The following is a 72,089-nucleotide window of genomic DNA, read 5'->3' on the forward strand; positions in this document are numbered from 1 at the left end:
AAAGCTTCGTTATCTTTTTGAATGTTGAAGTAAAAAATTCCAGACTTAGACACAAAATGAATGTGATTAACGCTAGGAACTATTTATTTATAAGAAATAAAACAGAGAGAAATCGGTGTGAAAAAGAACTTTTACAGTTATATTAATTGCAAATACAGGGCACGAGCCTTGTTTTACACGACAAAGAATCTGCATCTTGCGTATAGCTTTACGACTGATACTCAAATGGGATATCGTTAAAAATGCATTTCTAAATCACTATAAACACTAAAATTAGAAAAATAAAATTTGACCAAAATCATGACCACGCCCTTTTAAAGGACTAAACGGGAAATAGCGGAAAAATAGCGTAGTCGTTTGGAATTCAATAAATACCACTTCATAATCTTTCCTGTGTAGGGAAATGATTTTCCGAGCTTAATTTCATTTCAAAAACCCTGATTTCACTCATCGAACTCATGTGTCCTACAATCTCGGATCCGATTTCATTATAATATTTTAATTGCCAAAATTCAACTTTTATCTCCCTCTGAACAAAGAAATAATCAAACAAATGCATGCCAGAGAATAAAGGAAAAAACGGACCATTCAAATTTTCCGGCTTGGGTATTACATTTAAAAGTTCTCAATCACAGCGAAAGAAAACACAGGTAATGACTCGACATTTAACGTAATTTTAGTGAAGTCTTGTAGAGGCACAATGTTCTTAAGCTACAATGGGCTCAGAAATCCACAATTTAATTCAGGTTAGCATTTAATGAATATTTATATTAACCCTTAAATCCTGTTGATGGATTGCGTTTCGGGTTCCCACACCTGATCAACTGTAACGTAAGATCAATAAAAAAAATTGACAACGTGGAGTCGTTTAGATTCTGAGAATTTATTTTATCATTTTTTTTTCAAATTTATTAGTTATTTCATAGAAGAAAACGCCATTTCGTTCTTATTGTTAAACACATGTTACAGTGTTTGATGTAGAAATCGATTTCGGTGGAAAAAATGACATGCGCATCTGTGTAGATCGAGAACACCACCCTCCGCAATGGCGAGGACCATGAGTTACCGTACAGGTAAGCTTAATTAGGCACTGTGCTCGTCCACACGCATAAATATAGGAGAAATGACCTGTTCCTAAAGCAACGATGTCGAAATGCTTGGATAACTTTGATTTTAATCGTATAAAAGCGAGTATTGTGACGATCAAACTGAACGAGCGATTGTTTGTTGTACAATGTGTTAGAGATTAGAACGCACCTGTCCATCCCCAGACAATGTGACGTTATGAACAAAGAAATGGTTCAAGTGTAGGGGTTTATTAAATGAAGGAGAATAATTATAATGATGAAAATATGCAGGTAATCTCTCTCTCTCTCTCTCTCTCTCTCTCTCTCTCTCATGTAGCATGTTTCCGTATGTATTGAATTTACCAGGTTTTTTTTTTTCAAAACATCAAGCTGTATTATGAACATTAGGAAGCAAACAACATCTGCTTGTATTTATTTCCTGTCAATATTATTTGTCTATTATTCACTGTGAAAATCCTGAATAATATCTCCACGGCAACCCCAAGTAGATTTACCCGATGTACACCTGATTTCTAAGGTAAAGCATTTTATTTGTCTTTAGCCCTGACTGTAGGTAATGAGTAACGATAAACAAGTGGGATGTAGTAGCATTATTACTGGGATTATCTTCATACATCGATTGAGATTAAATTATTGATGCTGGTCCGCCACTCTGAGCTTATCACCTGGCCAATAAGACAGGCAATCAACTTAATGAATTGTTCTGTCCTGTAATATTATAACTGATCTACGTACGTACAAAGCCAATCAACATCGTGGATTGCTCGATCTATAATTTATATTAATAAAACATTGTCGTCCTCATATTTCGTTTAATATAGTGTACCTATGGATATATATTTGGACAATTTACGTCGAGCCTTTTATCGTAATTATAAGGTAGTTCATTGGCCTGGCTTGAATCGCAATTCAACCCATTTATTTCAAGATATTAACAACACATACGCATGCTTTCCTGCAATATGTTTAAATTCTTTAATTCTCTTGGCCTTGAAGAAAAATACATTTGTTAAATATCGAGGGAGAAAGAAGTGGTGGTAGTCAGTGTGATCAATATAATGGACTAAAAGCTTGACCGATAGTAATACAGGAAGAAGATCGGGCTTGAATCCCCACCCTGCCTAGGTCATACAATTTGTAGAGTATATAAAATTCAGATTTATCTACTAAAATTCGTAAGTAAAAAATTCTCCTCTGAGTAATCTTTTTTTTTTTTTACTTTGGATCTTTTGCAATGAACGTCATACTTTATCGATACCTTATCAATCAAAAAAATGTATTGTTATAAGACAGCCATGAAATGTGTACTACTGTTCAAGTGAATCGACACGTCAGCGGGTTAAAATCTATGTTATCCTCAAGGCTATACATATTAATATCAAATGCCAAGTTTGTCATTGCTATACCCTAATGCGAATAAAACACTCGTTCATAGATTCTCTTGTTTGTTGAACATCACCAAATTGTTTATCAGAGGGCGTTAATGCCACAGAGAGAGGTGTATTGGGATGTAAGTCGCTCTATAAAACATGTGACTGGGTTCATGATATATAGGCCCACAGACAACAATGCGAACCTGGCATGTGTTAAAGTATAGTTCATACACATCTAAAACGAATTTAGAAAATATATTAAGATCACCAGTGGGTGTAATATTGATTTAAATACTATCCTTTTCCGTGTATTACAAAATTTAAACAAAAAATTAACTCTCTCTCTCTCTCTCTCTCTCTCTCTCTCTCTCTCTCTCTCTCTCTCTCTCTCTCTCTCTCTCTCTCTCTCTCTAATAAAATCTGAATTATTTATGCGCGTAATTTTCTCAGCCACCCCATCGCATGATTCTTGAAAAAAGAAGATTGTCATCCAATGTATCAATGCCAATGCCAAGATTCCCCTTTTTGTTAAAGATTACAACATTGTTTTATTTGAGACCGATCAATATGTTTATAAACTGTATGGCGAATTATCCATTCCCCTCAAACATAATAACACTACGTTGACAGTGTTATTAGCTTCTAACTCATGACCATCAAATTTGAACCAGGATATATTGCCTGTTCATGTTCCGTTTTCCGAACCAATCAATACATGGATTGACGTATAACGAGAAAGGCTAAACATATCCTTTATAATCATAATGATAGTAGACTCAACTCTTAGTCATTCGCTTCAATCTGGTTCCCTGTTATAAAATAACTGTTTAAACCTGAATAAAGAAATTTGGATTTGTTTAGATTATATGTAATTTCCACATCGTGGACTAAAATGTTGAAGAATCGAGTTCGGCATTACTTTATAAGTTCCCCTTTGTAGTGCCCCTCAAACGTTACTAGTATATATGCGGTTAATTTTAGTAACGGGTTCGTCCAAGTGTTAGTGAAAGACGTTTTACAACAAACCTTAGGCGCTCCCCATTTAAAATCAATGTATAAAAATATTTCATCCTTGTACTATAAAATCAACAAGGCCCGTAACTCGCAGTCATCGCATGCTGCTGACCGCCGCCAATCGTTGACCGAGGCCCATCGTCGATGACCGCGACCTGAAACTAAAGTTTCAAATTACGCTTGCTTCAAATATCCTTATTTTTATCAACAGTTTACATTCATATGCGAACATTTATGGTGTCTTAAATACTTTTAATATGAGTAAAGCTAATTTTGACCACTTCCCGCCAAGGTAAAACATATAAAAATGGCGGAAGTTGCTACAAGACTATTCTCTTTTGACAAAAGAAAATAATACAAGACTTGTTGTATTTATAGTGTAAGGGTGCAATTTTTTAACACGCTGATTAAGATAAGGAGCTCATATGCAAAAACCCAGCACCAAACATCGTAATAGATTGGTCGCAGAATTTTGTTTTTATCATAATTTCCAATACATTGAGCAGATACACGAATATACATGTTGCATGAACTCAGCTGATGAAAAATACATTTGTTACCCTTGTATTATTAATAAAACTTTGAAGTCGCTAGATCTTTACAGATAAAATGGCACTGCCCATTCATTGTCAGCGCGCAATTTTGTTCATGTCATTAGTTTCATGACGATAGTGAAATATAGCAAATGAGTTACCTAATGTACCTAGGCAATTAACCTTGAAATCATATGAATTTTTGATTGTCCATCTATTGCATTGCACTGTTATATGTACACGATGAATAACGAAGTAATCAAACTGACGCTCCTCGGTTCTGAACATGAAATTGGAATAGGACGCCATACAGGAAGATATAGATCTGATCAATTCTTCATGTTTTCCTTGTAAGGTCGACTTCATTCTGTATAGTTTTACACCATACGCTCGGAAAAACCACCGCATACACATGAAATATTATATGCTCTGTGGAAATAGTGACTAAACCTTGTATTTCATGCTTAGCTTGATTTCATTGTTGAGTTTAAACTATTTGTGTTTAAAAAAGTAGATTTTTTAAATAAAGGAATCCCATACTTACATCTAAAACGAAACTTTAAAAAAATACATTCATATTACTAATATCGAAAATACTTTTTTTCCGACAATCTATCATAAATATTTGAAATATGAGAGGTATCACCCACATGCACGTATCAATCATACACCATTCACACACCGCTTGCTACCGGGTCCGGGGTTCCTGTTACAATCCCCTTGCGTTCCCATTTCAGTTATATCAGGTGGAAACGCGTTTCCGAATGAACATGCGCTGGTCATTACAGACCACTCGGGTTTTCCACAGCATACCAGAGAGAGAGAGAGAGAGAGAGAGAGAGAGAGAGAGAGAGAGAGAGAGAGAGAGAGAGAGTCTTTTCCAGGATAAAGCCGATTTATCACCGTAATAAGGATGTGTCAATATGTATACAGACACCAAAGAAATCCTTGATTGGAGAGGCATCGGCGCGTCATTGAAAGGGCGAGAAAATTAATGACCATCCGCACAACGAAAGAAATCAAAATGCTAATGAAATTATCAACCGCTCCTTTGTTAGCGAAGGAGAGGGAAAGAATAATGTCTTGGAATACCAAATTGCAACTGAAAAAGGATTTTTTTTATTAAGGGACTCTTTCAGACGTCAAATATTTATTCCATATTTGCTCAATAGTTCCTCAATACTGAATTGAACCATAAATGAGCTAATGACTATTTTGATAAGGGATGTTTTACTAATTCAACATATTCTTTATATTCATTGAAAGTTAATTTGACGATGTAATTTTCGTCATAAAACATGTCAAAAATGTCTCGAGAGAATGAGATTAAACAATAAAAACCAGTTGCTGATGATAATGAAAGTAGTTTCCAACATTCCATACTTGAAAGATTTCTTATGCTATGTTAGCTTAGCCGCGACTCCCCTGAATGTGTTATTGGATATTGACAAGATATACAAGGGTGCAGCACAAACAAGATGTTGATTATCATTGATCATGACTTCAGCACAATGTCACTGGTCCATCCATAACGTTTAAACACATCGAACATCGATTTGTTGGGCCACAATTCGACACGCCCTATTAAACAGCCAAATGGAACCAATACACATTTCTCCACGATATCGAAATTGTTCTGCTCAACAATGACTGATATCTAGGAATGTGAAAAAATATCGATAAAATGAATCCAGAATTGACTTTTCTGAGAAATCGAAAACTTATTTGGTCGTTCACTAGTTATCAATACGAAGACTGTAATACATCTTTAACTGTTTTTTTTTTTAAATAAAGAAAGTTGTTTTTATAAATATAATCTTCCACATAGTTATATGTAGGTTGTAACAACATTTACTAAGATCGATTACATTGTAAAACAAGATTTTCAACACACAGTCTAGTAATGAAGATTTAACTCGTAACGAATCATAATATGGTCCTAACTTCAATGTGTGATTTCTACTTGGTCTTAATGCATGAAGTGAACCATTTATTTTTAAATAAACAGTGGTTTCAAATATATATATATATATATGTTATGCATGTAGGTTGTGATATCTCGAAAAAAAAAATGAACTGTAGACCTTTTATATGATAATATCTTAACAACATTTCTTTCTGCCCTGAAGCAAGGTAAAAATAACGACACTCCACTAACACTTAAATGAAATATAGATTATAGAAAGTAATGCCTTGGTTTAATTTTATATTTCCGTCAATGTTAACAGGGGGAAAAGGTGACTTTTTTGTACAAGAAACCCCCGTGTAATAGGCTTATCCTTCATCAAGTTTTACAAGGAATTCTCATCTCATCACTGATCAATCAATAACACCGATAGTGCGTAGTGTTCATTCGTGTAATTAAGATTCAATAATTATTTTTTTTTTCAGAAAAAGACGGCCCTTTGGCACAGGCCCTCGCCTTCAACGATGAAACGATTTAGCGTGACAACACCCGGTTCTTCTCAACAAATGCCAGCATGCTCGATTGTTTTGATCCCCGTTCCAACACTGCAGGCTCTCCGAGGGAACTTATTCAGCAATTAGCCTACTCTTTAATTCCAGCAGAGGTTTGTGGCTCTGGGATCGATCTTGAAGCCCATTATTGCGTGAGAGGGCACATCAGACCCTGGTCTGGAATATGATTGCAGGTCCCTTGCCATGGCTCGTCCTCGCACCTTTGGCCGTACTCACGGACTTACTCACTGTTGTTTTCGTGTGTCACTATCGTCGTCAATTTCACGGTACAGATGTTGTTTTCATCTCAATTCTCGTCTGCATGGTGCTAAATGCCTTGGTGGCCCCTCTCGTTCCAGCGATACTGGACATAACTCATTCAGAATGGAACGAAAACCTGTGTCACTTTTTTGTGTGGTCTGCTCTGACTTTACGTTTGGTTCATGTCTCAAGTCTTGCAATGTTGTCATTCCATTGGTCAAAAATACTCCGAACCTCATCAAGACGAATCAAAATAAGTACGACTACACTTGTGAAGATAGTGACCCCCGTATTCTGGGGTGTATGTACAATCATAGGACTCTTACCGATCATCGGGGCGGTCCCAGACAGGTTTAAGACCAACAAAGACTGTCTTTTTCTCCTCTCAGACCTCGGACTGGGCTTCGTTATATTCATGATTGTGTATGTCTTAACAATGATCTGCATTTCCCTGGTGTGTTCATTTGATTCCCTTGCCCTCATTCACTATGCAAAGAAAATTGCTTTTATCAAATATGGTGCAGGGAGGTTTTACTTGCCGAGAAAGAATGATGGCCTCTCTGAAAACTACACGGTCCACGAGCGGTACGGACAACTGAACTTTGCTGCCGACCTCTGTCGTCTGGTAACCATAGTAACATGCTTCAGTGTTGTTGCCAACCATCTACCCTACGTGGTGCGTATACTCTCTCATTCTCTCTCTCTCTCTCTCTCTCTCTCTCTCTCTCTCTCTCTTTGACAAAATAATAATTTTTGGCCATCTGTTTCTAATGGAATAAAAGATGTACATAGATGGATGTTCAGAAGAAAGAATATAATTATTTTATAGCATAAAAATACTTAAGCTAATTAAGATGAGTTTATAATTCATTGCTAAGATATCACCAATGCCTCAGGCCAACTAAAGCAGAGCAGTGGAGACCCATCACTTATGATGAATCTAAAATAGAGGTTCCATTCTCATTTATTTCTGTCTGAATCCACCCTCCGGTCATCTTTCTACTTTCCAGGCTCTTAATGCATCCGATTTGTACCGTGTGTCATTCTCAAGCAATCATTGTTATCGATGTCTTATTGAATAAAGCAGGTTTCTGCAGACATCTCTGTTAATGCTATTGAAGATAACGATTCTATCCATGAACCATTGGACTGTACTCCCAAACCCGCCCCTCGAGGGATATAATATGACTCTCTTCTTGGTGTTCAAATTCGCAGAGGGGGACAATTTTACCAAAGTATTAAGTTTCGTCTCCATAAAATTTCCCGCTAACTGTATCAGGTCTAAAAGGATCCCTAATATGATTTTAGATAGCATAATTGTATTAATCAAGAGAGGATCTGGTCCAAATCAATGTGTGTTAGGATTAAAGCAATAAATGGCGGAAACTAGCAAAACCATCTGCTCTTAAGGACCAAGCCATCAACGAAATGTTTACACCCTTGTCTAGGAGACTTGTTATGCATATAAACACGTACAATGTATAGCAATCGTTGTGATTAATGACAGGACAGGGTAACACGACTGATGACACGCGGGTGTGACAGCGAATCGACTGACACTTTGTTAATGATCACGATGCGTTGATTTCATATTGCGTGGGTGCTGTTCAATACTTTGATTATATATTTCTTGCAGACTCTACTGTGTCGATTAAAAGTATGTGTCACAAATTATCAAGAATACTTTGTTGACACTTTAAATTGGTATCATAATACAAAATGTCATGAAACAAAAATCTTCCTTGCTTATACCTGCCCAATTCAGTAATCTTCCAACTTTGCCAAAATATTTCTAGTTAAGCAATCTTCCTTTTGTAGGTTATAGAGTTTCTAAACATGATTTGAGCAATCTTCCTTTGTATGTTATAGAGTTTCTATTCATGCAGTCTTCCTTTGTATGTTATAGAGTTTCTATTCATGCAGTCTTTCTTTGTATGTTATAGAGTTTCTATACATGATTTGAGCAATCTTCCTTTGTATGTTATAGAGTTTCTATACATGATTTGAGCAATCTTCCTTTGTATGTTATAGAGTTTCTATACATGATTTGAGCAATCTTCCTTTTGTAGGTTATAGAGTTTCTATACATGATTTGAGCAATCTTTCTTTGTATGTTATGGAGTTTCTATACATGATTTGAGCAATCTTTCTTTGTATGTTATGGAGTTTCTATACATGCTCTGATCAATCTTCCTTTGTATGTTATAGAGTTTCTATACATGATTTGAGCAATCTTCCTTTGTATGTTATAGAGTTTCTATACATGATTTGAGTAATCTTTCTTTGTATGTTTTAGAGTTTCTATACATGATTTGAGTAATCTTCCTTTGTATGTTATAGAGTTTCTATTCATGCAGTCTTTCTTTGTATGTTATAGAGTTTCTATACATGATTTGAGCAATCTTCCTTTGTATGTTATAGAGTTTCTATACATGATTTGAGCAATCTTCCTTTGTATGTTATAGAGTTTCTATACATGATTTGAGCAATCTTCCTTTTGTAGGTTATAGAGTTTCTATACATGATTTGAGCAATCTTTCTTTGTATGTTATGGAGTTTCTATACATGATTTGAGCAATCTTTCTTTGTATGTTATGGAGTTTCTATACATGCTCTGATCAATCTTCCTTTGTATGTTATAGAGTTTCTATACATGATTTGAGCAATCTTCCTTTGTATGTTATAGAGTTTCTATACATGATTTAAATATTCTAACTTTGTAGGTTATAGAGTTTCTATACATGATTTGAGCAATCTTTCTTTGTATGTTATAGAGTTTCTATACATGATTTGAGTAATCTTTCTTTGTATGTTTTAGAGTTTCTATACATGATTTGAGTAATCTTTCTTTGTATGTTATAGAGTTTCTATACATGATTTGAGTAATCTTCCTATGTATGTTATGGAGTTTCTATATATGCTTTGAGCAATCTTCCTTTGTATGTTATAGAGTTTCTATACATGATTTGAGCAATCTTTCTTTGTATGTTTTAGAGTTTCTATACATGATTTTAGAAAACTTCCTTTTGTAGGTTATTGAGTTTCTATACATGATTTGAGCAATCTTTCTTTGTATATCATAGAGTTCAAGTCTATACATGATTTGAGCAATCTTCCTTTGTATGTTGTAGAGTTTCTATACATGATTTGAGCAATCTTTCTTTGTATGTTTTAGAGTTTCTATACATGATTTAAGCAAACTTCCTTTTGTAGGTTATTGAGTTTTTATACATGATTTGAGCAATCTTCCTAAGTAGGTTTTAGAGTTTTTATACATGATTTGAGCAATCTTCCTAAGTAGGTTATAGAGTTTTTATACATGATTTGAGTATTCTTCCTTTGTAGCTTATGGAGTTTCTATACATGATTTGAGTAATTTTTCATTGTAGGTTATTGAGTTTCTATACATGAGTATTGGGACGGACAGATCCTTGTCGGAGGAGCTGGTCACGTGGTTACCTCTGATGGAGGCTCTAGTTTTACCCTACTTCCTCTGGTTTGGAAGCAGACGATACAAGCACGCGATTAGTTACATCTTCAAAGTGCATATTTTACGCCGAAACCATGATAACGAAGAAAGTGAGCTTCCTTTGTTGTCTTATACAATAGATATCAGTTACTCTTTCTTTACCGACAGGAAATCGTCATGCCGTTTTGCTTTGTTAAAAAATCCTTAATCTCAAGGTTATTTGTCGATATATGTATCAATGTTTTACACCAAGAGTCCAGATTCATTTTCAATTCCATCCTCGTCCAATTACTCAACATGTTTGACTAATTATTCCTTGCAGCAAAAAAAGGCAATCGGTAATACAAAGAATATTACGGAAGTTTATTGATCGGGTAAAGAAAAAAAAGATAAATTAATATATGAAGGCTCTCATCTGATCGTACTATTTACTTACTCTTTTGGAACGAATTCATATGTTAACCAATGTGACCAGCTGTTCTTATATCCATGCAATACTTTCATCGATTTTGCCACAGCTGACCAAAGATAATTTTCAAAAGATTAACTTAGGGTTTCAAGCTAATTAATGATCAGGTTTGCACAACCCTGGAAAAGGATAAATGCCGCATATATACCATCTACTAGCTATTAAAATGGGTTAATGATTAAATAAATATGTACCTGCATGATTTGTCAATTTTTTCATTTATTTTCATCTCAGATCCGGACTCGTGTACTCTTCAATCGTTTACAAGAAAAATCAAAGATGTCCACACATTACCACGACCTGTTCACCTCCCGAACAACTTGTCATCCTCAGGAAGTACAAGAGTAAACTCGACCAAATTCCAAAGAGGAGAAGGATCTCCACAAAATTTCAACATTCAAAACAAAATCAAAGTCAACATTGAGCAAACAAACCGAGGGGATATGTACAGCAACGGCGGATCCTTGGACTCGCGAAGTCCTAGGCAATTCCAACGGTCTAGTTCGTCGGGTTCGCGAAGCGATCAGATGAAGAAAAAGCATCTCCCATCTATATTCATTAACGAGACTCTAAACGATAGCTCGCCGAAGCGATTAAATACGGGTCCCAACGCCGGAGTTGTGATGGTGCGAGCGATGTCAGAAACGGAATCCGGAAGCGTACACTCTATGTATTACGTGTCTAGCGATTACCACCCAGACTGTCTCAACACCGATAGTTTACCTCGAAGTTCTAGCATCGAACACGCGAATTCTGCCGGTAATCCCCAAACAGTGACTGACGGACGGATACATCTCAACAGATATAATTCCAACTCTCTCCCCAGAATGCATGGAAATGGAAATGCAATCGGCGTCCTCTCTAGTTCATTTGGTAGTATTCCAAGAAAGAAACCACCAAAGATGGGATTGCGTAGTAATTCTGGAAGCTCCTCAAGTCTCTATCGAACACACTCGCGGTCGTCAAGTGGTAATGTCTACATCCTTGGCCATTCCAGATCGGCAAGTGGAACTATTTTTAGATCTTCTAATATAACTTTTCCGTATATTTATGAAATCCAACCAGGAAAGGAACGAATGGTTCCTAGACAATCGAGTGAGCGAAGTGAGAGTGAAGGGTTGGCGGGTCAGTATTGTGAAAGCGATATTGACAATGTACTTGAATGCAGTTCAATGCGATCTGAAGACATTCAGAGCACTAGTAAACCAATTGAAATTCCTTCAGTTACTTACATTGAAAGAGGGCCTATATCTCCTGATAAGCATAGACACAGTATGTCTTCGAGGCAAAACGATCTAACTTTTCATCGCCAAAAAGACAAGGAACAGCTTTCAGATGAGAATGATTCTGGGTGCATGGCAAACTACACAGATGATAATTTTGAGAGCTTTAACGTTCACAAACAGTCAAATGCAGCCACAAACCCGACCTTTAGATTATCTGACACTGAACTTGATGGGTTTACTACGAGCGAACTACTCTCTTCCAAACCTTATTCATATTTATCGAATCTTAATAAAACTAAGACACACACACCAAATTTCAAATCCCCGTGGATAAATCTAGAACTTCCCGAGGAAAGACCCAGCTTTTTAGATAGGGAGAAATCTGTGGAGTATGCGTTCTTTAATAATCAACTAACTACCTCATCAGAAAGTACGGATGTAACGCCATCTCCGAGATTTGACGAGAATACAGATCGGGGCTTTGAAGAAGCTTTAAATGCAAGCTACAACAGCAGGGAGAGTCTGTGCAGTTTTAACGGTGCTTATGTGGAATCTGTCTCAGAATGTACCGACATGGGGGATTTCTTCGATACTCACCATAGTGAGGACGGCAACGAGTTTAAAACACAGGCCATTGTCTCCAGGATATCGCCAGCAAGCCTTACTGATCCATTCTGTGAATACCAAGACTCCTTACCGATCACTAAATCAAAAGATTGTTCAGAAAACTATACAGACTTTTCAGAGAATGGGAATAACAGGCCTATCTCTGGCCTTTCCCCGTGGCCAAACAGCGCGAAGAATTCAGCCTCGGTGGATCTCTCATTTGAATCAGATTTCTCTAACGAGCGGCAAGTCCAGGACGACGGGCGACCGTACCAAGACATAGAGGCGGTGTACTTCTAAGAAAGTTTTCATACAATTTTCATGATATATGACTATGCACTATTTTATAACACCGCGCCTTTTGGTACAAATAGCTGTCTCAGTTTAGCCACCATTAATGGCTAATGCCTCGACCGTCCGCTTCTGCTTAAAAGGGTAAAATTACACTCGACAATCATCAGTGCTTGTATAATCATGTTTATTGTTCATGTTCATTAAAATGATTTTGTCCCGTTTTTTCCCTTTTTTATGCATTTATTTACACACATATTTTGTCTTACTGAGTATATAAATTGACAAGACTTTTATATGAACATATTTACATTTGCAACAATTTTTTTGCCTTAAAGGGAGAATACTCTTATTGAGTTTATAAGTGGTCACAAAGACCCAAATATACATCGCAAGGAGTGTTGAAAGAATTGTTAGAAACATTACAAACGAATTCAGGTTATCTTCGACCTTGGAAGACGGTGAACAATACAATTTATTTCACCTGACCCGAAAGATTAAGTAAGTTCTTCTGATCACGTTTTGTACGTCGTCCGTCCGTCTGTGACCTTTTCACGTTTTTGTCGTCTTTTGTATAACCATAAGTTTAAATTTCACCAAACTTGGCACAAAGCATTATTATGGGAAGGAGATGCTAAAATGTAAAAAAATAAATCTCCAAAAACAATTTCAAAGGGCAGATAATAACGAGACAGTATAAGTATAGGACGAGTGTATTAAAATCTTTTTCTCAAGAATCACGGCACCAGAAATGCCAATTTTTACATCAAAGCTTCTATAGAAGATTCTAAAATAAAATTGTTAAAACCATCACTCCGAGACCCAGAAGGAGTAAAAAGTTCAACAGAGAAATATATTGTAAAAATATTTAAAAATGTTAAGAACAAAATGCTTCAATTTGTGATATGACTATGCAAACAGCATTAGATTATGTAGATCTTAATTTGGTCAAACTGTTACCCCGACTATACTTGGGCCGTAGGAGGTGTTCAAAGTTCAACATAGATATAGAGAACTACAATGCTTCAATCTGAGATAGCACCATCATGTCTTCATATCCTTATATCTAGGTAACACACCTTCTTTTAATACTGTATACAGAGTTTATTTTCGCCTTTCTTCGTTTTCAAACGTTTTCGTCCCGCGTCTTGAATTTGCCCAGTTATCGGTTTGTTTAAAGAGAGATAATTTAATACCATAGAATTCCCCAATTTGAAATTCGCCCGCTGACAACGAGGGCGAAAGGGACGAAAATAAAACAGTATATTATAATTACATGTATTTACATGTGCATGTATAATATTAAATCTATAATTATTTATAATAAGATTTTTAGTTATGATATGACAAAGTCTATGATCATCAACCTTTGTTAGTTGGTGTATCTTATTCATCCCATATCCCCCTAAAGACTTGGCGAATCCAAAACATTGAACACTCATTGTACAGAGACAGCGTTATCCTCTTTACAACTAAGTAATTACGAATTCAGGACAGGACGAAACCGTTTGCAATTGTAGTCGAGAAAATAACGAGGCAAACATAAACATGTATACAGTAATTAAAAGTTGGTCACAGTAACCTAGTACGATACTTGTCACTTCATCTCATTTTTCATTTTTAAATTTCGTTACCTTTGATACATTGAGGCTTATGATTATGAAGTTGGTCAGTTGATGCTTCTTAGAACTTAGGATATGCTGCTCCAAAAATAGGTTTCAATTATCTTCGTTTTATATACCGGTATCGTATTACGTATCGTCAAATCTTGGAATATATGAGATTTTTTGCAAGTTTTATAAAACATTAGATGTGTTTTTTATCCACAAATTTCGAAAAAGAGAGTACTTTTTTTTCAGACGAGCAATGTGGGGATGGGTCTCGTGTTTATCACTACATTTTTATTCATATGAAATGCACTATTTATATTACTTTTTTGTAAAAGCTTTTATGTTTGACAGAGGTGTCCATTAACATCTAATGAATGTGTTTTCATGCATTTCTCTCTGTGTGTGTGTGTGTGGGGGGGGGGGGGGGGGAGGAGGGCAGGAAGTTAAACGAGTGCGTGAACAAAACAAAACTAAAGGAAATATTGAACTGCCTCATGCATTACCTGTGTGATCAACAGACCGTTTCACAAACAGGCAAATAAACCATAATCGATCAATATAACATTTCTTAAAATTCTAAAGATGTTTTATTTTATTTCATTTTATTTAATAGGAGAAATTATATTCATATTCTTAAAAATGCCGTATTTCAAAATTTTGAGACTGATCAGTTTTTGGTGACATTGAAAACAACGAAAATTATAGACTTTCGACAACTTTTCTGTATTTTTTAGTTGTTAATGTATTAATTTTGAGTACTTTAATTAACTTTTTATAAAGATTAGTGAAATATTGATATTATTTAATAGGTATTCATAAGGCTTTATGGGTTAATGTAATACTCTGGTAAAAGATTAGATACAAAACTTAGATATCAAGCATTGTAAATGTTGCAATTAAAAGTACAGCTCTTTTGAACAACTAAATATCAACACTGGCTGAAGTTCATTTGAAATTTTCACTTATTAGACATTTTCTTTTCCTTTTATTTCATTCGTATATATATAAAAAGTTCCAACAAATGTTGTTTATATATTCATTTTCCAAAATGTACTTCGGGCGATGAGCTTTGGGTCACCTGCAGAACTAAAGTTCATTAAAAGACTTTCAATTACAAGAAAAGTGATCACATCAATAATTTAATGTCTTGTAAAATGTTTATAATTAACGGATTTGATATAACAAAGAGGTATAACTCTCCGGTCAGAAAACTAAAGAATATGGACACTTTTGGTACTGAATACTGGAAGAGTCCTCAGCGATAAAGAATGAACCCCCTTATACACACTAAGGTCTTGGTTTTTAAAAGATATCGGTAATATTCCGAATGACTCATTTATCTAACATTAAAAATGACACTTCATGAAACGCGATGCCAAATAATGAAACCCAAAATTGAGTATTCTTATCATATATGGACCTCTTTGGAGATAGTTTTTTTTTCCACTGTGGGATTGGGATTTGGCGCGAACGTGAGGAAATTGATGAAAATAACAAACAGGTAATTAACGCAGAATCTACCCCCTCAGATGACATACAGGGGTTGGTAAACGTCATTTGTCTGCCTCCTGGAGTTTCTTGAAGACTTTTCATTAGTCGAAATTATTACCAATTAAATTATAAGTGTCATAATTGCAAGAGAAAATTAGTAAATGTAAATGTCCTGTTTAATAAAGCAAAGTTTAACTCCTACATTAACTATATTTTTTGCACTCACATTTAATTAGCGGTAGAACTGTCGCTCCACGGGAAATTCGGGTTGGTACGTTAATTTTAATTTCCCGTAGAATTGCAGTTACTGCAAAACGTTAAACATGCATATCTCAGCTCCAGTGGAAATGTTTTTCATGTTTTCAAAATGATTTTCTGTTTATAAAGCAACAAGTTGTGGCATGTGTTGTTTACTCACTCTTTGACATAAGTATTTTAAGTATCTTAGAAAATATAATATGAACTTATATAACACTTGAAAAGGGAAAAAGATTGATATAAATGCAATATGTTTAAGTTTTCATACTTAATTGTCCATACTAAAACATTTTCAAAAATAGTTTGCACTGAAAATAACAATATCATATTAATATAGGATGATCTTTCCATATACATATCAAATTAGTATTTAAGGGCGATAAGCTCTTGTAATCAACATCTTTAGTACAAATTCCACAGGACTAAGCAATGTGCGATAACCAAAAGATCACAAAATTCAATTCTTATTCAAAATACGACCGAACCCATAATGAGACCACCGTTTTTCACTTATTTGAATATAGGACTATCCAATTGTAACATCAGATACATATTTTGGCTATAGAAATATGAAATATCTTGCCTTGAAAACACATACAGGTACATATGCAAGTGTTAGTTTTCTAAAGTAGGCTATAGATCAGAAGGAGCGCCGTGTTTGTCACAGGTAAAGCTGATGGAGGTAACAGACAGGTAACTGACGCAGAAAGTATTATCATGATGGACCCATAGGAGACGCAGGTGCTAAATATTAATCTGGCTGTCACCTGTAGTCTGCTACCTGTAGTTGTGCGTAGGTTGTTATTTTTGTCATTTCTATCTACAGTTATATTTTAAATGATATTTGAGATATTTTAAGCGATAAGTTGATAATTAGATTAAGAGAACAGAACAGGGGGACAAGAGTTTTATAAGAGTTTAATACAAAGGAAGAGTATTTTAAGCCTCTACACATATTGTAACTTCTTAATTAGGATGCCATTTAGCATTACACTATATAGACACTATAACCCGTGCGTGCACGGTTTGAGTAAGTTGGACATGATTTGAGAAAATAGATAAAGGATATTTGCCAAAACCATGCGATTTTCAATTAGACTCAGATTTATGATACATTATGCATAATCCAAAGAAATGACAAATGATGTATTTTTTTTTCATTTTTTAATACAAATTTAGTTCCATCACTTTTATCTCAATTTGGAAATCGAGGCTCGAAATGGCTGATGGCCCTAGTCTCTAGATCTGGTACCGCAAACGTTCAAGATTTGCGAGAGTGCTTTGTGAAGAGTATTTGTCCTTTGGGACAGCAGCCACGTGTATTATTTGAAGTTAACTCCAAACATATTGATACTTTGGTGGTGTCCCTTCCTCCCTATTGTTTTAAATGATCGGATAAATGTATACGTAATACATGTTTACCCATTTCTTTTCTATTGATTTTAATACGATTGTCCCCTCTCTCACAATCACGCTTTTAGGTTCACGATAATTTATGGTTGAGCAAGTTCCACACCATTTTACTTTCTTTGCTGATTGACAGACCCACATGATCCCTAGCTGCACATACTAATGAGGGATATGAAACAAACAGTCTTTTTTCACCGAGTTTAAAGAGGAGGGGGTGCTATCACTTTCTGTGAGGGATCAAGTGAAAAAGGTAAATTTACACGTTGTACTATTAAAATTGCAAGTCTCTTTGTTCGTCTTACACTATGAGGTACAGTGAGATCACTATTAATAAACGAAAAAAATTCGTTAACCTCCACCCCTTTACCGATTGTATGGCATACTTCAAGATTCATTACATCGACGAATAGCCAAAAGTGTACCATATATATCCGTTTTTTTTCGCGTGTCACAAAAGTTGCGAAAATAGGGAAAATCTACAACATTTTAAATTTGCATCAGTCATTTTTTACAATTTAAAAAGTAACTTATAGAAAATGATACAGGATATAATTTCTGCATATTCAATTATTTGCGATGTATAACAGAGATCGCAAAAAAGCGAAAGTTAGATCATCGCGAAAATATATAACATCAGCTCTCTCTCTCTCTCTCTCTCTCTCTCTCTCTCTCTCTCTCTCTCTCTCTCCTCAAATTGATATAGCATTGTGAAGATGGTTCATACTAATCGAAGAATTCTTTCATGAACGGTATTTAGCATGTTGTTAACAAACAAGATAATTTTTCTTGCAAGCAAAGCGCGATAACTCTAATGGATTAAACTCTACTAAATTCATACTTACACCACATTCGCAAAATCACACATGCTGATATCCATGATAATTTGAAAGCTTACAATGTAACAACACAATTTTGAGAGAGATACACGAGATTAAAATCCATCCGGGATTATACTTTTGGCTGATAAGTGAAGGTTTTAGAAAAAGAATGAATCATCTAAACATCAAAAATCGCCCCCTATAATTTGCAAGGGAATCAAATTAAATGTTTCCTACATATAATTGTCTCATCCTTTCCTTCAAACATTGAGCTTTTTGAATTTCAATTTCGCTATTTACTTCCTTACACTGTAATTAGGCATTGTGTTTCAAAAATAAGTGAGTCAAGTTTAATCTCATCAATATGATTACTTTTGCACAGTCCAAAAACATTGAGGTAAACTTTGAAATTTTTAAATCTATTGAAAATGATAAGTTATACTTTTAAATGAATAATTCAAATGTACAACATATTTTAGCCAAAATACCTGTTTTAATTTACAAAAGAAGGAAAAATGCAGATATTTTATAATATTGCTTTATGTATACGTATACTTTTAATCCAAGGGGCATAACTTTTTAGTGTCATTTGTCTTTTAAGGCAGGGTGCTAATATTTTATGTATTGTATCTATATGAAATTTAACTTGTAATATATTTGGCACGTGACACTTACGTAAACAATTACATACTTACTTACTTAATTACAATGTGATATAGTGTAGCCTATTTCATTTCTTGATTTTTAAAGCGGCAAATATAAAATATAAAAATACTCCCTCGATCATTAGTAGGATTTGGTTCAATGTATATGGCACAGTAGCGATGATTTGTGCTTGAGTCGGGATTCATTGAGTAGTAAATTGGACATCACTGCTGACCCACCAACTGGGGGATGTCGTGGTCCAAGGTCGAAACATCTAGTGAATGTTGGAGACCATCCAATGACGATCGGAACCGACAGGCGAGCAATGCGACAGGCATTGATAAGAGTGCCAAGCTAAAAGATAGCTGGATACTGTGCATACTATTTCAAATATATAGCATTTCTTGTTTCTTGCTGTTTACAGCTTGATGAAATACAAATCAAATGCTTATTGTTTTCGCGAGGACAGTCATATATCCATCCGCCATTCTTTAAAAAAAAAAGTTCTACAGGAAAGGGCGACACTGAATAGGAAACAGGTATAGGTGGATAGCTTCGGAAAGAGAAGTTACACAGATCTTGAACTACTTTGTGAATCAAACACAACCCTTAGTTTTGTTAACACTTTAAAAACAAATATTCATAATCACAAGAACTCCCACCACAAACTTGATTTTGAAGAAAAACAAACGGGGGTTGAGTGCCGATGCCATAATGACATATTCCTCGAAGTAATAAACTACATGGTACATGCAGTTGTCCACGTAAATGTACGTTATTCTTCACAGAGGCGGGTATTGACTTGATAAAACTCGGTTGACATGGAAGTGGAGTACTCCCCCCAAAAAAACTCTAATGTATGTATCATAAATGTTAATGCTCTACCACTGTGTCTTTCATGATTTAACAAATGAAAATCAGACAAACAGAGCCAGCGACCACATATCCACGAACGCACATGAGGAGGCGGTGTATGTATCATCAAATAAACTACTAAATCACTTGGATAAAATTTCCCTCAGAGTCAGCTATACTCTGTTGAACTTCCTTGTTTTTGCCTCCACCTCTTTTCTCTTGATAAATTGATAATCATTATTACCTTTGTGCTAAAACTACGTTCATCCATTAATATGAATAATATGAATGTCCAGATTATGTGTTTCAAACGGCTCCTCTACCTCTTCGGGCTTCAATACACAACCCAAAATAGAAAGTCTATGGGGATTTCGCATTGTATCAGTCATGAAATAGCCAGGATGATAACGTTGAAAAATTGTGCGAGGTACTCTGAGTTAGTTCCGAATGGTGAATTGGTGTAAACTTTTCCAATTATAAATCTCCGTACGAAATTGTTTACCTTCCTGTGATCTTTTATGAAAATCAAAGTACTGAAAGTACTGATAGACGGTAGCATCATATAGGAGGAAACTAAACTAATGACAATATATGATTTTTTTATTTAAGGAAAAACAGCGCGCTTACCGCTTATCATGTTAGAATATTCGCGAAGCGGTTTAGTATAATGGCAATTTAAGGTCACGAGGATATTTTTCAGGTTTACATCTGAGTTAGATAAATAATATTAAAGGGACTTGGAAACGATTTTAGATAAAAAATTCCTGTTTCTTTTTACGTATTAAATGGTTTACTTGCTCATTTTGAATGATTGACCAAAATTTGAACATTTGAAGTCAAGTTCTGAGAGAGATACATAGGTAAGAATTCATGCATTGTTATGTAAACAAAGCTGGATCGAGTCTTATATTAATTTGTTTACAAATATTGTAAAGTATGGAATAACCATTTCTTTGACCGAATGACTCGTTGTAAACAAGGTAAACTGATTCAATGTGTTCATAGATACTAGTAGTATGATAAACAGAAAAAAAGCAACATTTGCTTGACACTTATACCAATAAAACACATACATGTAAACCATAACAAAGCTTGAGCTTTGTTTACAAAACAAAGATTTTCAAACTCTGTATCTTGCTCATAACTCAATATTTGACTTTCAAATTTTGATAAAGCATTAAAAGTACCCATATTAACCATTCCAAACATTGAAATTGGAAAAATAAAATTTAAAATTTTAAGCTCAAATCGTGTCCAAGTCCCTTTAAAATAATTTGTGTTGTTCTTTTGTTTTAACCTTATATATTGTATTACTACTTAAATGTGTTTATTATTTTAAAAAAAAGGAAGGAGAAAATAATTTTGCATCACAAAATAACATGGGAAACTGTACATGCTATTAAATCCATACAACTCGAATTACTGACAATAATAATGAACTTTATTCTCATAACTGAATTTACAGTGTAGAGAAAATACTTATGTACAGTATGTACAAACTACAATATATATAATAAATGAAAATCATTGGTACAGTCATGATGAAGGGATAACAGATATAAGTTAACCAAGAGAGAGCTAACTCTCTCAAATATAGTATCTAATAGTTTACAAATATTGGTAAGTTGGTTTATGTTTTTTACATTAAACAGTTTTTCAAATTTTACAACATTTGGATTTGTTATGAAATAATTTGGTAAACATATAATCCTTGAATTGGATATATATACATCAGTACATTTGAAAAGGTAGTGAAATGCATCCCCAATTTCATTGCAGGCACATAATTTACAAATTCTGTTTTCTCTAGGAATATTAAACCATCTACATGTCTCAATAGGTAATTTAGCATTACCAGTTCTGAAATTACAATATTTCTTACATAATTTTGTTGGCAAAGTCAATAAATACTTTTCAAAATCCAGTGACTTTTTAAAAATCCTATTTAAACCTTTTGGAGAATTATGTACCTCGCTATACCATGATTGCTAAAATTGGTCTGATAAAATATTCGAAAAATAGAAGGGGTTTAATTTCTTGATTACTTGTAATGAGTGTCGTCGATCCAGATAATTATTCTCTTATTATGATCATTATGAGAGAGAGAGAGAGAGAGAGAGAGAGAGAGAGAGAGAGAGAGAGAGAGAGAGCTTTCTTTTTGGGCATGATTTTACGTACATTCATTTGAAATATACTAATATTATACATTCATTAAATTAGTTTCGACAAATGAATATAGTACATTGTGATTGAATCCAGCATGCAGTTTCAGTCCGAGTCCATGTGTTACCCCTGTTAACCAATCAACGTGCGAGGTGCACCACGTGTTCCTTCCAAGATAAGGGCAAAAGTTTTGTTCTTATAGTTTTCATTTCAAGCAAGGAGAAAAGAAGTATGCTAACAAAAAATTATTCTACACTGTTTGTGATGTTTGATTTCAAAAAAAGAGAAATGAAGCATGCCTAACAATGAAGTACATGTATTCTACACTGTTTGTGATGTTTGATTTCAAGCAAAGAGAAAAGAAGTATGTCTAAAAACGAATTACATGTATTCTTTACTGTTTGTGCAGTTTAATTTCTAGCAAAGAGAAAGAAGTATGCCTAACAATGAAGTATTCTACACGGGTTGTGATGTTTGATTGAAAGATTGATAAACTGTGTTTGTGAAGTTTAATTTGTATACTTTTTTTTTCTTAACAGAAATCTCTCTCTCTCTCTCTCTCTCTCTCTCTCTCTCTCTCTCTCTCTCTTTTCAAGACTATGGAAACAATAAACACAGACTATGGAAACAATAAACACATGAACTAAATTTTGCTATTTATTTTGAATATGCAGAGAACTCTGAGTTCAGTTATATGGTACCAGTTTTAAAAATATATATAATGGCCATTGTTTGCATCATATATAAAAGATTTTTTGTCAATTCTAACTATTTTTTCCCCGCGCGACACTTATCAGATTGTAGGACATACTGACTTCCCAAATCACTTGCCCGGGGGGGGGGGGGGGTGTTGCAGTGGTGAAGAAAGATACGTCTCCGCGGGAGATTGATTGATAATACGCGAACGATATACGACAGAGACAAAGAAGCATACCAAGTTTATTCATTGAATCTCATAATTATTCATTATTTCGTCCACCGCTAGATGGTGCTTAAGGTATCCTAATTATTTGACGTCAAGGGCAAAACAATCACAATATACGGAGGCTGTTATACAGCCTCCGTCTAAAAAATGATAATGTGTCAATGAAGATGCCTTGGATATTTCCTCTTTTATCGATTTCAACTGTATTTCTTTCACAGTAATGTGTATTTGTATTAAAAATCCTCAAAAAGTGATGGAAGCAATAACTTGGAACGAAGTATAGAATGAAATAAATCATAAAATATATATGAAAAGACAAAATTTACTCTGACATTCGACTTTATTTTTGTTAATTCTTGGTAGGATGTTATAAGCATTTTGCTTTAAGCTTATCAGTCCATACAGTACTTTTTTTTTTTTTTAAATTTTGAACGGTATCATGGATTCAGAGCGCGACGATTAGAACTAATTGTTCGTAACTGTAACATGTACATGTATATTAGATCGAAAAAAAAGAACCTGATATCAAAGTCGTGTTTTATCAGTGCAGAACTTGCCCAGAAACTTTTACATTGATTTACGGAAATATTCTCCTTATATATGATTGATTTGAATGAACTTTGTCTTAACAAATTTTATAATCAGCGAAATTTAATGCAATACCAGCTTGTCAACTTAAGGTATACGTTTACTCAGAATGAAAAAAAAATTCCACTGATGATAATGAAAAACCATCTATTGTGTGTTAAAGACCTATCATAGTAGTGCTATTTTTCACTTTCAAAAAAGTAGGCCAATGACCTACTTTTTGAGTTAACAGCCATTGAATATTTTTGAAAATTTAAGAAAAACACTATGATTGAGATTTTCATAATTGTGAAAATAATACAAATTGCTAAACTCTTTTAAAAATGAAATACAGTTTATGAATGGCAGTGCTACTAAACAGACACAAAGCATTAAGTTTTCAATCACAATTTTTTAAAATATTCCAGTCCGAATTTCCTCTATCAGTTTTCAAATCCCTACCCATTTTTGAATCAATTTAACAAAAAACTGAATGATGATAATACTAAAACATTTATAGCATTAAACAAAGTATATTGACCTTTCTCTGCAGGCATAAAACTTATAAGAGGCCATTCGATTATCTATATGAAAAAGATAGACAAAACGAACAGAAAATATGTGGACTAACAAATAAAATCTTAACTTTGAATAATACAGTTCTGCCAAATATATTTCAGTGAAAAACAAAATCTGAAAATTTTAGTCCGAGTTTCCTCTGTTTTGCTGAAAGTCTAACTTTGTTTGAGCCTAATTCCATAATATAGTAAAAATACCGAATGACATGTCAATAATAATTCATTTCATACATACTTTAAGTGTTTAGAACAAATTTTACTCATAACATTGAACTTTATAACAATCCGAATTTTTGATCTCAAACCCCGAGTAAACAACGTCCTTAATGGTGAATGGATATCAATGAACAACAGTAAAAACATATCAAATTAATAAAGACATTTTCATCACATGGACAATAATGATTCAGTTTTAGTTACTAGATTGTGCAAGTTGAGCAATTAAAGGCAGTCATATGTGCACATTAATATAAACGCAATTAATAGTTATTACACTGCGTAAAACATATATTGCTAGTATATTACAAACAATTCAATCTTTGATATCATCGGCCAAGAATATTTACAAATGGTAATAACTCTTTATATTTTCGTCTTCTTTTCATCAAATAAACTTTACATTCATCATAATTTACATGTTATTTGTTTTTAGTTGATTGAAATATTTTTTATCCTGACACCGATATATACCTCTTTATCTACTTCTGTGTATTTGTATGACAGTGTAGCTGTGGAAAGAGACCAGCTGTTACCAATGACTCACGACACAGGCCCCCAGATAACGACTCCAGCGTTCCCGGATCTCTCTCCGTCTACATACACAGACCATTGCCTACCGTGCAGCCAATGGGAAATGTTTTCATAGATCAAGTTCAAAAAATAAACTTTAAGGTGGTTTGTTGACTTGTAAAAGACGGATCCCGGAAACGATTGCCATTCAGAAGGATGGAATGATTATTGGAGGTAAGTTGCAATAAGAGTTGTTGGAGCATTTATATATACTTTTAAATGAATTCGAGATAAGAAACAGTCAGACTTTGTCTTGGTACCCGTACTTAGCTCCCCCTCGTTCACTGAACAACTCTTTAACACAGGTAAGCACAGTGGTGTTTCAGGGTAGATATGTACTTGTAAGAAAGGTATGGGACAAAAAGAAGGGAATGATCTTTAAACGTAGACTGTTATTTTTGTTATGCTCTGATTAATGGCTATTTCTTAATCCTTAAAGTGTCCAAACATTCTCAACGTGGAATAAACTGTGAATGTATCATCGCTGTGGTCATGGGATTTGTTTAGGTATGTAAATGTTTAAACGTTTCTATTATAGCTTTTATATATACATCCTTATTAGCTTGTATGTCATATAAAGATGGCTGAAACTGTGTAAAATCTTGTATTTACGGGGTAAAATGCAAGTGATTGCGTGCAAAATAATTGGGCTTTCACTCCACCTTATATTTTTTCAGTGTTTGCTGAACCTTTACAGGGGGTTTTGTTTTGATTTAGGATAAATATCCACCTTTCTATAAAATGCCTATACATCTTGAGATCGTGATAATCTTGTATATCTTTGCTCAGTTAATAACATTCGGTATAATAGCTGTGCATTTCACACACCGGTCACCAACCGTTCGGGGATCAATATCCGGGACTTTTACGCTGTTGCACACATCGAAATCTGTAAACAGTATCAGATATTAATGTATAAAATTGTTTATGTATATATGTAAGATTATGAGGAATATTTGTGATTTGAAAAGCAAGGCTTTGCAAAACTGTTAATATATTAATATACGAACATAAAAGAGACATGCCTGCCCCTCTCCACTCTTTGCAATCAATCTTTAAGTTACTTCTGATATTAAAAAAGTAGAAGTATAAAATCGAGAATATTTATACTTATTTATACCCCTATTTTATTCTCAGATTAAAAAATCTAAGGTTTAGTAGGCGAATAAATCTTTTTTTTTTTCTCTCTTTCTTTTCTGAGACTACAAAGATGATTTGGGATAGGTCAGCCCCCTCCCTCAACCTCTTTACACCCAAACTTTTAAAGCGATAAAACGATGCTTTGTGAAAGCAAATGCCTCCAAAAAATATTAGTAAAAGGGCAAAATTGATCTAAACGAAGGGAGGCTAGTATGAGAACATTTCTGATTTATTCTTATGATACCGTTTGGGGTTCACCACAATTTCAAAACAGGGTGGGGGTATCAATTTTACATAGGATTATTCTATATGAAAAAAAAAAATGGAAGCAGTACGTGTAATTTGAATTGAGGGTAAGGTTATCAATTTTTTGTACATTGATATTATTCTATATGAAGAAATTTGAGGCAATAGGTGTAACTTGTAAAACTGATATTACAGCAAGCAAAAAACTTAGTTTTTTTAAAACTAAAAACTTATTCAAAAATATACATTGATTCAACATTTAAAAAGCAATTTATCGAAACTAGAATACAGAGTTTTCAAGTTAAGTCATATCATTAGCCTATCTAGCGGCAATAATAGGGGTTGGGGTAAAATTTAATAAAGAATATATTACACCATAAATCCTTAAGGACAGGAACAGGACTACATGGGTTGGAGTTGAATGTATGTTATGATTACATGGAAAATAAATAAAGGATTAAGATATGAAGAAAAGAACAGACAATAAATTAAATCGATATGAAAGCATTCATTTGTACAAAACTTTACAGATTTTTATTTTTTAATACCATGACCCATTGGAATCAAAAGAGAACAAAAAACTGAAGGCATTTCAGTTGCAGTAAATATAAAATCAAGGTTTATTTATTAAATCAATTAATAAGCAGAAATGTTTCGGTATTTTTGTATGTGAAGGGAAACAATTTGTTTATTTATTTGAGTTTGTAGAAAAAATCCTTTGCAAAATATGAGGTTTTGATGTTGTTTTTTTTTTTAAAATGATGGTTGTAGAAATAAATAGGAAGCAAAACGATCTGAAGGAGTAAGATGAATTTTTTTTAAGCATGATACATGTAGGTGTTATCATTGTCAATAAGAAATTTTCGAAATGTGCAAAGCTGCAACATTAATAACTGGATTGCAAGAGCTTAAATACAGCTAATAACACATCTGTTACATTGTAGAAACATCATTGCAGTTTTAAAAAAAAGTTTATGGTCAAAATCTGTTAAAACATAACTTCTTAAAGAAAATCACTGCTTTCCACTGGGTTTGTCACAGCGCCCAGTCCTCTTATGAATATAGGACTTGGTCATCTAGAGCAACGGGCGACATATGTTCGAGACATCTATTCATTAATATGAAAGTGCCCCTGGTGCAAACTTTAATCTATATGTTCAACACTATTTTCCAGATCGTTTATAGCTGTAAATCTATCATTCAAATTTTTATCCACACACGAATAAGTTTTACAACTGTTACGGCCGTTTTGGACCACGTCCTGGTGTGGGTGGCACATGTTAGAACAAATGACCCACAAAAAAAATGAACCAGTAATTATTTTCATACAATTATTTTATGCTAGCTGAGAAAATTATTTCCTAATATTCCAAAATTGTCATTCAGTGACATTTTAGGATATCAGAATGAAAATTATCCACAGATTATGTTTATTGCACAATGAATGTGGACGTTTATTCCAAATTGGCTTAATGGTGCGAACATTTTCAGATCATTCAGATCATGATGTCATTATCTTCATACCGATGTTTTAAATGCATTCACAAAGTGCGATGCTATGATTGATTTTCATATAATTGTATTCAAGTTTGGGCTGGAAACTAATCTATGCTCTTGTAAGTTAGTTAATGTTAAAGCAAATTCGAAAGAGTAAACTATAATTTAAATGAAATAAATACACAAAGGTAAGAATTAATTATGATGCCGATTTGAGTATGATCCGACCATGGTATAGAAACCAACGGAGCCTGAAGACATTCCCCGTATATTGATCAAACATTTACCTACGTATCAGTGGGTCAAACAGTCCTGTACCAAGTATTATTCAGGTCAATCATATGTAGCTAATAGCTATATTAAGCTGCTCGTTGGTGCGAACAAACTTGGTCTTTTATAACTGTAATGCAAAGGTCATAAATAAAAGAGAGAGAGGGAGAGAAGAGAGGGGGAGAGAAAAAGAGAGAAGAGAGTGAGAGAAAGAGAGAGAAGAGAGGGGAGAGAAAGAGAGAGAGAAGAGGTGGGAGGAAGAGAGAAGAGGGGGAGAGAAAGAGAGGGAAAGAGAAAAGCTCCAGATGCATACACATATATCATAAAAGCTTCGGGTACACGTAAATCTATTGTTTAATGTTTCCTTAGAATTTTTTTTCTGTTTCTTTGTTTTAGTGTGCATGCACTAATGTGAGAAATCCCGTCGTATTTTCATTGCATACGACAAGATTAGCTAATCAATGTGGAGAGATCTTATCTTTTTTTGTCTCTTCATTTCCAGTGTTTAATCAAACACGGCTTACGTACAGATGAGTTGTTCATTATACCTGCGTTTTAGTTCGTCAGCCTTAATGTGGGCGATCTTTCATTACTCTGCTAAATTGTAACACGAGTAAATGTCGCCAAGACGTGCGTCTATTTCTGTGAATTATATATATATGAATTAATCAAAGCAGATGTGATATACGCAGGAAATAAATAGGATTGATTTACAATTCTATAATTTTTACATGTCCTTTTTAGAGTGTTATTATCATTATTAAATTCCATTGGGTTATATCGATATGTTTAACATTTACAGATACTGCCGACATGCCACCATGCAAGAATCAAGACTACACCGGCTCGAACCCTTGAATTGACAAGATGGCGGAGGAGTTGATCAGCCTGGATGTGTGGGACAAGCTGCTGATCCTGGCCGGGGTGGCGCTGGTGATGGTCCTGGTCATTGTTACCCTCATGTGTGTCCTCTCTCCCTATTGCTGCCTCTTCCAGTACTGTCCATTCCGGGACAAGACCCCACATGGTTAGTGGCTTAAATATATCAAGGCTGGATAGAACTTTAAATTTTATATATTTCTAATGGTGACAAAGTGACACTTTTTTAATTTTTTTTAATTTAATTTAAATGCTATTTTATTATGACTCACATAAACGGACATCATAATAGGCATTGTCTATAAAAATCCTTTCTTTGTTATTTGATGAAGTTATATCAAATGTATGTGATGTGAGAATGTTAAAAAATAACCTCAAAGCAAGAATTATATATATACTCATCATTTTTATGGAACGATCAGATGAGAACTTTAAAGGTACACCAATAAGTAGAATCAAGTAACAATTGAAATTATTTCAAACAGAAAAGAACTCAAATCCCTGGCGATAAACATTCGCGAGGTGAGGTTGCCTACCAATATCGCGAATATTTCATAGGTTGTTTACATTATGCGGTTTTCTTCTGTATCTAAGCAAAGTGCCTTAACACTTCTTTTGAAAACATTTCAGACAATAAACCATTGATGAAATATGGATCAACTGATATGATGATGATGGAACCTAGACACACTGTTCGGTCTCGTCTGGGTTCTCTAAAAGAAGAGGAGTCTTCCGAACTATCCGACGCAAGCGCAAAGAGTGCCCTTGACCGTAGACCAGTAAGTTAATCTCGCTTTTAGATGCAATAAACATTGCATGTTTAAATCAAATAGGCGTAACACAATATGTATGATACATGAACTAGCTTACAAGAATTTTGATATTGTAAAACAATAAATCAAACAGTCAGACTAACAAAGTTTGATGTTTAAATCTTTATTCTATTGAACGATGTTAAATTCATACATGTTTTGATAAATGTCTTCCATTCCTTATGATAACTCAGTGACTTGCATCCACAGATCGTGTCTCCCAACCACGTGGCGAATGGCTCTATTGGCTCCGGGACCTCGACCTCGTCTCTTCCCGATGGCACCCTGCATTTTTCTCTTAAATACGACAAATTTGACGGCAATTTAGTCATAAAGATCTTGGAAATTACCGACTTAAAAGTCGACGACGCTTCTTCCATCATATCCCCGTATGTACGCATCAGACTGTATAAATCTCAGCGACAAATGTTCTCCGGTGCTGTTGACAGTATCGAAACAGAGTTCAAGACACGAATCCAGAAATTCAAAGATGTTCTGTTGTTCAACGAAACATTCCGGTCAGCCATAGCTCCAGCCAGCATAAAGCACATCAGCATTAAACTTGAACTCTGTGATTTGGACAAATATTCAAGGAAGGTGGTGCTAGGAGAGTGTCGTGTTAAACTTAAAAGACTTCGTCTGGAAGATTTCGAAGAAAAGGTGCTTCAGGAGAAGTTAAAGGAACCAATCGAGGTGCGTTCATTCTTACCTTTCCTAAAGTTAAGAATATACATTTAACCGACATATTAAAAAATTAATATTTAAAGTCACAGTGGTGCACACCGTTTTTTTTCTTCTTAAACCGATTTAAATATGCTGCATGCTTTTGAAATTTGTGTTTGTATCGAGAGTGTTTCTCTTTCTGCAAAACAAATCGAATGTAATATCATAACCGCAATGGAGATCGTCATTGGTACTCATTGATTGTAAAATTGATATTTTACTAACAGTAAGTTACATATCTACTTTTTTGACATCCCCAAATGGACTGTTACATCTATGTGTTATTCTCATTATCTTACATGTACAGTAAACGAAAATAATTGAAACCGATCAGTGCTGCACGTGTTAAAATGTACACTTTTGAACCATAAGTTTTTATAGGTATAGGTACAAAAAGCATTTAAATTATTTTTCTTTGTTACAGTTTTGTCCAACTTACTTTTATGAACCTTAGGCATATTCTTAGATAAAATGAAGCGAAGACATATTAAGTACACCATATGCCTATGGTGTTTAAAATGATGTTTAGTTGCGTGCGATGTACGCAATTGTAAATGATGTATAGTTTATAAAGCCCTTAACACAATACTAAAAGTACGAAAAGGCGACGCACGACTGTGATTTTTGTACCACAATGGTCGATAAAACAAACAAAGTCTCGTATGCAGCGCGACAGCTGTAGGTGTAAAACAATGTCCCGGATATAACCCAGACTCGGTTCTTGGTGCTATTTTAGTGCAAACGTTAAAACTGTAATCACATTTTCTCGTAAAAAATGTCAAATACTGATTAATTTTTTTTACAACAACGTCAGAGCAGGACAAACAGACAATAAATCATTAAAATATAATCATTTTGTACCTCAAAAGATAATTTTAATGCTGTTTAATAACTATTCTCAAGACGACGGTCATTACATTACTCGTGGTGACGTACATGTAAATGATTACGAAGGCTATCTGACGTTTGTCACAATATCTTTTAAAATTATGAAAAGACTCTGTGAGAAGACTGTTGTACCACTGATCAGAGACGAAGTGTCAGTATTGTACATGTATGCAAAACTCATATCTTTCATATACATGTGGTCAGAAGCCTGGGCAACTACACATAAATCAAAAATTTTTGTTGTAAATGAATGCAAAACTCATATCATGTTTTAACTCAATGACATTTTGTAGGAGGAAGCAGGGGAGGTAACTATTGGATTGAATTATCTCCCCACGGCAGAAAAACTATACATCAATGTTGTCAAAATGAAAATCTACAAAACGCAGAACAGACCGCAAAATATATTAGGCAAGTAATACAGTTCTTTTGCCGCATGTTTCTTGATCTACTATTTGCTATCTGAATTGCATTTATAATAGCTGCTCTTTTGGGGGTAGTAATGTTCAATAAAAACTTCTATCATTTTTTTAGATACCCATATCAAAGTTGTGCTAATGCATGACGGGAAACCTCTGAAGAAAACTAAAACAGGAACAAAATCAGAGGAAGCTAATCCGGAATTTGATGAGACTTTTGCATTCGACGTTCCACAGAGTGAACTAGCCAACGTGTATGTTGCCATAAGTGCAATTTGTTCGCCAAACACTGAAAAATCTGAACACAAACTGTTGGGAAGGTTCTATATTGGATTACCATTTGGTGGTCAAGCACAGGAACATTGGGCGGAAATGATTAGGTCCCCTAGGAACCAAGTTCTAATGGTGCACAAACTTACAGAGCAGTGAAGTCTGACATACCGTCATGCATGGTCCTTCTGCATGGTCCGTCCAAAATACTAATTACAAGTATCAATAGTTCTACGCACTATTAAAGGATTGGTGACAAAATCGTACTAACGGATTCAAAAATATCAGATTTTGGATACAAGAATTTGTGACAAATTACCTACTAAAGTTCGACATGGATTCAAGGATTTGTGATATAGTACTTCATCTCTTGTTGTTATTCCTAAGGTCTCTATGTTAGGTTATAGTGTGGGGTTTTAACTTCAACAATTTCGGAATTGTTGAAGTTACAGTGTTAGTTTTGCATTATACCAATGGAGGGAAAATATCGAATATACGTTGTCCATCGGTGAGTCATCCACATACATTTCAGCCAGGTGATCCATTCAAGTTTCTCCATTTGTGAGAACCTTTTTCATACTTTCATATTTCATTGCCAAATCAATAAAAATCGTTATCTTTCATATTTAGTGGCTTTTTATTTAGTATATAATAATCTTGTTGCTCACTTCTTGTTAATTGCATAAACAGATTAAGCTATTGTTACTGTGACATCTTATTGCAGACGGAATAAGGTTTCGTCGTTTTCAACTTCGGTTCTTTTAGTAAAGTTAATTTTTATCGTTGATATGATATTTGTTCTATGCCAGTGTTTGTAAACCCTGATCCATCACTCTTTGTCTCTTTACATTGATAAGTCAGACTAGAACACTGATCGGGATCGAGAGCCAGAGAACTGTCCGAGAGTGTTTCACCAACTTTGTTTCCGGAAAAATTATCAAGAAGGAAAACAAACTTCTATGTATTATAACTGGAAATTTTATTTTAATGGCGGGTCCTTCGACAAACCGACATAAATGAATGAAAGAAATGAAAATCTCGGACAGAATACATTTCTCAGTCACGCCCATCATCCTAGAACCATTTTAACAAGAGCTTGGACTTTTGGTAGTTGGTGTCAAACAGCAATGTGACGCAGCATCAACATGATTTGTCTGGCTTTTGAGCTAAGACTACGCAGTTGGTGTATATTTCACTCGAAACCAGTGTCATTTTTAACTTGTTTTGACGCAAACATTGATAGTAATGTCCCACTGAAAGTCCAAGGCCTTGTTAAAACTGTTCAAATTCTGATTAGATAGGGTTTGGGTCAATGCAGAACCGATTTGTATCTAATTTGCCCAGTGGCCACTGGTAAGCAATGACTAATACAATTTATGTACCAAGCTGAAACATCTCTACAGGATTCGGAACAAAATTGATTTAGTAAAACTGTCAATGTTCTGTGTATATTTTTATTTATCCTTTTCGCGAACAAAAAAGGTAAAGCGTGTTGAGTTCAATATGAGGACAGAATTGGACCTTGGGCCTCAACATTCTGGAAAATACCATCACTGGAAAATTTGTACGTATTTAAATAGAGTCATACAATTTATTTTGATGAATTCAAACAAGCGTACATGTATTCTATTTTTCCTATTCAATCTAAAATCGTTTATTGCAAAATAAATGCATCGAATCTCCGGCCAGAACAGTTGGATAATAAGCTAATGAATTACTTCACAATACTGTGAAAATATTTTGGTAGCATCGAAACTGTTAATAATAAAAATGCTCGTTCAGTTCTTTGAATTACTATTAAACGAGAGATCACCAGTCGTGACACAATGCACAATTCCAAGTTAATCATTTCGATTCTGATTATTTTAAACCTAATCGGTAAGTTTAACTAACTATTTTATTTAAACAATAAAATGATTTCTTTGGTGATTCATGTGGGATATGAAGGTGGCGACATTGCCGAAAAATTACATAACCCGCATTAACTTGATATGTAAATTTTTTCTGCAATGATTGCTACCTTCAGTAACTGATTGAACCATCAAAGAAAGCAATTTACTGTTTATTCTACATCTTTCTTTTACTTTATTTCAAAAAATTAATACATTGATTGATAAAAGTAAGTTAAATTAACTAAATTGCTGTTAATGTACATCAATACGTTAAGAGAAACAGCCAAATCGTCACCTTTGAGAATTTGAAGTCCGTGATTTTTCATAGATCACTGTAGGTTTGACAACTCAATAAAAGGAGCGTGTGGATTTCAGTTCTGTCAGTTTCTATAGAGCTTTGAACTATTTAAGCTTCCGTTAGAAACAGAGGGAATCATGCTTAGTAGATGTAAATCTATTATTTTAAAAATCATCACCAGTCACGTAAACTGAAGTGGTGCAAATTGTTTACACCTAAAAATGGCGACTCTCCATCTCGATGCGAATTTAACATTCTTCATTTTCGTTTAAGAGTTTGTCTGGGGCAATATAAGTGACGATATTAGAAGTCAATTGCCTGAAAAATTCAATGGTACTATTTTTTTTTATATCCCCACATTTTTATCAATAAATAGAAAAAAACCAAATTCTGGCTATTTGAAGCTTGTTTTTCAAACAATAAAATGCTTTCTTTGATGATTCATTTTGGATATGAAGGTAGCGACCTTAAATTGCAGAAATAATATATAACCCGCGTTAGCGGGTTGTGTAATTTTTTCTGCAATGATCGCTACCTTCATAACTGGTATGAATCATCAAAGAAAGCATTTTATTTTTTATATTAACATCTTGCTTTTAACTATAGTCTGTCTTAAGTTTTTGCTTCCATCACGTTTTGATAATTTTTAATAAAAATACACATACCTGTGAAAGAAAGGCAGTTGAAATCGATAAAATGGAATATATCCAAAATATCTTCATTACACAATTATCATTTTTCAGTCATCGAAGTCCACATGAATGAAAACAAATTTTCTTACGGAGATTTAAAATGGGAAATGTTTTAAATACATCATTTCTCCATCCGGAAGTACGCGGGAAACCTAGCGCAATTTTTCAACGTTATCATCCGGGCTTATTAATGGCTGATACAAAGCAAAATCCCCATAGATTTTCTATTTTTGGCTGTGTATTGAAACCTGAACGGTATAGGGGGCGTTCCAAAACAGATAATCTGGACATTTTTCATATAAGTGGATGAAAGTAGTTCGAGCACAAAGGTAATTATGATTATGAAATATCAAGCAAAAAGTGGTGGAAGCCGGGACAGAATATAATTAATAATTTGATTAAAAAAAGTAAGTTAAATTCACTAAATTACTATAAATATACATAAGTACGTTAGCTTAAAGAAACAGCCAAGTCTAACATCATCATGATTATTTCGTGCAGTCTGTGATTTTTCTGAGGTCGCTGTAGGTTTCGACCAATCAGTTTAAAGGGTGTGTCAATTTCAGTCCTGTCAGTTTCTTGTCAGTTTTTAGCCGCTGTAGATTTTGACCAATCGATAAACGGGACGTGAAGATTTCAGTCTGGCTGTGAATTATAAGTGTCCTTAAGAAATAGAGGGAATAATACTTGGTTTATGTAAATATTTGCTAATAAACGTATAAAATAGTGACACAACAAATCAGGGTGTGTAACGGTCATTTATTAACAATCATCAACAAATATACAGAACATAATAATACCTCGAAATAAATTGGATGGGCTAAAACATAATTCAAACTAAGAGTACATATTGTCTAGTTGCTTCAAAAGGTTCGCTTCGCATGGCAACAAGTGACCCAGCCAATTATAATGCTGAATAAATAAAAACTAATCAATACTAAAACACAGCAAAAAAGATGGTGCAATATTCATTCCCACAGAATTTTTGTGAAAAATAAGATTAATCAGCTGTCTTAATTTCAAATAATCTTTTTTTCAGACTCCATGATACAGAAAGATATTGCAAATGTGGGAACTCGCTTTATCTTAGCTAGCGTCCGGTACAACTCTTTGACGGATGAAAAGTTTCGCATTTTACTTTACAACCATAATACAACAGAATCAGCTACGGTAAATGCGGACCACAGTCTAAAAACCTCAATCAGCGGAGACCAATGGACCATCGGACCAAAAGGATCAGAATATATAGATGTACCGATCGAATATGGAATGAATAAATCCTCTCAGCGAACTCAAAAGGGATTCGAACTTTTTTCAACGATTCCCTTAAAAGTTCGAATGATTAACGCAGCACCATTGATGACGGATTTCAATCTAGTTTTTCCTTATGAAGAGCTTGGAAATCAGTACTACGTAATAACACCTTGTGGAAACCAGACGTATGTGTATAAACAAGTGCAGGTCGTGTCAGGCAATGATAACACAGATGTTGAGGTCGTCCTTGCTGGAAACCACACAACACCCATACTGATATTTAACTCCCAAGTTTACAATGGCGGACAGACTATTCGGGTGGATCTAGACCAATACGGCGTTCTCCAGCTGGTGAGTTTCCGGGACCTGACCGGGACGATGATCACGGCCAGTCATCCGGTCTCCGTGTTTTCCGGTTGTGATTACGACAGTTCATCAGCCGCTTTGCAATCGCAAAATCCACCCGACGTTTTCCATCACACTGAACACGTCGTCGACATAGGCCGCCTAGGCAGACATTTTTATTTCTACAGTATGGAAGAGAGCGAAATGATTATCACTGCGTCACAAGACCACTCCTTAATAATGATAAATATTAATGGTGTTTGTGAAAACATCGAGCTTGAGGCGGGGGACACTATAATAGATACTGTACAGATGAACTTATTAGTTACCATTGATTCCAATCACCCCCTTGTTGTGTCCACCGGAAGTGACGTCCCTACCTGCAGATACGAAACTCCTCGTGAACAGGCAATATCAAAAACCAATCTGTGTGTCGATTTCAATGGAATGGTCCGATATAATTTAATTGTAAGAAGTAACTGCACCAATGATTTCCTAGTAGATGGCCTTCCGTTGGACATTGGGCAGTACTTCTCTGAATGTTTCAGCTATAACAACGGTTCCGAGCTATGCTTCCTTCTGTCGCCTTTTTTCCACAGTCCTCTGGACTGCTTTTTGATCGAAAACACATGCGGTGTTTTTAATGGTAGATTGATTTTTGAGTCTGGGAAGGAGGAAATTGTTGGAAACGATATGAATTTTATTGCCCCAGTAAGTTGGAACATTTCAAAAAGGTTAAAATGTAGAATGTTTTCTTCGAACCTAGTATACATGTACTTTATACATAATTTAAAGATATATCTATTTACACCATACATTCAAGTTCGAGACAAAACCTCCGCAGAGGCTCCTCAGATATTCTAGTATATGTACATCACATGGGTTGCCAGCTCTTAAAAAGTTTTGTTTTTGGCCCTTTTTTAAATTTGACTTAATAGGCATATTATGCGAATTCAAAATTTGTTGGAAATAAATTGTACCTTATACCTTTTAAGATACATTAGTAAGGCAGCTTTGCCACTAGTATAAAAAATCACACGATACAAGATACATGGCTCACAATTCTTCGCCATGTAAACAAGGCTCGTGCCCTGGTTTTGTTTACATAGGTTCAATATACCAGTAAAACATCATTAGTTATATGATTACTTGTGTTCATATTAACTGCAGACATGTGCCAGCATAGCTTTATCCAGCAACGAAAGTTGTATCGAGGACACAGCCTACGTTTGCAATGCTCCGGCGACAAAAAATAATAGTGAGTTCGTTATCTTGTTTCAAATTTGTACCTCACAAAATAAAGTTTTGAAAGTATTCTAACCACGTCATTTAAATAAATTCGTTTTTGGTTCTTTCCTTATCAAAAATTTTACAACACTTTAGTCACGTAATGTCCATTTTGGCCCCCTAACACTGTGTAAGCATTCGCTTCAGAACAGCATTTGGTCATTGCTAATATTAAGTAAGTAGTCTTTGTTTTGAATCAATACTTTATACTATATCGGATAGCATGGAGGAGCAATATTAAAGTATTCTCTAAATTATTTGTATTTGTATGAATTTGAGTTCTTTTCAAACAAAATATGCAATTGCCACGTGCAACATACGTATTGATTGTATGTATTGCAATGCACACTTTCGCCTTTCCGTTAACAGCTGCAAACAACTCAACCTTAAATACCATCTCAACCACAACATCAACTAGCGAAGCAACCACAACACCAACTAGCGAAGCAACCACAACATCAACTAGCGAAGCAACCACAACATCAACTAGCGAAGCAACCACGACATCAACTAGCGAAGCAACCACGACATCAACTAGCGAAGCAACCACGACATCAACTAGCAAAGCAACCGCGACATCAACTAGCGAAGCAACCACGACATCAACTAGCAAAGCAACCACGACATCAACTAGCAAAGCAACCACGACATCAACTAGCAAAGCAACCACATCATTAACTAGTAATCAACCACATCAACAACATATGCTACCACTATAGATCCATCAAAGTTGAATTGAATTTGTTTATAATATAAAAGACAGATTTATAGTACGAATTAAAAAATTCCGGATAATCTTAGAGTTATCGAACATTGCTCGGGATCGGACAAATACATTGATTGGCATAAATTTACCTAATTTTTATTTTTTTTATTTTCAGGTGCGACTGGCGTAGGTGTGACTGGGTGTATGTGTGGCTGCACGAAGGCTGGTCCACAAAACATCACAAAGAAGCTCCTTGATGAAATCTACGAGAGGAAAAATGAACTGCAAGTGGACAAAACTACTTTATCTTCTATAAAACGGGGTAAGATCAGCGCCCCGGACCCCCGCCCGTCCGCCCGGGCTGTGGGAGGGACAGTAGGCGTAGTCTGTATGACGTGTGTGTTCGGTGGGATCGTTCTGTTTGACTTGCCGTTGTATATTAATCTTTTGAAATCTGCAGCAAAACTGATAAAACCAAACTAGTTTCAGTCCGTTGGTATTTTAAAAAGTTTTCCCAATGTGTTTAATTGAATAGTATTGCATTTTTTATTTCTATATATAAACATCTAGGTGGTTTTTTATTGAGTTGCTTATTCAGATATACTCATGATTTACTGTTGATTACTGCTTTTATATAATATGTATTTTTAAGAGCATATACGATGAACAGGTTTTTAATAAGCACTTTGGTTTGATTCTCTGAATAGGACCCGTAAAGATAGCTACATTATTTTTATATCAGATGAGACATACATGTACATCAATTACATGAAGGTAAAACATCTTAAATCAATTTCTTAAAGGGACTTGGACACAATTAAAGATCAAAAGTTTAAGTTTTATTTTTTATGTATAGAATGGTTTACTGGTGCATTTTAAACGATTGACCAAAATATTGAATGTTAAAGTTAAGTTACAAGCGACATACAGACGTAATGTTATGTAAACAAAGCTCGAGTAGTTGTTTACAAAAAATGTAATGTCGAAAATTAGTACTATTTCTTAGACAGAATGACATGTAAAAAAACCAATTTAAACTAACTCAATATCTTCATAAATTTTAGTATCAACAAAAGAAAGATACATTTGATTGAAACTTACAGCAATACAACACATATGTAAAAAATAGCAATATTCGAGCTTTGTTTACAAAACAAAGAATTGTGAACTCTGAATCTTGCTTATAACTTGATATTTGACTTTCAAATTTTGACATACATGTAGCATTAAAAACTTCTATATTTTTCAGTATAAACATTGAAAATGAAAAAATAAAATTTGAAAATTTTTTGTCAAATCGTGTCCAAGTCCCTTAAAGATAATGTTGAGTAAAGTTTATGTCATTGTATTGCGTTTAGCTAATTAAATGTATTTGATTCCCGATATATTGTACACTAACCTTAGTTATGTTTAAGTTTAAAAATCAGTAACAATAAAGTACAAAATGACTGGGTCATGTCAGAAAATATGTTTTATTTGAGATGGAACACTATTTTAGGTAGGTACAGAGTACTCGTGCATCCGCATATTTTTATGAGAATGCACTTTTCCAAGAAGTGCTTAATGCGTCAGGAAAAGAATATCACACACATTATGTTAAACTTTTACTATACTCTATGTGTGTTTAAGTGGTTTAATGCTATCTAAAATAGCGTTTTGATTTTGGAAGTTGAAGTTCAACATTCGTTTATTGTCTGTGTTTTTAAACAATACACAACAAAGACGGTACATATATAAAATATTATATTTTAGTTAAAAACAGAAAGATTGTCCTTACAATTTCTTGTTGTATGCATTGTGAATCTTTTTGATAAAACACATTTATACATGTTAGAAGTATATATAACTATATAATCTATACATCCATTCTGTTGTCAAGTAAAAAAGCCTTCTTTGAGTTGCGTTGTTTTGTAACTTGACAAAGCGGAACTTTCATTTAAATAAATTTGTTAGACACTAGGGGGCGCTTAGTTTCCGGTTCCGTAGTTCGCTCCACCTGCTTTGATGACAGCTTCACGGACTTTGTTTTCAGTAATATCTGAGACGTCATCGACGGAAACCTCGATCGCAAAAACCTGTGACGTAAAAAATAAGACAATGAGGAAATACTCCTAATCGATCTCCCCTCCATATTCAACCTTTAAAAACGAAGTTTAAAGAAATTCCAACTTACTCTTAAGACATCTTTCACGAATGCCTTGTCGGTTGATACCCTAGCTTTTTGCAATGGTTTCACGTTTTTGCCTATCCAAGTGATTAAAGCGAATTTCGAACGTTTGCTCATTTCATCTCCCGTTATTAGCCTGACGTAGCCAAAGGCGCGCTCATCGTCTGTAAAAAAGGGGAAAGCAATCATAAGATGTAGACATAGAAACATTGCGTCGAAGACAATAGAACTTCGACTCTAAGCGCATAAAAGCGCCATTATGTATTATTTCAAGCCCTCTTTACTCAATGCAGAGTGAATTATTTCCCTCTGTGCTTTGAAAAGTGTATATAAGTTATTTAAAAAAAAAAAACCCAATTGATTTGAATTGAACGTAAACTTTCATGATTGTGTAATTTAAAAAAAAAAGATACAAACGCATGCAAGGGTTGCCTGAAAACTGATCATACACAAATGCATGACTGTATCAGTTAAAATTTGGTTGAAAATCTAATGTTCTGGAACTACCTTCATATATACTTAGCGATATTTATAAAGACATAGACAAAGCAAATGTAATTGGAAAGGCTATGTTTGACATATTACATAGTGTCTCTGACCAGGTGTTGCATAATTTCAACAAATTGTAAGGTCGTTTGCTTGTCAAGTTAAAAAAATAGAAAGTAACATAACCAATGCTATTGTATATACATGATTTTGCTTGATGAGGTAGTATTTGTTAAAACTACGTTTCTTTTTGTGTATAGATTGTGCATACATGTATTTTGTTTGAGGAGTGCAGCATTGTTAGTTTGCTACATTCCGTTGTATCATATATTCTTTTTCATTTATTTCCTCAGTAAATGACCATTCTAACTCCGTACTTGTGTGATGTTAATCTTGTCAAATAAGTAATACATGTATGTCAAACGGAGCATCGCCCTATCAGTTATCCATAAAGAAAGTTATCGTAAAATATAAACCAAAAACAGTTCTAAATCTTACAAACCATCGCTAAAGCAGAAATATCTGCTGACAGCAGAAATCATTTGTGTGTGTAACAACCAAAGTAAAACGACAGGAACAATTGATTTACCTTGAAACTTGGATTTGAATTCTTCATAATCTGTGCCCTGTGAGTCGAGCGTGATTTCCGTATCCGTATACTTCAGGACAAGCCTGCAATAGATTCAGTCGTTCCGGATTAGTTTTAGGACAGTTTTCCTTTTCATTTCTATAGATCTATGTCAAATGCTTACCTGTAGGATAATACTTTGATCAAATTAACTGTTTTGATTATGCAGAACAAAAATTCATTCTTCAATGCCAATTTTTAATAAATAAAAGTATGCAATAAATGTATATTGTTTCACGTTCTACACATTCAGCATAAAAAATAAGCTGGAAGGACTGACGCAACATTGTTCACCTTTTCAGGCTATTGTGGTTTTTTTTTACCACGTAGCTTATAGTTCATGAAATAGTATTTCAAATGTGGTTTAGATTTATGTCTCAAGTACTTTTTTCCGTGAGAGACACCCATATCGATTTTTTATGCACAGCTGTCTACATATTTCCTTGCAAATTGTCACAGTAATCAAGTTATGTGCACATATAAAACGAAGACCCCCCCCCCCCCCTCCACTCTAAAGCACAATTATCATAGTATTTAAAATGCGGAAATGATATTAAAGCAATATGATACAGCTAGAATCATCGTGATCTTTGTGATGTTAATCCTACAGTTTACGTAACGTTACAGTACCCTTAATCTTTAAAGTCCGCGTATGACCCCGAAGTTATTGCGGATGAAGAGAATAAACTCCCCGGCTGACCGTAATAAGAGGGAGTATTTCCTGTCGCGCTCTCGTGGCATCCTAAACATTGTGATAAGTCAAGTGTGACAATTCTCCGGTGTATAACGGACAAGTGTTTGCCTGAGTGTGTATTGTACAGGAAGCAAGTTCAGCAATGTCTATATAAGGAGATATTTACCACAGACTGTTTTCTCATTTACTTGTTTCAAATACACCAATACATTAATATACTACATATATATATATATTTTTTTTTTTACTAAATCATGACTTTTTGTGAATTGCAAGATGCAAAAAAAAAGTTATCCTAACTTTCATTTCTTAACACCAAAGATGACCTTAAAAAGTAATATTTGAATTTCCGCGAACATATAAAATCGTTTAAATGTTTGTGCAAACTAAATAAAAACTACGTATCAACCAAATTAGATCCTTATTTTCTTTATTCATAATCGTACCTTCATTTAAATCTGGAACTATTCTTCACAGAATTTTTAGTATATGTTTTGCTGACTAAGGGTTATAGTATTTTCAGTGTTATATCTATCGGGAAAAAAATCCTTCCGCAAATTTTTCCATGATTAGCTTCATTTTTTGAATTCATTCTTTAGATACGATGGTTTAGGTGGTTTAAGTTGTTAAAAGCAAACCTGATACAAACTTCTTGAACAATTATTTTTACTCTGAACCACTAATTACCAACAAGCAATGCTAACTGCTGATATTAATCCGTCGTTTGAAACCAAAAAGGAAAAAAAAATTAATACTCCAAGAGCATAGAAAAGTCAAACCTCAGTTAAATTATATATATTAGAATTTACTCAATTTTTTGACATATACGTGATATACCACGCCCTAAGGTTATGCGACAGAAAATAACTTTATTGCTAAGGATAGCAACAAAAAACACTCACCAGTTGGTATCATTGTTGTCGTCTCGTACTTCTTCATACACGGGATGAATAACTTCTTTATTCACGACAACCATGTTGAGATTTTCTCTAGATGCGAGTGGAATGCGATCTACATGTAACTCAGGAACAAGAATTTGAGCTGAGAGGGGACCCTACTTCCGCTCGCACTTGTCACACATTGTGTATATGCGCAATGGTTAAGGACGTGTATTTGTGTCGTCACTGTCTGTTTTCCCTTACGCGTAAGCTTTTATTACTCCACTTAATGACCCCCCAATTTGTTGGGGGTGTCGTCTGACCAATTCAAAGTTGATCTGAAGGACAATATAAACATAATTATCACGGTACCCCACATAAAGTGACACGTTAACGTTAGTGTGTTGTATAATAACTACCCCCCTTTCCTGCTTCCCCTGTCTAAAATACCCTGTGGGAAATAACGTTAACTTTTTTCAGCAACGAAAGACTTTACATCAATATACCACTTAAATGTATGCAATTAACCCTAATTTCTCTCCATTGGAGATAAGATCTGCAATGGCCACAGGTAAATTGTTCAGCTGGTCGGTAAGCAATAATGTATCGTTCTGTTTTAATCAGAAGAAGGAAGGTAGGTTAGAATAAATGTTTATTTATCATTCTTATATTTCCTTATCATAAAATTTGTTGAAATTTGAATCAGATTGTAAATTAAATCTGCAGCGTTTGTTTTATATTCTCTTCTGCCAGTTGCCTCGCTAGTTCCTGATGTCCTTCCTGATATTCTTGACTTTGTCATATAAAGTATATCGGAGAGACAGTTAAAAAGCATGGTCATATTCGTGCGTTCTGTTCCATATAAATGGACATTCCATTCATATCTCTAATTGTGTTTCATGGGGAATAATTATGTTTATTATCAATTGAATTTGATTATATTCAGTGACTAATACGTTCACATACAATTCTTTCTTTCCAATCCTCTACATATGTATGATTAAGTCAACTTAAGATGGCTCACTAATATACTATACATGTAAGGACGAAGGGATTAGGTCAAAAGCAGGACTTCAGGATGTGACTCAAGGTTTATATTTTACACGTCTGACTATACCTGACTATATAAAAGTGGCAGATGACTCGGAAAGGATTAGCCACTTAGCCACACTATATGAAAGGATGTGTTTGTATCCATCCCCCTCCCCTTTACAAGCTTTGTAGGGGAGGGCCGTTAAGATTATAGGGATTTTGTTAAACTGTAAAATTTTTGTTAAACTTTAAATTAAGTAAAAGCGAAGCTTACTTTTTTAAAGTAAATACTTGATATTGCATATGTTCAATGCTATTTCTAAGCAATTTATACGACATGATATGGTAAAAATGTCCTAATATCTGTAAAAGAGTATACCTTAGATACATATTTATTACGAATTTCCCATTGGAGCAATTGTTATTTTTGCATTTACGTTATATTTATACTCTTTATACAAAGAAAGGAAATTATGGATATCCCATTTATATATTTCCTGTGAAGAAGAATCTAAAACAAGGAAAAAGAGTCGGTTTTAATAAATAAAAGCCAACTTTTTCCGGATTTAACGTACCCAATGAATTGAATGATGATTTAACAACAACTTTGGCTTTCAAGAGAATCTCAAAGAAATATCCTGTCCAGCCAACTGTCAACAAGTTGATGGACCGTAGAAAATTCCTACACTTCAAGGTGGAATGCTTCACCAACATTTTATTTTTTGGATCGTTAGAGTATCATTTCTTAAACATGATTTCTTTGTATAAAGAAGGATTTTTACCCCTCACCATTTTATACGATTTTTTTTAAATGAAAAAGTGGAAATTCTGTTTTGGCTGCAAAAAAAAAAAAAAAAACAAAAAAAAAAAACAAAAAAAAAACAAAAAAAAAAAAAAAAAACGACAAAAAACCAAAACACTCTACAGTAGAGTTTGAGATTTTATAGTGTGGATAAATAAATGATTGATAAATCGTGTCGTAACATGATATATTAGATACTGTTACCATGCATTTATTCACACCAAATATCAATCTCTTCAGCGTGTTACTTGCAGGGCTCCAAAAATAAAAGATCTTCCGCTTTCTCATAAAAATACATACAACTCGTAAATGTAGTGATTGCGGTCACGTTTTCTACACTTTTAGAGTTGGAGTCCTGATCTTACTTAATTTTAATCCATTTAATGTGGTTTGTTTTAGCGGTATTATGAATGAATGAATGAAAAGAGGTAATCCAATTTCGATTAAATCATTTCTCTTTAAAAGAATTTCCTGCACGAAAAGAAAAAAGCAAAATTTGAACAATAAAAAATACATTTTTTTTAAATCGTGTATTAATTTTGATGAAATAGTCCCAAGTCATCGTTCGTCGTGAGATTATTGATACGCGCTGAACATGTTAGAGGTTGGGTGGTCAACTAACTAATTACACATCAGATTTACCCTAAATATTTAAATATGATTTGTTTAGCTTTGAACTTTGTATTAATTAGAAAAGAAAAAATCCGTATATTTAAGCTTTTAAATTTGAGTATTTTCTAATGTCTTAATACAAGGCTATTTCAATACAGTTTACATTTCAATAATTCAAGGTTTATATCACCCAAAGTTCGATAACTCTAATTTGATATAAGATTAATCTCTCTTTCCTTCTAAATCATCTTCTAGGAAAAAAGAAAAGAAATTTCACTCTTTTCTCTCCAAAACTTTCTTAGAATGTCCTCACCAGTTTGTCATTTTATTATTTCAGTGTCATTGCCCTGCGTAATTAATGCAGAATGTATTATGTTAGCGTTCTTTATTTCCGTAGGACAACCGCATCAAGTATTCGTTTACAAACATTAATGTGTACTTTTTCTACCTCAAAACCTTTATGAAAACCCCATATCTCAGCACCATAACATAGCATACTTTTTATAACTCATTCATTTTTACTATACACACGGGACAGTGGTTTGTTACCTTGTGTTTCTGCGTAGATAAAAGATCAATTAAACTGGTTCACAACTTTAACATTGTTACCTTTGTATTCCCATTTTTCTCCATCATTAAAACATTTTCCGTTTCTTAAAACTGTAATTTTTGGGGTTTTATTGTATATTTATAGTTAAATTTTCAAGTTTTTATTGTACATTGATAGTTGAATTTTCAATCTTCTCTGTATTTATGGTGTGCATTTAATATATTTTGTAAGCTTTAGGCTGATTTCGCTATAAGTACAGTATCATTTGCATACATTAATATAACATACATGTATTAATGATTTGTGTTTCCATTGATGTACAATTAATACTTATAAAATGTCTTTCAAAATCATATATGCATCAAGTTATATAGTGTAGAAATGGGAGTGCAAATCATTGACCAGTGAAAGCTCTCATGCAATTGTGGATAGATTGGCATATTATCTCTCTGGGTGAACTAATATTGGGTCAAGACTGTAATTCAGTGGCTTATTTTCTACATTCATCAACCTCTACATTGCTAGATATTTGTATGCTAAGTTGAATTTCAATATCTACAGTATTATTAAAATATATCATAGTATCCCGTGTAAAAATTTTGTACATTAATGTGGTCAACTACTAGTATATTTATATGACAGAGTTTTTTTTCTCTCCAAAGCTGTTGATTATCAGCGGGCTGCCTTATACATTGATATAAACTGAAATTTATTTTCAACTTCTCAAAATTACTTTATAAATTTCGGTAAGTCGATTTCTTTGTGAGAGAAGCTACCAGCATTTAGAGTATCTCTCTTATATTGCTGACACAAAATCATGTTATTTTTGTCTTTCCTTTAGGGAACAATTTGATTTGTCATAGTTTTCACTGTAGGGAAATTTATTTCTAATCTATTTAACAATGACCTTCAACCTCTTTCACATTTTACGGCTAAGTTAAAAAAAAAATGATCACGTATATGCGACAAAATAAAAATTCCGAAAGTTTAGCTTTTAATGTCTTGAATTCAAATCATTCTTATGACTGTTTTGTTTATAACAATGATGATTAATCATATATACATCATTTCATTTATCACAGCGAGATTTTTCACACCAGTCTTCCACAGAAACCATGACACTCCTTCAAACTGGTAACTAGCACTTATAAATAAAAGAGAATTGTAAATATAAGGGTTTTTTGTCGTCGAAAGATTGCTTTTTTATTCTGATTATTATCAATATTTCAAATGCCGATTGACTTTTATAGACTTCCTAATCATAGCAGGAAATTGGAAGATAATATTTTGAATGGTAAAGCGAAAAACCTAATGTCAAAAAAATTTCAGTTTTATTCTACTATATCTCTTTGTGTTAACTTAAAGTTGCAAAAGAAGAACGTTAAAGGTAATTTCTCGTTATGTTTTACTGTAGTACACGTATCCAGGTATTAGTGGATATGTTGATTTATAAAATGTCACATTATAGTGTTTTGTTGCAGTTCATTAAGTGAATCTACAAGGTAATGTCTCTATGTGTTCACTTGTCTTCCCGTATATATTTCACAGCAGTAGCCTTTTGGTCTAGAAAAAAAGTTACCCTGGTCTTCTCAGGACAATAGTTTTGACTGTTTCTCAATAAAGTTTCAAATACTTGTAAAATTATCGAATCAAAAGAGTTAAGGAACATGCGATTGAGAGACGCATGCGTGAAAGTGAAGAGATGGTCAGCAAGACAAGAGAGACAATACGACTTATATGTTAAATTCGGATTGATGAGCAAAGGAAAAAAGGTATTCCTATGTGTAGAATCGGTAGTAGAACAGTTGTTTTGCAGTTGCCCCCACCTCCCCCGATGCTACGTGCCTGAAAGTTGTATGTACTGGTGAAAAATATGAGGAAAACTATCAATGAACGTCTCAATGAAATGAGTGCTACAATTGATGCCAAAAATAAAACAATTGATAATGCGCTACAAAAAGTCGACAAATTATGCGAACAAATGGTAAGCATCACAAATAGAGTAAACACCACTGAAAATGAGATGAGCGCGGTCAATAAAACATGTGGAGAATTCCATGAGTATTTAAATGGCATGATTAATGTGTTTGATAGCGTAAAAGAGCAGGTGGCGGACATGGAAGAAAAAACTCAAGATCTCAGAAATAAACTCGGTGATATTGAATCCAAATTTGAGCGATGCACATCCCTTAGAGAGACTGAAATTAAAAGCTAATGGAGGAAAATGAAGAGCTCTCAGACAAGATCACTGATTTAAGGTGTAGATCTATGAAATACAACCTGAGAAAGGTATCTATGAGAATGGTCATGAAAACACCGAGGAAGTTCTCCGTGACTTCATGGCCAGAAACCTTGATATTGATCACCAAGTTGAATTTATCAGTGTGCATAGATTCGGAAAGAAAAACAAGAAAAGAGCTCGACCAATCGTTGCAAAATTTATATATCAGAGCGATTTGGATCAAGTGCAATCGCAACTTCTCGGGCCTTTCCGGCAGGCTCGGAAAAACGCCTCGAATGTATTAACATTACCGAATGTTAGAATTTTATAATCAAAGTACTGAAGAACTGACGGGAGTTGATTTTGTCGATGTTTATTTATTTTAAAATCAATGATATGTTATTTTGCATGACAGGTACATGTATACGTGGTTTCTAATTTGAATATTACGCATATTTTTATAAAATGAATTTTTGAACTTTTTCGACTAGAATGTCGAGAAACCTCCATATGAATCATGTTAAATAATATTTAAAGATAAAATTAATTCAATCAAACTATGTATCAGTGGTAGAAATATTTCTCGAAAATTGTATAGATCCAAGCAATATTGAACTCTAGTCTCGTTCAACCAAACGCTCGGCTGACACCGTAAATCTCCGACAAGGGTTTACGGAGACAGCCGAGCGTCGAGTTGAACGAGACTATATTGAACTCTGGCGTAGAAATACATACGACTACAAAAAATATTTAAATTGTTCGTACCATTTAAAATCTGACTATTTTTAAGGTATTTGTAAATTAGTTTCCTTGAAATACAATGCTTTAGCATACATTACGTCGAATTCATCAATTATTTTCAAGAACTAAGTTTTGTCAGGAGCAATGATTTGTGCTGAGGTCCAAACACTGTTTCACTTTCGGTTTATCCGAGTGACTGCATAGGAGAGTTGATTAAAAATCAACTCCCAAAAATTGGAGTCGCTGCATAGGAGAGTTGATTAAAAATCAAAAATTGGAGTCGCTTCCAATTAAAGTAAGTATCGGCTAGACAGCCTTATAAGTCGCTTCTGTGTTATATTTTTGGGTATGTCATTTACTTTTATGAAGTCTAGCTTTCATCTCAACAAATCGTAAAATGTGTTGTATTTATAACAAGTTTTATAAAAAGGGGGGTTTTCATGAACGCCTAGGTAATACATTCGAGGTGTTTTTCCGAGCCTGTCGGAAAGGCCCGAGAAGTTGCGATTGGGATCAAGTGCTCAAAAGCGCGAAAAAACTGAAAGGAAAACCATTCCAAATAAATTGACAATTCCCAGAAGAAATAGAACAAGCAAGGAAAAGCCTCTATCCGATCATGAAAGAACATAGACAGAAAGGAGATCATGTGAACCTAGTTAGAGGTATTCTCTACATTAATGGCCAACCCTACTACCCGGAAACTGAGGAGGAGTACAGTAACCCACCCAGGCGTGACAGACCAACACCAAACCGACATCGGAGCGTGTCTAACAAAAGGCGTCGAATCATCTCTTCACAAGAAACGCGATAGGGTATTAACGAGTCAGAGTTGTATATGTTTTTTTTTCTCTCTCTCTCTCTCACTCTCGCTTACGCATGCATTGTTAATTAGTAAGAAATACCACATATTGTATCATTATAATCTATGTGTACCATTGTGCAACGGTGTTGAGATTGAAATAAATGAATGAAAAATGAAAGGATCAAAATATAGCAGTATAGATGAAGCAATTAATCAATAGATATTGGTTTAATGAAACAAACTTTAATGGTAACATCTCGTTGCAATCCCATTCTCGGACAACGGTTTCACAGGTCTCTTCCCTGAAATAGAATAGTTTGTCCGTTTTTAATTTAGACATGGACTAACTGTAAATTTTAAACCCAGATAGTGTTGTGTTGTAGCACACATTGTACTGAATTTGTTCAGGGTTTGATAATTAAAGAAAAGATCAGCATGCTTGATATATTAGATAACATTTTTTCAGATTGAGTTTAGCTATACTCTGTCCCGAGTTTTTGCTTCCATCACTTTTTGCTTGATATTCCGATAATCATAAGTACCTTTGTGCTCAAACTACGTTCATCCACTAATATGAAAATGTCTAGATTATCTGTTTTGAAACGCCCCCTCTACCACTTTAGGTTTCAATACACAGCCAAAAATAGAAAGTCAACGGGAATTTTGCATTGCATCAGCTATAAAATCACGCGAGGTATCCCGAGTATTTCCGAATGGAGAAAAGATGTAAACATTTCCCATTATAAATCTCCGTAACAAATTTGTTTTTGTTCCTGTGAGCTTTTATGAGTGAAAAATGATAATTGTTCGTTGAAATTATTTTGGATATATTCCCTTTTATCGATTTCAACTGCATTTCTTTCACAGGCATGTTTATTTTTATTAAAAATCATCAAAAAAGTGATGGAAGCAATAACTTGGGACAGAATATAGTAAAAATTGTTTATGATTATGCATGTATATTGTTTTCAACTTCTGTCGATCTAACTCTTTAACTATTACTACACATATAATAACAGAAAATGTTTATGGTTTTCTTAGGTTCCCCTCCTAATGGGTTTCTTCATCTTTCTAGTTCTCTGCGGAGGAGGTGCAGGAGCATCCATCTTCAAGTCTGCCAAAAATTTAATGAAAACATTTTGTTAACCTGTTCTTGTACTGAGGAGATATATCTCGCCTTTTGACTCAGTTAAGATTCTTCGGAAAAATTTCTCAAAACTTCGTGAAACAATGTTCTTTATTCCAAAATTCTAGAAGCGGCGGGTCTTGGTTGTTGACGCACTAGGTTATCGTTCCGTTAGGTTAACTTACTTGCACCGTATGCTGCTGAGAATGGTATCCATGTATCAGCAGTTTTTCCATTTATTTGTAAATTGTTTAATGTTCCCTAAAGCTGTCATTTTCTTTATTGAATTGATTAAGACGATTTTGATGATGTATTTAACACTCGAAAATATTTTAGTACCAATAGCCAAATGTAGATATACAATGAAAATATTTAAAATGAGTATTAAAAAACAGATGAATGTTAAGGAGGCTGGATGGTCATCAAATTACCCATCATCATCAAATCATCATCATCATCATCAAATTACCCATCATCATCAAATTACCCATCAAATCTACCTTTCAATTTCAGAGATAGTCATTATCATTTTTAAAAAATCCAAATACCTTTTTTATTTATCTATATCTTTTTTTTTTTAATTTTTGCTGATGTAATACAAAATACAACTGTAGACTTCATTGCTCAGAAAAGAGATATCGCCGAGACAGCCGGTGAAATTTTGTACAAAAGCTTTATAATAAATACATCCATTCATATAGTGCATGAATGATAGACATGAAAGAACAGGTGACAGAGCAGAGAGGAAGCAATTCATCGGTTCTGACGAGTAGGCCTATCGGAACCAAAGATCAGTCATCTTTCATCTCGTGAAAGCACGGCAAAGGAAGCCCAACGAAGGATTGTTTCATCAAATATTAATCAAAAGAACTAACAACGTCAGGGCTTTTTTATCTTTGTGAAAAATGGTGAAAAAATTATTGCAAAGGTTGCTTTATGATATAGCTACCCATTAAACCATTACTTTTTAATCGCTGCCGAAGGCCGAGGTCATATAGATATTTCATTGATAGGTAATTGAGTTGCTATCTGGTTTTCAATTCATCCTCTTTGAATGCATCTTTTTGTTGAATAATATCTGAAATTCGTAAGTACAATTTTTTTGTAAAACACTATAAAAATAAGAGAAATAACCAACACTATAACAGGTTTGATTGGCATTAAATGAGAATCCTATGTACTTGCACAGTGTACATTTATGCACAAAAATTTATGTTAGCGGAGTAAGTTTCTCGTCATGACATCGATCAGAAATATTGTTTCAATTCGAGTTTGGAAGGAGTATACAATGTAGATGGAGACGGCGAACTCCTTCGTGTCTGTGATCATATTTCATAATTAAAACAAGTGTCAAAATATGACATAACATAATAATTTAACGTTAAAAGTGACAAAAGCTTTTGGTGATGCAATAATTTGTTACGTTCTATTCTTGCTGAAAGTGCAGTCTATTTTGGGACCGTCCCCCTGTCGGCGTGCCTTTCTGTCATGAGTAAGTGAGGGGGTCAGTCCACGGTTACCAAGGAAGTGAACGTCAAGGAGTCGTGTAAACCGGGGACCTCTGACTGTACAGGGCAATGGATGACAAGTCTAGTACACCCAGTACAATGTGAATGTAATACTTACAGTTCTATACAACACAGAGGAGAACATGGTTATATTTCATCATATACGAGATTGTGTGAGAAAAAAACACAATAAATGCAAATTAATTTTTTTTAAAAAGATTTACAATTTCCAATGAAAATTCTTCTTTCCCTAAAAAATCTTACTTTAACGTAGTTATTGTATGCTACGGATCGGGCTTTGTTCAATTAAATATGTGTGCTCAATGACAATTAAACAGAAAATGATTACCTTTTCGAATAGAGTGTTGCAGAGACGATCAATCAAAATGTATTGCTTATTTATTCTTCTCTGATATGTAAAATTTGCAAGCAATCAACTGGTTGAATACATAAAAATGTAGTTGATTTAATTTTTTTCTATATTATATTATATATACTAGTATTTCCACATCGGACACGCTAGCTTTTTCCCAAGCCGTTGTGACGGTGATGGGCTTTTCCGGCTGTCCTTGGACCAATGTATAGGTACACTCCTGATGGACAGGCATTGGAGTTGCTAACCATGGACAGAACAATGCTAAGAATACTCTAATCGGCAAACAGTTACGCCGCCACTTTACAAGACCGCTTTTGGCGCTTCTTCTGTCTCTCTCCTGTTTGGCGATAAAATATACAAGACCAAGGACAAATATAGACACAGTGATGACAAAATAGATTTATTTCGCAGTAATAAACGTCGGAAAAATTATCAACAAGTCTTTTGAAGAAACAGAAGAACAAATGACATTCGTATTTTAAGAAAACGGGATAATATATCACAGGTATATTACACATAAAAAGGGGGGGGGGGGCGGCAGAATATTCACCTCTTTACGTTTGCCGTTTTGTACATCAGATCACCCTGTATATGTTATTTAACATCTACACAGAACAAACAACACCTATGCAATATCTTGCTAGGCACGGTCACAAAAAGCTGTTGATTTATACAAGATCTATTTCAAAGCATACATACATTATGCTAATCGCCTTTAAACTCGCCAAACAACAATATAAAACGATGAAAGCTAATGTCAGCTGATACACACACAGGCAGTTTTATATAAATATGATTGCAATAATTTTTATATACATGTTTTTGTAAAAATATAATAAAACAAAAACAATATATGTACAAGTTAATATGATTTTTAGAACATAGTTATATAACATTAAACGCTATAACGGGGATAAAACATTTATAAAAGCGTTAACAAATGGATTTATATAGCAATGAAAAGAAAAAAAAATCCGTGCGTTGTGTTTCTTTGCCTTTCAATCCCCATCAACCCTTTATATAGGCTATCTGATTCCATGAACTTCGGCAGATAATTTTCGCTGCATTCTTATCTTAGCGAAAAGGACGGGTCTGAGGTGTTCATTTCAGTGGCTGGTAGGAAGGTGAGAGGGCGCTCATGACTTTGATCACTCTAACTAGATAAATGATGGCAAGAAACACGGCACCGAACGATCCAAGGGCGGAGAGGAACAAAGCGTAGGGGAACCGGTAAGTCTTAGTATCTTCCTTCAGAATGGGGATCAGGGTCGAGGAAATGATCGTCCAGATCAGGGAGGCTGAAATCAAACAGAACACAATGAAATACCATCGTCACAACCCAGACGGCAGCGCGGTATGCGACTTAGCTATCTAGAGGCAAAAAGGTTATGCGAGGTTCTTCATACGATAATTTTTCGCTTTTTTGAAAACATATTTCACTGATATTTTGCACGTAGACATTCATTAAGAATACGTGACTAAGTCGTTGAAGTTTTGATAAAATCTAGCGGCGGTGAACTGACGGTGAATGGGAGGGGAGCGTGGTGTAAAGATATCATACAAGGCTTTATCACAGTACTTCCTTCGTTTCATCAATTGGCTGGGAGTTTTTCTTTACGTCGTATGAACCTTTAATCGGTTTTAAGAAATAATTATGATAAGCTGTTAAAAAGAATCGATTTCAAGATAAATAATAATGAAACGTTGTTTAAAAATTATGCCATTCATCCATATAACTATATGATTCATATCTAGCCCCCGACCAAGAAAAGGTAAAAACGTGGGTACAATCCGTCTTTTATTGCATCCTGTGTCCATATATCAAATTTCGGAGAAATGAGAGATCGCTTTAAGTTAAGGCTTGTTCAGCTAAATCCCTACTCACGTCATCATAGATTATTTACGAGTGGAATTTTGTATACTCTTACTGTTGAAAACGGGGAAAACAAGTTCGCCTAAACTTACAGGTTACTTTTCATTTTTGGTGAAATTAAAACTGTAAAGAAAATAAAAAATAAAATGCGCTTTGGAACGGAGAGCATTTTATACGCTTTCATTAAAATTTACATACAGAAAAATATGTTGATAAATCGCATATGACTAATCTCGTGTCGTGTAGAGAGAAACTGTTTACTAGAGTAAACTTAATCCAAATTGGCCGTCGTATGTGATTTATATATACTGCTTTGATGATGAACTAGTTTACACGCATGTACATCAGGTATACATGTATATAATGTAAGATGAGGTTTGGAATTAACATTTTTGATTCTGACGATTTAAACCGCTATAATACGGTCATTGTATGAAATATAAGATTTTCTTAATTAGACGTTTTTCAGACCACAATCCACGTGAAAGTCGACGAAAACAGTTCGTCTTCACAGACCAATTTAATTAAAATACATCAAATTACACGTGGATTAATCAGAGGCCCTTTACAAACATGTCACACACAGCTTGCGAGATTTCTTCTATCTCTAATCAAAGCAATTGCCAAAAATGTCTGTTATCCCTGCCAAAGTCATTAATATTTCATTTCAGTCCCTTAGATCTCTAGGTGATATGGTAATAGATTAAACTAAGAGAAGGTTTTGATTGATATTTATTAATATTTGACCGCGATTACGTTTCGTCGAAACCACAGACCGTGGTCTTTTATCAGTTTCATTCAATTTGCAGGAGAATTTATGAAAAATCCTAGTATTAAATCCTTATCAGATATCAAACTGCAAGACGTCATAGTTAATAATTGAACTATATAACACTACATTAACTTTTTTCCTAGCTCTTACCTTTTCGTTCATTTGACTTTATTTTTTTAAACGCAATCAAATCAATATACAACTTGTATAAATTTGTATAATTAAAAGAGAGACTTTACGAAAAAAAAAGTGAAAATGAATTTCATTCACACAAACACACAAACAAAAAAATTGTTAAATCATATTCACCTGAAATAAAGGTGAGAAGGACGGCCACAAGGGAGAGAACTGGCCGCTGGTGTTTGACACAGAGGTTGACCAGCAGTAGAATGGAGGCGATGATAGCAGTGGCCACAGATAGCGAGGCAATCAAAATTTCCCGGACCTGGTCAGCGAACACCAATTCTACAGGACGAGGAAAAAAATACATTTTACAATTCATTGAAAAAGATAAATATATAAATTTCCGCTTTCAAAAAAAACCAAAAAAACAATTCCTTTTTTAAATGATATCCCACTTTTTTGTATCAAACACGTACGAACGAAATAAATTGAAAATTTAAAAAATCTAATTTTTTTTTTTAAAAATAACTCAAACGTTCCTTACAATTAAAAGTTTTTAAGATGCGTTGTGAAAGGGGGCAAATATAGCGATTCATATCGCAAATATCAACTAGGATACAATTTTGAATATAAATTTGTTTTACATGTTTTAGTTTATTTGTAAGTAACTGACAAGATTAATGTTTCTACATGTATACCATATATATTTATTTTTTTATTTTTACAAGTAATAAATTCTGTTGTTAATAAAAGTTCACACACATACAACAACAATAACTTATTGCCCCCCCCCCCCCCCCCCAACATATCATATCATAGATCTATTTATATCTCCACATACCTCCGTCCGCGGTATTGTATTCTTGGTAAGTTTGCAGGTATGTTTTTGTCTCGCATCCACTGCCATTTCGACATGACACACAGAATAACAGTCCACATGAATCGAAAATCTCCCCATTGTAATCACTAACTACCCAAGCGGGGGTCCCAAACCCTACAATCTGTAGTAGTGTACATAGCATATAGCTAAGTCCTAGCGCTATATTGACTCCTTGTGGAAACATGCCTGTCCGATTACACTGACTGTCAAATCTAAGTAAAAACGTATAGGAAAAAAAGCTACACCATCTCCCAATAAACGCTTCACCGCGAATGCATACTATCACTCCGCACGCTTGCTTGTTCCTCGGCTAAAAATGGCTTCCGTTGCGATTCACCTGCGTGTTGTGTCAATCCAGGTCAAGCGAGCGATTCAACTCGCCGTGCCTCACCTGTTCAACGTTAATCAATGCGACGAGGAGATCCCCGGCTCTTGTTTATATATACTTGTACTTAATCGACGTGTAAATGTGTATTTCGTAAATACTGCAACTTGCCAATAAAAAAAATCATAGGCGGATCTAACTGTTTTTACGAAAAGTAGTGTTATAATGTCTAGATCCGCGATGCTACGAAAGGATGATTGTTTTGCTCAAAGAGCGTATAATTGGTTCTTGTTAATACATTGAAAATGTGTGTGTGAAACATAAAAAAGTAATTCATGAATTAATATAAAGAGGTGCACTTAATAAACTGAAATTAAATTCTTACGCTGAATATGAAAACAATGAAAGGTTCATAAAAGTGTCGTATATTCATTTCGATTACTTAATCGGCCGTAAGATAGAATCAGAATGATACAGCTGATATCAATTTACAGATTATAAAGCTGATCATTGTTTGCAATCGTGCTTTGGTTTAATTTCAGAAGCCTTTATTTTTACCACAGTTTAGTTATTGTTGTATAGTAAAAGGGACTTCCCCCACACGATCATATTCGTGACTGCTCGTGAATTACAAACCATCTCTTGAAATAGTTCATTCTTTGTTAAGAAACATAATCCCTTTTTTTTAAACAATAAAAAATGTGCGGTAATAATCAATCATCAAAACGTAAAACGGAGTACAAAGAATTAATATTAGATTTCATATGATATTACTACAAAAATTCGATAGGATGGTCGATAAGATTGAATAAAGATTTCACACTCATTCATTGTTCTATCTTTTTTATGCTGTTAATAAAATTTGAAAATGAATTTATTTTGATTGGAATTATATGCATGCAATTTTTCCTGTCAGAATGTGAAGTTTGATGTTTACAAATACATCATAGTCCCCAGTCCTTGTAAATCAATCAGTCAGAGGCCAGGCCATCATCGAAAGCCAAACTTTTACCCAAAGCAACGTTAATTAAATCCTCTTCAATTGAGTTTTCCTTTTCAACGCACGGCGCATAGATACGTATAAGTCCTACCTACTCTTCACTCCAGCAACTTTTAAACTTAAAAGGTATTCAAACCTATATTTTTCTTAATTTGAACATTGAATCGATTGATAAAAAGAGCCATGTTCGTTCAAACTTTGAACAATTGTAGAAATCAGTCTTGAAGCAGGTAAACTTGTTGTTCCGTTAGAAGAAGTCATTTTTCCTACTTCTTATCTTTCTATTTATTTTCCTCTCCCCACATCACCATTCCGCTCTGGCACATAGCTGTTTGTAAACGCGATTTATTGATTAACCTTGAACAATATATCCCATAAAACTGCACACTAAGCAAAAAAGAAAGAATAAAAAAAAAAATGCGGCAAACTTTTGAATGGAGAGTGACTAGGCAAATGTGATTCTTACATTTTGTTTTGCTGAAAACAGAGAGATGTGCAGATTTCACAAATCAGCAACCTAAAGCACTAGCTATTGTCAATTCAAACCGAGTGTTTCCTCTTACATATTTTAAATCAAATGAAATAAAGATTGTAGATTGATACCCAGATGAGTACATTTATATGCTTTGGAGATTTTGTCAACCGATATTTTAAACCTGCTTTTATGCATTTTCATTCATCAACCTCTTTAAGAGAGCGTGAGACATCCTTAAATGAATCACAAAATCCCTATTACGCATGATCAATGAGGGTCTATACAATGTAGGTATATTGCGATATAGATCTCTGCTACCAGATATTTATGATGTGATCTTGGGATGTTTATGTCCTCGTGCTAAGTTCTTTGCGTCTTGAACTGCATTGCGTAAATAAATGTTTTAAAATTTTTAAAAAAGAAATACATTTGTACCGGTTTATCCGAGCTTAAAGTTAAAACAGAACTGTTGATATATACCGACTATACATGCTAATTTTCTGACAGTAAACTTCATCTGCAATTAGCTAAATCTATCTGTGTGGGTTTGTTTCAATGGCAAAGAAAACAATGCTTCAAAGAGCCTGAGCTTATTATTCTTATAGAACTCAGCGCACCTAGAAATTAATTAGCGTAACAGCAGTGTTAATAATAAATGATGTTGTTTATATACCGTGTGTTAATTTTTTAACCCCATGGTATAAGCCCTTTTCGTAAAACTTAAGTTCGTCTTTGCTGTCTAAACTAATTTCATTGTTTTTTGGCCGCGATTTACGTGTGTACATATGCATGTTGTATATCATTCGTTGACATTTCTAGGAACATTGTACAACACTTACAATTTTCTGGTACGTGCAGCTCATTTATACCTGTAAGGTCTGGCTCAAAGTAATAAACCAATCGTCCAATCGTCAAGCATGTTCATTTAAAGAAAATATTCTTCATTATAACGCGTGTCCTTATACTAATTTTGACTGATTGCAATTATTCTAACTAAATAAATAACAAGATTTATTTAATTTCAAATAATATTTTTTCATCACCCGCTCTTTAAAGAAGCATTGTTGTAACACCACATTTATTTGATATTTTATTCTGATAAAATCTAGTCAATTTTGGTCAACATGTTGGAGTGTCCGTCCCAGCAGTGCTGTTCCCCGTCACACTGAGTGATGACCCAATGGTGGCTGTGGGAGTCGTATGTAATCTCCACCATGTGAGTGTGGGAACTCTCCTGTGTCGTCTCCACTGTGATTTTCTCATGGCGCAACGCGCGCTCGTAGTCAGCGTGTTCGATGAAGAGTTCGTGATAATGTCTGCCAGGTGGATCTTTGGTGGCTAGCGTCGTTCGGAAGTGTGCATCGGGTTGAAGTTGGGGGACCTTGCCAACTAGTGATGGAGGATCCTGCAAGAGATTCGAATGGGAGTCGATAAAGTTGACGAGTTCTTTCAATGCATCCAGTTCTTTATAAACACTGGATCCCTCTCTGAACAACGGTGCAATTGGATATCTTGTGCGCAAGCGACCCACACCAGGAATACTTGGTAGAAATACGCGTGTTCCGGATGGCAAGACCTTTTGAACATTATGGTGATGATCCAAAACACCGACAGCGCTCTCTTCAGCTTCCTTGTAAACAGGATGCCCAATCTCTCCGAAGAATTCCTTTGGAGTCATGTAGAAGTTCTTTTCGCTGATTCCGGTAAAAGCGGTGGACGCATTAAATCCGCCATGACGACCCCCTGCCGTCACATAGGCATCACCTCTTGCATCTCCGTGGAAATTAAGGTTATATGGATTCCAGGACAATAGTGGCGTCATGTAAATAATCTCTAGCGGAATGGCATAAGAGTACTTGGGATGGTACTGTTTACAAACCCTCTTGTTATTTACTTTCTGACAATCGGTGATCTCTATGTTTGAGATATGGTCACTGTTGGTCTGAGCCGCCCACATATGTGCATCAGTGTATCCTCTATTGGCTGTAGTGGTACCCATAGCTCCTGCCCTGTCGTATTTATATCGTCGATGGTAATACCCGGTGTTCAGCACCTTGCCTCTGATGGTCGGGTGGAACATTTTCATCCCAAACGTATCCTCGATCAGGTTGCCAGGGTAGTTGTTTTTACCTGGGATTTGCATCATGTAATCATCAAGAAGAGACGAGCTGTATGCCACGTCGTTAATCCATCCGTACCCGAGATCAGGATCGTAGTGTCCATGGCGCTCGTAGGTTGCTAGGTTAAACCTGGCGGCTTTGGTTTTGGCAATCTGTCTTATGTCGTATTTCTTGGAAAGTCTGGTAGCCAAATCATCTATTGGTTCAAAGACTTTCAAAGGGACATCTTTATTAAGAGGATGGCAAAGGATTCTGTAGTTCCACTGAGAGTACTCCACAGTTCCATTTTTAACATTCATTATAGTTCTCGGAAGGAACACCAAATTCTCAGACAGATCTCTACCACCAGCATAGGCATAAAATCGATTCTTTTGTTCAATGTCGGACCAATCTTCAGAGACCATGGTATGTCGGTCATTAGGGAACTCGTCCTTGGCTGTTTTGGTATCCTTCGTCCACGCTGCCTCCATGTAGCACAGTACAGCTTTGAAGTACGGCCTGTAGTCCCTCAGACGATGGTCCTGGTACTTCCAGGCCTTGAAGTAGTTCTGCATTTCTGTAATCTGCTCTGCAACTGTATGTTTACTCAAAACTGACGGAGGGACTGCTGGGAAAGGGATTTTCTCTGTTGCATGGTAGTTCTGATTTGTTTTGCTTGGCATTCTCAACTCGAAATCATTATGTCTAGTGCGGAACTCTACCCCGTTCATGACAGCCTCCACCTCACCCATTCCAACGAGGGACTTATAGTTACTGTGATCGTGTATGCCGTTAACAGCATCTTGTCCAGCTGTATCAGAAAGGAACGACCGTGTTCCTTTGTGAGTTAGTCGTACCTGTTTGATACCTGCAAAACCCAAAGGAAGATGTAATCATGGGCTTCTATTGGGATGGGTATAATATAAAACTGTACATGTACTTGTTAAAGAGGGTTTACACAGGCTTTGTCTGTTACCCAATCAATTTGAATATATTTAAATTTCGTATGCTCTCTTACCCGAATCTCCGTCGGAACGAGTTCTTTCATCTACAAATAGTTGTTGCAGCATCGTCTGGCGGGCCAAGGTTTCGACACTGTTTTCTAGATATTTCATTCGCATCTCCGTGGGATCCATCGTTGTACTTGGCGCATGCGTAGCACAGTACGCCAGAGCAAGGGAACTTATCCACAGAAGTGCGTACTTCATTTTCGACTGCAAGTGAAGCCGACAGTAAGGCAAAGTGTTGATTTGAAGATCGTGTAAAAATTTATGATGAAGCTTAGACCCACAATTTAAATATGATGTTGATACTTTAACTTAAGTCTTGATTAATTTGAAAACGAATTAAATTAGAAATGAATGTGACGAAGAACTCTCTATCTAATACTAATTAAACTTCATAATAACAGAATAAGCTTAAACTCAAATAATGGAAACATGAAGAGGTTGGTATCCTACCTTACGTAGCCTACGATAGACGGAATCCACCGTACTGCTGCAGGACTCCTATCTTCCATCAGTCTTTATACCGAGGTCCCCTATCTGAGACCCCCTAAACAGCGACCATATGCAGCAGATACCGGGCACCTGCCAAGATAAAACAAAGAAATCGTCATGGGCTCCGGCAGCTAAAGTGCTGGAAAAGTGCAATACACATTATAAGTACAGGTACACTAACGAATAAAAAAAGGAGTGCATAATAGAACATGTAAAAGTACCTATGGTAGCTTTTAGATAAATGAGATGAATACAAAGATGTAATTCCAAGTATTATGACATCCTTAATTGATGAACGAAAGACACTCAAATTAATTTATACGACGACATTTTAATAAGATCGTAGAGATGAGCGTTTTTACGTTTTTGTGTCATTCTTATATATCAAAGGATAGATGGGTTTGATTTAGTTATATTATAACATATTTTAATTTACGCCTGTATGCCAATGTATTAGGGTGTTGTCGATGAGTATGACGCCTCTCTCTCTCTCTCTCTCTCTCTCTCTCTCTCTCTCTCTCTCTCTCTCTCTCTCTCTTTAAATTAAATGGAAACCACACGAACATTACAAAATCGTGTTATTAAAAATTTTACTACTTTTGAATATGGATAATGTATATATTTTCAAAAGTATTTATTACAATTCATTCATGTACATGTCGTCAAAACATTGCTCAGCATCTATAACGTTTATTCATACCACAACGTCAATATGAATGCTCCAGTCGCAGACAGAATGTTCATTTTCAATCATATACTCATGTTTTTGCAATTATAGTTACTATCAATTTGAATATTTTTCTCAAAATTAATATACATGTACAGTGTGTGTATATCAATTTGAATATTTTTCTCAAAATTAATATACATGTACAGTGTGTGTATATATTATATGAAACAAAAGATTGTTTTAAACTAAAAGAAGCTTTCTCAAACATTGAGTCTAGTTTATTTTTAATCGGCTAAGTTTTATGTGAGGACTCAGATTTTGTCGCCGAGACATGTACAATGTAAAATGATTAATTTAATTTGCAGAAATACGGGTACTTCTGTTTAGATTTTAAAATAATGATTTATACATATTGGCAGATCTGCTGAATCAAAATGTGAGTATTGCATTTTGATATTGCTGCATTGATATTAATTACAATAACCTGTCCCATCATTTTGAAAAAAAAAAATTGTAAATTATTTTTAATTTTGAATGTACCCCAAAATAGCTGAGTCATTTGAAATTGCGTGCACATCGGCCAAATTTTTGCACAAAAGCATGAATCAACTTTTTGAAAAAATGTAACTCAATCCATTGAAATTTTGTAATGATACCAATCCTATTACATGTGTTTGTGAAATTTGTTATTTCCGCCACAAAGATGTCGATCCCTACAGCAACACAAATGTGATATTTCGATTTCAGTGAAGGATAGAATAGCTTTTTGATAGTTTCTCACGCATTGTATTATATTCGCTTTGTCCCTTCCAAAGGCAAATAGCATGAAAAACACTGTATATGTATCTCGTCTTAGCTTTCATTTAAATTTTAAATGTCCTTGTATTCTAACGAATGAATTTTTTGAAACTGGATTAACATATTAATAATTTTGTTATTAATAATTTCATATCATATTTAGATCGATAACAACGCGTGGAACCTGCGGATTTGATAGAAAGTTTCCTTAATAGACCATGTACAGAACATATGCTGTACATGTATCTACTAGTATATAAGTGTAAATTAACTGCGCTTATATCTTTTGTTTTCGAACTGGGGAGTAGAAAAACTAGGACCAAAACAAAAACAGTACAGAAATGATTGAAATTTTACATTAATTTCCTTTTATTTAGCTATTTAAATCCCGATCGCGCCTAACAATACTCATATGTTCATGTTATGATCCTCTGGACTTCGTGTTACAAATTTGGCTTGTAATGTTATCACAGACAAAAACACCGGTAAAAGTAAATATATGAAAAATCATCATGATAGTAGGGTGTGTTCCCGTTTTTCACACATTTGATAATTGGGTATAGGACATTAGGTGTGATTTGTGTTGTGATATCAATTATAGTCTGCTTTCGGTCAAAGATTTTACCTGGATTTTTACCTGTGTTTTATGAGCGCCTTAACGATAGAACAAGAAGAATATAGATATTTTGTTCTGTTTTATAAATATTTTTTGTAGTCGTATGTATTCCTACGCCAGAGTTCAATATAGTCTCATTCAACTCGACGCTCGGCTGTCTCCATAAATCCTTGTCGGAGATTTACGGTGTCAGCCGAGCGTTTGGTTGAACGAGACTAGAGTTCAATATTGCTTGGATCCATACATTTTTCGAGAAATATTTCTATTACTGATACATAGTTGATTGAATTAATTTTACTCTAAATATTATTTAACATGATTCAAATGGGGGTTTCTCGACATTCTTGTCGAAAAAGTCCAAAAATTCATATTATAAAATTGTGCGTAATTCAAATTAGAAACTACATGTTCTTGTCAAGCAAAGTAACATATCATTGATTTTAAAATAAATGAACATCGACAAAATCAACTCCCGTCAGTTCTTCAGTACTTTGATTTAATATTGATGCGATATACCCCAATCTGAAAAAAGTTGAAAATGCATGAATTAAGTCTTCATTTGATAGGTTTTGTGAAGTAATCTTTACAGTTTTCGAAGCATATAAAATTGCCGATTTATCATTATACAGTTTGTCTATTTCTTCGATTATTCAAGCCACAACATAAATGAAAAATATTTAGCAGCGTTTTCACTAGACATATCTCCTCCATTTATATCAGCAAAAGCAATAATTAAATATTAATATTAACATATGATATTTTCTCTTCAAACTTTTAACATGTGCTTCCTATAGGCAGTAATTTAAGCAAAGGCGCTACATATTTACAATATTCATGTTTAAAAAAATAATAAAATTGTTCATGACCAAATTGATGTTTAAAATCAAATTCATTAATATGGATGTCAATTATTATGTAAATGTGATTTTATGCAAGTAATATTGTAACATAAAATAAATGTAAATATCAGTTGCGAGTATAGATATGTTTTATTTATTTTATTGTCAATTGCCCTCGCAGGAATTGTAATATAGACTATAGCAATTAAGCAATTATCTCACCTGGTCAAATTCCCGTTTCGCACACATTTTTTCGATACCTAATTTACAAATGTGTGCAAAACGGGAACAAACCGATAGTAGTTGCCTTGTTACCCCCCCCCCCCCTCCCCCTTTTTTTAAATTTCACGAACAAGAAGCCATCGCGTGTTTATGTAATTTTATATAAATATTCTTTATATATTAGTAATTGGTCTCCACTAGCTTAAGGGATTCTCCTTCTCCTTAATCTGTGTAATGATTTTTTTTTAATTCATTCATACTCGATCAATGATGTCGCAAAATTTCGTACCCCCACCTCTTCTTAACCTCATTTCTACTGCTAAATTGTGAAAGCTAATTATTAAAAAATCAAAGTACTTGAGTGTGGAGGGGGAAAGGTGGGGGGGGGGGGGGTTAATTGACATACGAAGATGTTTATACTAATCAAAGTACTGAAGTACTGACGGTAGTTGATTTTATCGATTATTATTTAACTTAAAATCATCGATATGTTAATTTGCTTGGCAAGTAGTTTTTAATCTGTATTTGAATTACGCACATTTTTATAATATGAATTCTCAGACTTTTCCGACAAGAATTTCGAGAAAACCTCTAACGAATCATGTTGTGTAATATTTATAAATAGAATTGATTTCATCAAATTATGTATCGGTATTCGATATATTTCAAAAATTGTATGGATCCAACCAATAATGAACTCTAGCCTCGTTCAATCAGATGCTCGGCTATCTCCGTTAATCTCCGACAAGTAAGAGATACCAGGTCACGTGGTAGCTTGATGATTCGACCTCTAAATATAGACTGACTCTCTGCTTGTTGGAGATGTATGGAGACAGCCGATGGTTGAACGAGACTAGTATATTGAACTCTGGCGTAGGAATACACACGACTGCAAAAAACTTTTAAATTGATCGTACTACTTAAAATCTGACTTTTTCCAAGGTATTTATAAATAAGTTTCCTTTAAAAAAAATTTCAGCGTACATTACATCGAATTTATCGATTATTTTCAAGAACTAAGTCTTGTCAGCGGTGATGATTTGTGCTTAGGTCCAAACACTGTTTCAGTTTCGGTTTGCCAGAGTAACTGCATAGGAGAGTTGATTAAAATCAACTCCCAAAAATGTTTGACAGCTAGAATAAATTAAAACTTAATCATATTATTAAACATGTATCTACATTCTGTATTTTCTTTCAAAAACACCGTAGAAGCTGGTTTATTTTTTTAAAACTTTCATTCTAGTATCACCAACAGTGAACATAAAGCTAAGAATTTAAATTCATTGTGACTAGCTGAAACATCTCAGTATAATGTAATTTTAGTTAAAAGTTAAAGTTAAAAGAATAGACGTATTTTTCTATATACACGTATACACTTTATTGTCACAGTGAAATTCACAACACTTTATCGCAAACTATTTGTTGGTTATAACGGTTTATAACTGGGAATTGTTTATTATTTTTCTAACGTATTTTTGCAACTATCCCAAAGTTTCTGCTAGTTTTGTGTACTTTACTTAAACGGATATACCCCACTACGTATAAGCACACCATCAACTTCAAGAAAGCGTCATTCCTGTTGTACTATATGAGAAGACTTTGTCTCTTGTAGTACATATGTAGCAAGCATTAATATCAGCTAACACAAATATTAAGTTAGATATATTTTATTGTGGAAATGATCATAGTTAACAGTTTATCACTGGATTTTGGTCAGGATTTCAGAGTGCCCGTCCCAGCAGTGGGCCATATCGTCACACTTCTTGATTACCCACTGATGCGTGTGAGAATCGTAAGCCACCTCGACCATGTGTGTGTGCGAGCTCTCCATGGTGGTTTCTGCGGTGACGGTCTGTCCACTTAGTGCCAGTTTGTAGTCAGAGTCCTCGATGAAAAGCTCGTGGTAATGTCTTCCTGGGGGATCCTTGGTAGCTAGACTTGTTCTGAAGTGTGCGTCTGGAGCTTGTTGTACAGCTGATCCGCTCACCGCAGGGGGCTCTTGGAACAAGTTGGAGAACGCGCCAATATGGTTGATCATCTCTTTCATGGCGTCCAGTTCTTTCTGTACACTAGAACCATCACGATGTACTGGTGTAACGGACCATCTCTGACGAAGGACGCCGACTCCAGGAATGTTTGGAAGGAAAATTCTGATTCCGGAAGCGCTGACTCTCCTGACGTTTCCGTGACTGTCCAAGACACCGACCGAGTTTTTGACGGTATCTGCGGCATCGTGATTCAGTTCTTTTCCGCTAAAGAAGGCAGTAGGTGTCCAGTAATAGTTGGCGTAGTTGGTTCCATTGTATGCATTAGTTGCATTGAAGGCTCCGTTTCTGTGGTCTTTAGTTGGCGTGTACCTACCGTGTTTCCTGTCCCAATATGGGAGATTGTAGGGATTCCAGGAGTTCAGTGGTGTCATGTAGATGATCTCAAGTGGGATAGCATACGTGTATCTAGCTTCGATTTCTTTACACTCAGTGTAAGTCCTGTTGACCTTGTGACAGTCGTTCATGTGGATAGGCGCAATGTGGTTGCTTGTGGTTTGTGCCACCCACAGGTTTTTGTCGGCAAACCCTCTGTTGTTTGTTTTGGTTCCCATCGCTCCTTTATCGTCATACTTGTACCTTCTGTGGTAGTATCCGGTGTTTAGGGGGTTTACTGAGGAACTAAAGGGGTCAAGCATCTCTAAGCCTAAGGATTTATCGAATATCTTAGCCGGGTAGTTGTCTTTTCCGGGAATTTGATTCATGATGGTATCCATAATACTGTGTGTGTACACTCTGTCTTGGAACACACCATATCCCTTTTCTGGCAAGAAATGTGCGTGCCGGTATTCGCTTGCGAGATGGAATCTTGCAGATCGTGTCATGGAAAATTTGGTAAGGTTATATTTGTGCGCCAGTCTTGAGGCTAAATCGTCAACAGGCTCAAATGCTTTCAGAGGTAGGTCTCCTTTAATGGGATGGCACAGAATTCTATAGTTCCACTGGGCATACTCGGGGGTTCCGTTTCTCATATTGATAATTGTGGTCGGAAGGAAGGAAAAGTTCTCCAGATTGTGTTTTCCTCCTGTGTACGAGGTAAACCTAATTTTTTCCTGTAAATCAAACCAACTTGCAGCATCAATGAAGTGACGGTCACTAGAGAATGGCTCGTCTAGAGTTTTCGTGTTTGTGGTCCAAGCCCCCTCCATATAGCAAAGAACGGGTTTGAAAAATGGCCGATAATCGCGGAAAGATGGGTTCTGAAATTTCCACGCCTTGAAGTAGTTTTTCATCTCCTCAATCTGCTTTTCCAAGGTAGGTTGGCTTTTCACTGATGGAGGAACCTCGGGGAAAGGAATGTCCACGGTGGCATGATAAGTGGTGGAGTTCGGGTGCGGCATGCGGAGCTTGTAGTCGTTGTGGCGGGTTCTGAATTCGATGCCGTTTAGGACGGGAATCACTTCTCCCATACCAATTGTGTTGATGTAGTTAGAGTGGTCATGAATAGAGTTGATGGACCCCATGCTGTGTGTGTCCGAGAAAAAGGTCCTGGTGCCTTTATGATTCAATCGAACCTGTTTGATACCTATGGGCAGATAAAATAAAGTTAACCAATAAATGAAATAGAAAATGTATTGAAATATTTGCAGTGAATTGTTTTATTCCGACTTCAAAAAGTGAAAATGCAAGACGAGTGGTCGAAAAATGATATATATATTTATTCTTTAATGATTCAATACCAGAATCTCCATCGCTTCTGATTCGTTCCTCTACAAACAGTTGTTGCATCATTAGCTGTCTCGCCAGGTTCTCAATTCCACCTTCCAGCCTCAGCATCCTGGCTTCATCGCTGTTTGGGTCCAGGGTGGTGGTGGGTATAGTTGTGTGATGGTGGTGTGCGGCCAAGATAGAGCCGACCAGGCAAAGAAAGACCAATTCCCTCATCCTCACTGCAACAAATACATTCAAGTTATGTTTATACCTAACATATAAGTAAACAATGTAAGTCTGAATACTTTCTAGAGCAAACAAGACACTAAAAACCCCAAACATATTCTCTCCTCCTTACTACAGACGAATTCAGTCAAGTAATGTTTAAACTTATTATGTTAAAAAATATAAATCTATAGACATTTGGAGCCAACCTGACACAGAAAAACCAATTCTCTTATCGTTTCCAGAACGAATACATTAAGGTAGTAATGTTGAAACTTTAAAAAGTAAAAAAAAGGTGATTTCTATATTGAGTTTTTAAAAGTACTTATTACAATGACTATACTAAAACTATTCTTACCAGAGTATGAAGTAGCCTTCGATAGGGTAAGAATCTATCGAACTGCTCATACATATCGGCGGGTTGGACTGTATATATAGCCAGGACCGCCATGTGTATCTGCTACAAAAGTCTTCCAAAGACAACGGCCGATATCAAAACATCTGCCTTGATTAAAAGTGACACAGGCTGGAGGTTAACAATTGTGTTTTGGCCTCCTAGGTGTAGTGCACTGTTAGCAGTTTTCGGTTTAGATATGTACAATGTAATAATATTATGTATAGTATATACTGCATTGGTCTTACGCTAATTTTAATCAAAGAGAAACCGTGCATTGTTATAACTGACTATTTGAAATCCAAGAAAAACCTGTACTCAAAAGTGGTATTGTATATTCATTTATGATTTTTGTTGCTTATTATCTTTTTTGTTTTTAAATTAATTACAAATTCGAATTTTTGGGACTTATATTTGTAACACCTATGGCAATTCGTGGAAATTTATTTGTTCAGCGTCAATAGTGAGTTTTCTTTAGATCTTTTAAAATCAAGTGCTAGTTTTCCATTATTGGAGTGTGTGCATTCTTAATCAAAAATAATTAAGAATACAATCATAGTTGAATGATAAGATGATATTACCAAATGAAAAATAAAATCGTATAGTTTTAAATTTTATGTAAAGTTATGAATAAAAAAAAACTACTCTTTATCGAGAAATGTTGACAGAAGTTAAAATTAAATACACATAAAATGAGGTATGTGTATTCATTCCTGTATAATGTCGCATTGTTTTTAGAAAGAGCACGGTAAAACTTATCTAAAAACAAACTATCATTTCTCTTTTCACTTACATTAGAGTAAATGATATTAAAATAGGATTCAAAACAAACAATATTTTTAAGTTCTTTATTGTAACCAAGTTCATTTCACAAACAAAGAAGGAAGGAATCTCTTAAGAGTTCATTGTACAGGTTTTCTGTAATATTCCCTATCCATTTAGATGATCCCTGCTTCCGACCCGTTATCTGGTTCCTTAACAATGGTTTCATTATTTGGTTCTTTGGTGATGGTTTCTTGCGGTGTTTCTGTCGACTGCTGATTGTCCGAATTTCCCTTTTAAATAAAACCAATAAATAAATAAATAAATAAGAGAATGTTTAGAACGTACGGCGGTGTGGAAATTCCGGATGAAAAATAAATAAACCCTATTTTTCGGACGAATTAATTATTTGTTCCGACAAATTAAGACTTGTTCGTAATAATTGAGATTTGTTTGGATGAGTGAGCTGTTCGGACGAATAAATTATATTTGTTTGGAAGAATTAAGATTAGTTCGGACGAATTAGGGTTTGTTACATTGTATTTGTCCGGACAAAAATTTATTTTTATGAAAACAGCATTTTTGACGATTAATTTAGACAATCTGATCTGGGAATGAAGAAGGGTGGGGGATTGGGGTTGGTGACCAAGACACCCCTTTCCTGGAATGTCGTCTTTCCTAGGCCTTCGAATGATTAATTGCTATTTATACATAAAAATGTCACTGATATTAATATCTGACATATTTTGCTGCCAGAAGCGCAATTCTCAAAATATACTAGTATCACAATTTCGCATGTCGGTAAAGGGTGGGAACTATAGTACTGGTTCAAGCCTTGCACAAATTTCTTCTTTTTAAATACTTTTTAGTAGTTACTAAAGAAAAAACCAGCGTTGCCTTGATTGAGCATCGCCGTGCCCCCCCCCCCCCCTTGCAAGTAAAATGATCTCTCAGACCCCCCCCCCTTTTCTGGATCCGCGCATGATCTCGTAAACTAATTTAGACTTTTTACATCTGCGTATCCATGATTATGACACCTCTCTCTCTCTCTCTCTCTCTCTCTCTCTCTCTCTCTCTCTCTCTCTCTCTCTCTCTCTCTGTGTTATAATAACGTATTCGTCCGAACAAATCCTAATTCCTATTCATCTTATTCATCCGAACAAGTAAAATTTATTTATCCTTTAGTCTGGCCCTTCCACGCCCCCTTAAGAACATAATTAAATAAACTGGTATTTCTACATAAAGCTCTATTATTCAGTCAAGAATAGTAATAAATATAGCAAACTGTTTCACCAGAGATCTAGCTTAATCTGTCAGAATACTTTTACATGCCCTAATTCTAGATGTTTTTACACATTTTACCAATATGATGTTACTTCACTTGCCTCAAGGCCTCACCAACGCTAACGTTATACACATTCACAAACCCCAAATGAGATAGAATGAATTTGTAATCAGTTTAGAAAGATTGTCATGTGTGGATTGTTATAATTGACAATGTTCGATAACTCTTTCAAGCCCGGAACTATTTGTTTCTATCAAAGATCGAAAAAAAAAAAACCCCGTATTTAATCTTATAGCTAATGACATTAATTATTACATTGATCTCTCTCTCTCTCTCTCTCTCTCTCTCTCTCTCTCTCTCTCTCTCTCTCTCTCTCTCTCTCTCTCTCTCTCTCGTGCAT

General features: G+C 34.7%; 7 protein-coding genes across 9 annotated transcripts in view; 2 read left to right on the plus strand and 5 right to left on the minus strand.

Moving 5' to 3' along the window:
* The first annotated feature begins 727 nt into the window (after positions 1–727).
* On the plus strand, positions 728–13,011 carry LOC128189787 (uncharacterized). 3 transcript variants are annotated; one of them, XM_052861546.1, is made up of 5 exons: positions 728–746; positions 970–1,073; positions 6,400–7,402; positions 10,116–10,305; positions 10,899–13,011. In XM_052861546.1, the coding sequence occupies exons 3-5, from the start codon at positions 6,650–6,652 to the stop codon at positions 12,794–12,796; spliced, it is 2,841 nt and encodes a 946-aa protein (XP_052717506.1). In that variant the 5' UTR covers positions 728–746; positions 970–1,073; positions 6,400–6,649; the 3' UTR covers positions 12,797–13,011. The 3 variants fall into 3 exon arrangements, with proteins under 3 accessions (XP_052717506.1, XP_052717507.1, XP_052717508.1); XM_052861547.1 differs by lacking the exons at positions 728–746; positions 970–1,073 and adding an exon at positions 1,104–1,358; XM_052861548.1 differs by lacking the exons at positions 728–746; positions 970–1,073 and adding an exon at positions 1,484–1,605.
* Positions 13,012–24,859: 11,848 nt separating this feature from the next.
* LOC128188848 (uncharacterized) lies at positions 24,860–40,589 on the plus strand. Its single transcript, XM_052860135.1, has 8 exons — positions 24,860–25,070; positions 28,852–29,076; positions 29,559–29,707; positions 29,951–30,433; positions 31,645–31,762; positions 35,962–37,232; positions 37,692–37,779; positions 38,690–40,589. Exons 2-8 carry the CDS (start codon positions 28,917–28,919, stop codon positions 38,995–38,997), a joined length of 2,577 nt encoding a protein of 858 aa, XP_052716095.1. The 5' UTR covers positions 24,860–25,070; positions 28,852–28,916; the 3' UTR covers positions 38,998–40,589.
* Positions 40,241–43,568, minus strand: LOC128188847 (coactosin-like protein). Its single transcript, XM_052860134.1, has 4 exons — positions 43,392–43,568; positions 41,757–41,839; positions 40,688–40,845; positions 40,241–40,589 (listed from the first exon to the last, which is right to left on the minus strand). Exons 1-4 carry the CDS (start codon positions 43,463–43,465, stop codon positions 40,482–40,484), a joined length of 423 nt encoding a protein of 140 aa, XP_052716094.1. The 5' UTR covers positions 43,466–43,568; the 3' UTR covers positions 40,241–40,481.
* Positions 43,569–53,514: 9,946 nt separating this feature from the next.
* On the minus strand, positions 53,515–57,192 carry LOC128188081 (uncharacterized). The gene is made up of 3 exons (XM_052858885.1): positions 56,747–57,192; positions 56,092–56,247; positions 53,515–54,435 (listed from the first exon to the last, which is right to left on the minus strand). Exons 1-3 carry the CDS (start codon positions 56,967–56,969, stop codon positions 54,239–54,241), a joined length of 576 nt encoding a protein of 191 aa, XP_052714845.1. The 5' UTR covers positions 56,970–57,192; the 3' UTR covers positions 53,515–54,238.
* A 2,470-nt stretch (positions 57,193–59,662) lies between these two features.
* Positions 59,663–61,906, minus strand: LOC128188082 (uncharacterized). Its single transcript, XM_052858887.1, has 2 exons — positions 61,703–61,906; positions 59,663–61,552 (listed from the first exon to the last, which is right to left on the minus strand). The coding sequence occupies exons 1-2, from the start codon at positions 61,890–61,892 to the stop codon at positions 59,691–59,693; spliced, it is 2,052 nt and encodes a 683-aa protein (XP_052714847.1). The 5' UTR covers positions 61,893–61,906; the 3' UTR covers positions 59,663–59,690.
* Positions 61,907–66,979: 5,073 nt separating this feature from the next.
* LOC128188083 (uncharacterized) lies at positions 66,980–69,668 on the minus strand. The gene is made up of 3 exons (XM_052858888.1): positions 69,607–69,668; positions 69,053–69,262; positions 66,980–68,898 (listed from the first exon to the last, which is right to left on the minus strand). Exons 2-3 carry the CDS (start codon positions 69,255–69,257, stop codon positions 67,028–67,030), a joined length of 2,076 nt encoding a protein of 691 aa, XP_052714848.1. The 5' UTR covers positions 69,258–69,262; positions 69,607–69,668; the 3' UTR covers positions 66,980–67,027.
* Positions 69,669–70,476: 808 nt separating this feature from the next.
* LOC128188084 (uncharacterized) overlaps positions 70,477–72,089 on the minus strand; it is a 2,989-nt gene continuing 1,376 nt past the window's right edge. Inside the window, exon 4 of the mRNA XM_052858889.1 lies at positions 70,477–70,697. Within this exon, the coding sequence (XP_052714849.1) occupies positions 70,581–70,697 (117 nt within the window). The 3' untranslated portion in view covers positions 70,477–70,580. The remainder of the gene's footprint in view (positions 70,698–72,089) is intronic.

This window comes from Crassostrea angulata, chromosome 6 (genome assembly GCF_025612915.1).
Source record: "Crassostrea angulata isolate pt1a10 chromosome 6, ASM2561291v2, whole genome shotgun sequence".
Taxonomy (NCBI): domain Eukaryota; kingdom Metazoa; phylum Mollusca; class Bivalvia; order Ostreida; family Ostreidae; genus Magallana; species Magallana angulata.

Coding starts and splice junctions, on each gene's coding strand:
- LOC128189787 (XM_052861546.1), top strand. CDS start 6,650: ATGATTGCAGGTCCCTTGCCATGGCTCGTCCTCGCACCTTTGGCCGTA. Junction 7,403..10,115: donor CCAACCATCTACCCTACGTG/GTGCGTATACTC, acceptor TTTTCATTGTAG/GTTATTGAGTTTCTATACAT. Junction 10,306..10,898: donor AAACCATGATAACGAAGAAA/GTGAGCTTCCTT, acceptor TTTTCATCTCAG/ATCCGGACTCGTGTACTCTT.
- LOC128188848 (XM_052860135.1), top strand. CDS start 28,917: ATGGCGGAGGAGTTGATCAGCCTGGATGTGTGGGACAAGCTGCTGATC. Junction 30,434..31,644: donor AGTTAAAGGAACCAATCGAG/GTGCGTTCATTC, acceptor GACATTTTGTAG/GAGGAAGCAGGGGAGGTAAC. Junction 37,233..37,691: donor ATATGAATTTTATTGCCCCA/GTAAGTTGGAAC, acceptor TATTAACTGCAG/ACATGTGCCAGCATAGCTTT.
- LOC128188847 (XM_052860134.1), bottom strand. CDS start 43,465: ATGGTTGTCGTGAATAAAGAAGTTATTCATCCCGTGTATGAAGAAGTA. Junction 41,840..43,391: donor GACAACAATGATACCAACTG/GTGAGTGTTTTT, acceptor AATCTATTGCAG/GCTTGTCCTGAAGTATACGG. Junction 40,846..41,756: donor ATTCAAATCCAAGTTTCAAG/GTAAATCAATTG, acceptor CCTTTTTTACAG/ACGATGAGCGCGCCTTTGGC.
- LOC128188081 (XM_052858885.1), bottom strand. CDS start 56,969: ATGTTTCCACAAGGAGTCAATATAGCGCTAGGACTTAGCTATATGCTA. Junction 56,248..56,746: donor ATACAATACCGCGGACGGAG/GTATGTGGAGAT, acceptor CTCGTCCTGTAG/AATTGGTGTTCGCTGACCAG. Junction 54,436..56,091: donor CCTTCTCACCTTTATTTCAG/GTGAATATGATT, acceptor GTTTGATTTCAG/CCTCCCTGATCTGGACGATC.
- LOC128188082 (XM_052858887.1), bottom strand. CDS start 61,892: ATGAAGTACGCACTTCTGTGGATAAGTTCCCTTGCTCTGGCGTACTGT. Junction 61,553..61,702: donor TCGTTCCGACGGAGATTCGG/GTAAGAGAGCAT, acceptor TGGGTTTTGCAG/GTATCAAACAGGTACGACTA.
- LOC128188083 (XM_052858888.1), bottom strand. CDS start 69,257: ATGAGGGAATTGGTCTTTCTTTGCCTGGTCGGCTCTATCTTGGCCGCA. Junction 68,899..69,052: donor CAGAAGCGATGGAGATTCTG/GTATTGAATCAT, acceptor ATCTGCCCATAG/GTATCAAACAGGTTCGATTG.